The 72,089-nt window shown below is 32.6% G+C and overlaps 1 protein-coding gene and 1 long non-coding RNA gene across 2 annotated transcripts; both read left to right on the plus strand.

Annotated features, from left to right (window-relative positions):
- Positions 1-18,602: 18,602 nt before the first annotated feature.
- Positions 18,603-22,155, plus strand: LOC145823507 (uncharacterized). Its single transcript, XR_014365792.1, has 5 exons — positions 18,603-18,778; positions 18,983-19,126; positions 20,373-20,460; positions 20,636-20,714; positions 21,720-22,155. It is a non-coding gene; the product is annotated as an uncharacterized LOC145823507 (long non-coding RNA).
- Positions 22,156-25,937: 3,782 nt separating this feature from the next.
- LOC145824259 (uncharacterized) lies at positions 25,938-28,396 on the plus strand. Its single transcript, XM_082923882.1, has 4 exons — positions 25,938-26,141; positions 26,593-26,667; positions 27,405-28,101; positions 28,206-28,396. Exons 1-4 carry the CDS (start codon positions 25,938-25,940, stop codon positions 28,394-28,396), a joined length of 1,167 nt encoding a protein of 388 aa, XP_082780008.1.
- The last annotated feature ends 43,693 nt before the right edge of the window (positions 28,397-72,089 follow it).

The following is a 72,089-nucleotide window of genomic DNA, read 5'->3' on the forward strand; positions in this document are numbered from 1 at the left end:
AGATGTGATGATAGGTTTTGTTGTGATGCTTATTCTCTTTGTGTTGGAGATAATTTGTTGTGTTGCTAATGAATTCTCAATGCAACAGAGGGTTCTTTGGTTTTGTTAATTCGATTGAAGTTGTCCTGTATTTTTTCTGTGGGTACCTTTGGTTTGGATTGGTCTCTCACAAAAAATAATTTTAGGAGTAAATTTTTTTAAACAAAAAATAATTTTAGGAGTAAATTTAAAAAAAAAAAAACTTGAAATATGAAATGTCAAAATAAAATGAAATTTAAAAATCAAAATAAAAAATAACCATAAAAAAGGAGAAAGTGTAATTTGACCTAAAAAAAGAGAAGAATGGTGTGGGCGTGGGTCCTCAACTGGTTTTAATTGGTTGGTTACAACCACCGCCGTTCCCCCTTGTAATTTGATGAGATATTTTTGTGGATGTGTACAGATGATGGATAAGAGTTGGATTGATTTGCCAAATAGGATGTCGAGTGAATACATTAGTGGGATTGATGAATTCCTTGTGTTTGCCTACACCAATAGGTTGAAGGTTCAATGATCAGTTGTCCGTGTAGGAAGTGTGAGAATCGATACTATTTTGTACGAGAGAGTGTACGGGAGCATCTGATTTTGAATGGTTTTTTTAAAAAATACAAACATTGGATTAATCATGGGGAATCTTACGTATCTCTGCATGGTAATCGAGAGAATGAAACATTAGCTAATTTTGACATTAGGGATGATATGATTGGAATGATACAAGGGGCTATGGGAAATCCACATGCCGGTACAAGTGTTGAGGGTGATGAACCACAGGGGCCTGATTCCCATGTATCTGAACCCCAGCTCGGTCCAAATGCAGAGACTGCAAAGTATTTCAAACTTCTTCAAGATGCACAAAGTGAATTGGATCTGGGTTGCCAGAAGTTCACATCTTTGTCATTCATTGTTCGACTTCTACATTTGAAGGTGCTTAATTAGTGGACAGACAAGTCTGTTGACATGTCGCTTGAGTTATTGAATGAGGCGTTCCCGTTGGGTGTGAAACTCCCGGACTCATATTATAAAGCTCAAAAGGTCACAACAGATTTGGGCTTCACGTATGAGACGTAGGATGCATGTCCCAACAGTTGCATGTTGTTTCGAAACGAGGACGCCAATCTTGATAAATGTGTCATATGCAACAGTTCTAGATGGAAATCAAATGGTGATGGTGGTTCAAATGGTCCTAACAAAGGTGGCAAACAAATAGCTGCAAAACAGATGAGGTGTTTTCCTTTAAAGTCAAGGTTGCAGAGGTTGTTTATGTCATCCAAGACGGCCAAGTTAATGAGATGGCATGCAGAGGAACGAACTGATGATGGTGTCTTCAGGCATCCTGCTGACTCCCTTGCATGGAAAGATTTTGACCGTCGGAATATTGACTTTAGTAATGATTGCCGAAGTGTAAGGCTTGGCTTAGCATCTGATGGTTTTAACCCATTTAGGACGATGAACATAGTTCATAGCACTTGGTCTGTTGTGCTCATTCCATACAACTTGCCGCCATGGACGTGCATAAAGCAACCATTTCTAATTTTATCCATGCTTATTGACGGCCCGAAAAGACCTGGTGACAAGATTGATGTGTATATGCAACCGTTGATTGAGGAGTTGAAAGAACTATGGAATGAGGGTTTGTCAACATTTGATGCATCAACAAATCAAATGTTTCAAATGCATGCAGCTTTACTGTGGACAATTAGTGATTTTCCTGCATACGCAAACTTGTCAGGATGGAGCACCAGAGGCGAATATGCATGTCCTTGTTGTAATAAGGAAACTACATCGTGTTGGTTGAAGCATAGTAAGAAACAATCATACTTGGGTCATCGCAGATTTTTACCTATTGGCCATAAATTTCGGAAGGATAAAGTATCATTTGATGGTAGTCGGGAAGTTAGACTCAAACCAAAATTGTTGTTTGGAACTGAGATGTTGCTACAATTAGGTTTATATTTTATTGTTTTATTTTTGTATATAAATAAACATTGTATATTTGCAAATTATTTGGATTCTAATTTTCATATTTCTAAAAAAATGTAGATGACCAATAAGGGGGAGTCTACTGATAAGATGAATGTTTGGCTTATGACACGTAGAGCAGATGACCCAGAGGTTATCCAGACCTTGGTAGTTTCCAAACATCTTTGATTGTATTTAAAGTTTATTTTTTGTGTGTCAACCATCTTAATTTGGCATATACTTGTATGTCTTATTCAATACAGGATGAGTTTAATCGTCAACTCTCTATGCTACCTGAGGATGGTCGGACTTTGGAGGCTAGGAATGCCATTTTCCATGAGTTAATAGGTCATGACGGACATGGATATTGTCGCACATATGAGAGAATTGTGCCTCGGAGAGCGGTATATAAAGATCGTGCTGGGCCATCACAGTCAACACCCCTGCCATCGACTATTGATCAGATCACGCAGCAAGTTCGTGCAGAGCTAAGGGATGAGTTAAGGGAGGAGCTGCGAGCAGAGTTCTCTACACATTTACAGCAGATGAGAGCTGAGATGATGGCCTTTGTGTCACAGCAGGCGAGTGTGGATCCCAACAGACAGGTTCGATATAAATTAAATTGTTTAATAGTTCAATTTTCACACAAGATCATGTATAAAATTCGAATATGATTAACACATTATGCATAGACTATCATAGGTTCCTGATGCATCGAGTGGCCACCGGGCATTTAGGGAATCTGCAGAAGTCGAGAATCCATATACACCACCACCAGAAGATCGGGTATAAAATGTATCTTTGCATTCTAAGATAAAATGTATCTTTGCATTCTTTACATTGTAAGTTAAGAGACTTGTGGGAAAAGATGAGACTCAAATCGGGTTCCCGGATTGGGAGTTAGAGTCGGATTTAACACGAAACTTGGCACACACGACCGACTAGGCACGAGAGACTTGTGGGAGAAGACGTGGCTCGAATCAGGTTCCCAGTTTGGGAGTTAGAGCCGGATTTCACTTTAGGCAAACTAGTTCCTTAAGAAACTTGAATTTGAGGTGTTAACGGCCCAAAATCATCAAACGGCGTCGGGTTAGCATGAAACTTGGCACACATGACCGCCTAGGCACAAGAGACTTGTGGGAGAAGACGGGGCTCCAATTGGGTTCCCGGTTTGGGAGTTAGAGCCGGATTTCACTTTAGGCAAACTAGTTCCTTAAGAAACTTGAATTCGAGGTGTTAATGCCCCAAAATCATCAAACGGCATCAGTTTAGCACGAAACTTGGCACACACGACCGCCTAGGCACAAGAGACTTGTGGGAGAAGACGGGGCTCCAATCGGGTTCTCGGTTTGGAGTTAGCGCCGGATTTCACTTTAGGCAAACTAGTTCCTTAAGAAACTCGAATTCGATGTGTTAACGCCCCAAAATCATCAAACGGCGTCGGTTTAGCATGAAACTTGGCACACATGACCGCCTAGGCACGAGAGACTTGTGGGAGAAGACAGGGCTCCAATCGGGTTCCCGGTTTGAGAGTTAGAGCCGGATTTCACTTTAGGCAAACTAATTCCTTAAGAAACTTAAATTCGAGATGTTAACGCCCCAAAATCATCAAACGGCGTTGGTTTAGCACGAAAATTGGCACACATGACCGCCTAGGCACGAGAGACTTGTGGGAGAAGACGGGGCTTCAATCGGGTTCCCGGTTTGAGAGTTAGAGCCAGATTTCACTTTAAGCAAACTAGTTCCTTAAAAAATTTGAATTCGAGGTGTTAACGCCCCAAAATCATCAAACGACATTGGTTTAGCACGAAACTTGGCACACACGACCGCCTAGGCACGAGAGACTTGTGGGAGAAGACGAGGCTCCAATCAGGTTCCCGGTTTGGGAGTTAGCGCCAGATTTCACTTTAGGCAAACTAGTTTATTAAGAAACTTGAATTCGAGGTGTTAACTCCCCAAAATCATCAAATGGCGTTGGTTTAGCACGAAACTTGGCACACACGACCGCCTAGGCACGAGAGACTTGTGGGAGAAGACAGGGCTCCAATCGGATTCCCGGTTTGGGAGTTAGCGCCAGATTTCACTTTAGGCAAACTAGTTCCTTAAGAAACTTGAATTCGAGGTGTTAATACCCCAAAATCATCAAACGGCGTCGGTTTAGCACGAAACTTGGGCACACACGACCGCCTAGGCACGAGAGACTTGTGGGAGAAAACGGGGCTCCAATCGGGTTCCCGGTTTAGAAGTTAGAGTCGGATTTCACTTTAGGCAAACTAGTTCCTTAAGAAACTTGAATTCGAGGTGTTAATGCCCCAAAATCATCAAATGGCATCGGTTTAGCACGAAACTTGGCATACACGACCGCTTAGGCACGATAGACTTGTGGAAGAAAACGAGACTCGAATCGGGTTCCCGGTTTGGGAGTTACAATCGGATTTCGGTCTAGTCAAAATTATTTACTAAACTATCTTTGTAATTATATAGTATTTAATTTTTTTATATTTTTCTGTAATTAAAATATTAACACCATTATATTGTTATTAATTATTTTTATTTTTTTTTCCAGATATTTCCTGAGTAGCAATTTGCTTCTTGTGGAATACGGACGTGTAAAGATTATGACCAACTTTTATTTTTGTAACCCACGAAAGAATCAAGACGAAAACTTTTGGTTTTGATTTTGATTTATGTTATTTAAATTTGTGAACAACATTATGTATGTATTATGCGACATTATGTAGTGGCATAATTTTTATTGTTATGAATTTTTATTTATGTATTGTTATGAATGGAACAACATTATGAATGTTCATCATATGCCAACTTTTGTGTATGCATGTATTTATATTATTATGTAATTTTTGGACTTTTTTTTAGTTATTTTTCAATTAATACAGGTTATTTTTATATTTTTAATAAATAAAATACAGGGTTTTTTTAAAAAAAATTTTTTTGAGACGGCAGAGCACCCCGTCGCAAAAAGAAAATGGTAGCAAGCTTTTTGCGACGGCACCGATACTGTCGCAAAAGGTAGGAATTAAATTGAAAATTAGGGCTTTAGTGACGGCTAGGTTTGCCGTCAGAAATAGTTATTTTCGAGAACACTTTTAGCGATGGGATTTTAGCCGTTGCAGAAACATCTTTTAGCGACGGCAATACTGTACCGTCGCAAAAAAAACCCAGATTTTCATGGATTATTGGCGACAGAAATTTGCTGTCGCAAAAAAAAAAAATTTCCCGTCGCAAAAACAATGGCGACGGCACTTGCCGTCGCTAAAGCCCTTTTGCAACCCCCTTTGTTGCGACCCCTACTTGCCGTCGCAAAAAACCATTTCACCGTCGCAAAAACCTTTAGCGACGGCATTTGGGGTATTTGCGACGGCATTTTGCCGTCACAAAAAATAAATTTTTTTGTAGTGTTGGATGATAATTATGTAATGGGTGGTTGTTAGAATTTTAATGTGTAATCAATATATTTAATATATGAAGTGTTTTTAGTTTTGGATTTTTTGATTTAATAGATTGATTTAATAACAATATCAAAATTATCGTCATATTTGAATTTTAGAAAAATAGAAACTAATTTAATGAAAATAAAAACAACCATTTATTATATGATCATCATCCAAAAACACATAATAAAAATTAATTTTGTAAAATAAATAAATAAATGTCTAAAAGATTTATCAAGTTTACATAATTTTATCTTTAGTGTGTAGAAAAATTTTTTAAAAATTCAAAAATATTTTTTTGACATTTATTTTTGTCAAATTAGTTTATATTTTATCAAATTAATAATTTTACCATTGAAATTAAACAATGGTATATTCAATTATTCTTATTTGGAACAAGATTCAAAATTTAAGGTTAAATGTGTCACAATTAAAAAGTGAAGGATTAAAATGACATGAATATCAAATTATAGAAACTGTTAATGTAATTCGCCATAGATTAAAGATGCAGCAATGTGACAAAATAGTTTGAGTTATTGCTATGTCATGTCATAATTAGCAGTAAATAATTGTTCATTAAAAATGTTTTAATATTTTTTTTAATACTATGTTAAATCATGAATTTAAGTAGGAATCATATAGGAAAAAAAGGAAAGAAAAATGTGAAATAAATATTGGGAAGATAATGAAAAATGTGAATGAAAGATGAAATAAATTTTTTCTTCATTTCCTTCACATTTTCTCTTACATTTTCAAATCTCTATCAAAATTTAAGATTCAAAGGAACCAGAATGTGATGATTTTTAGTGAAAGCTTTTCTATTAACGATTTCAATAAAGGAAAAATAATCTACACAAAATTATATAAATTTTCATGAACTTATATAAGTAGTTTTGCAAAAATGCACGAGTTTAGCATAAATTCACATAATGACATAAGTTTTCATGAAATTATGAAAATTTGTGTTCAATTTATATATTTTTGTGTGATTACTTATATAAATTCATGAAAAATTTTATAATTTTCTATACAGTGTGTATTGCACACTGTAACATTTTCTAAAATTTTGTCCAGTTTACGTTCTTATCAACCAAACACCCAAAACAAAAAAAATAAATTTAATAGAAAAATGATTTGGACCACCACAGGAGCGCCCCCACGACCCCCTCTGGCTGTGATTGGCCAATTTTTATTTTTTATTTTTTATTCTCCTCTAATCACCAGCCCCCACGTGTGTGGGGGTGGTGGGGGTAGTGATTAGAGGGGGTCTCAATCACTTCTGTATTTAATATTTGTCTGTAATATCTAATTCAGGGCTGTTTTATTTTATTTTAATAATTGATAGTATTCAAATCCTAATTTTTGCTTCACAAAAACTCTCATATTATTATTGGGTCCAAATTGTAAGTATTAATTGCAATACCAAATTACTTCAAGGGACACAAAAGCAAAGTGGGAAGTTGTATACTTGGAGAGGGAGGGGGAAGAGAGATGGCCAAAAAAATAATAACAAGAAACAAATTTAATTATAAAAAATAATGTTAGAATGATCAATTTTTCACTCTAAGGCCTTGTTTATTTTGGAAGATAGATGGAGAATTGAGATTGAGATGGAGACGGAAATAAGACCTATTAATGTTGTGTTTATTTTGAGAGATGGAGAGAGAATTTATAATCATCTCCAGATTAGAATAGGCATTTGGGAGGGGATTAGGATGGAGACTTGAGACTTGGTATTAGAAAATAGTCCGTCCGACTATTTTTTATTTTTTATTTTTTTATTTTTTACATGTTGAGCATTTTTTCTTTTTTGAACATTAATGTTTAATTTTTTGTATTTTTTGTTAAGAAAAAAATATTTTTTTATTTGTTTTATTTTTTATTTTTTACATGTTGGGATTTTTTTAAACATTAATATTTAATGTTTTTGTATTTTTTTTATTTTTTTATATAAAAATAATTTAACAATCCTTATACCAGCAATTATCATCAAAATAAATATAATTTTACTTAATCTCCTTATTATTAATCCCTTCACTACAAATTCTCTCCATTCTATTTCTGAAATTCATTTCATCTAACTTGACACCTTACATATCATTTGGACGGTAAGACAGAAAGAAATTGTGCAAATAACGAACAAATGCAAGGATAGTGGGGACCAACGGGGTGCGGTTAAAGGGGGTGAGTTGAGTGTAGAGCAAAGGGGGTAATTGGCAGGGTCATGGCCATAAAAGCCCTTTCAATTTTTATTTTTTTTATATTTATTTTATATAGATATAGGATTGGTGAGATTAAAATAAAGGAATTCCACTAAAATTGTTGTGCCTGAAAGCTCATTTTCAAAAAGTTTTGGGATGGCTTCTAATTTGTGCTCTTGTGAAGTCTTTCATTTAATTTAAGTGAAACTTTGTATTTCTTTATATTGGGGGTATTTGGTGTAGATTATAGAGGGTGATTGTAACTTATTTTAATTTGAGAAGTTGTGTCAGACTGTTTGGTGCAACTTCTGCTTACAGCTTTTTAAGTATAAATAATTTAAATAAACTAAGGAAAACTGATTATTTAGAAGTTGTGGAAGGGATGCTTTTGATTTTAACTTTCTGATTATCAACTTTTTTGTTTGGGGTGTTCTAAATAAGTGCATTTTTAACTTTTTGGACTAAAAAGTTGAGGAAAAAAATATGATTGTTTGAGTTAATTTTTTGATTTTTTATGAAAAAATATGTATTAAAAAATTATATAAATCAGTGTGTAATAGAAGATTAGGAGTGTGAGTTGTACGGTTGTCCTATCTGCGCAGGTTGAATAGATGCTAAGAAGTAATTGTCCACTTTTTAGGCATTGCACCAAATGGTGTTGTTTGGCTCGTGGGGGCTATCACGGGTCTCGTTTTGATAATCTGAACCGTTCAATGTATAGAACTCGTCGTGTACTATATGCCAGAAAAAATTACGTTTATCGGATATCGATTGCTATCTGATCATATGTGTTTTTTTTTTCAATTGTTAATATAACACCATCCATTTTTTTTTACAAATCTGAGTTGATCATGTAGTTATCGATATCCGATCAATGTGATTTTTTACAGACACATAGTACTCGACGAGTTCTACACATTGAACGGTTCAGATTATCAAAACGGGAACCGTGATGGGCCCCCATGGGCCGAACATCAGTGTGTTAAAATTGCACCCCAACTGTGCAATTTTTCTTAAAAAACGCAGCATAGATCTGAACGGGTCAGATTGATGAGTTGTAATTTTGTGTGTAAAATTAATTTTTTAATTTTTTTTTTGTGAATAGTGATAACTTATTAACTTTTTGAGTAACTTTTTGACTTCTTTTCTTTTTTCAGACATGCCAAACTTGACCTTAACTTACAATAAGCTGCACTAAACACTCCCGTTATCTTATTGTATGTAATAAACTGCTCATAATATCCCTAATATCATTATTGTTAATTTCAAATATTTTTTTTTGATAATATATATTTTACACTTCTTTCTATACATTTTTTAAAATATTTTTGTTGAATTTGAATATACACCCTTTAAATACACCTGTGTATCATATATAAATTATGACATTTATAGTGCTGATTATTACAAATGTCATAACTAATTTTTTTTTAAATAAAAAAAACATTGATTTAATCATATAACCAAAAATCTTTTAGATCAAATCCCAAATATCATAATTGAGACATATGGTGTATTATAAAATTTTCTTATATTTATACTTTAAAAGACAATAAGGTTATTTTGATATTCATTATTTTAATCAGTGAAAATTATAGTTACTAATTGTTAAATTAACACTCTACGAATTAAACTCCTAATCTCTACATTCGAAGCATTTAAGCGCTACCACCATGCCACAAGAGCCATAGGCATGTTTGATATCCATTGTAACAGCATTGGAATTAAATTATCGTTATTTTAAATTGGACTAACATCAAAGGATTTTTGAACAAACAATTCACCAAAAATACGCCTTCTCATAAAAGTCCTTACGAACATGGTTTTGAAAATTGGACTGGATTCGACCGGTTGGTCCGGTCGGTTCGACTGATTCAACTGTCGACCGGTCAGGATTTCGGTTTGAATATACTCTCTAAACTGTTTGAAGCTAAAACCGGCCTATTTAGAGAGAATCAGGAAAACCGATAGTTGAATTGGTGAACCGATCGACCCAAAGACAGTTCGCCAAGTCGTTAAAATGGAAATTTTTGGTTTTTTTTTTTTATTTCTTCTAACTTTTTTTTTTAATATTCTTTCTTTCTTTCTTATTATATATATATATATATATATATATATATATATGGAATTGAGGTGGCTGCTGTGCGGGGGTGCACAGCAGCCACTACTGTGCAGCCAATTGGGCCCTTTTCAGGGTCCATTTTGATAATCCAAACCGTTCACATTTTAGAATACATCAAGTAGAACATACCTGTAAAAAATCAAGTTAATCGGATATCGTTTACCCATTCATCCACTCACATTTGTATTCAGTTTAATACTTTAAATTACAATTGTTATTTATTTTTGTAGATACAAATGTGAGTGGATGAATGTGAAAACGATATCCAATTAACTTGATTTTTTACGGTATGCTCTACTTGATGTATTCTAAAATGTAACGGTTTGGATTATCAAAATAGGCCCCGAAAAAGGCCCAATTGGCTGCACAGCAGTGGCTGCTGTGCACCCCCGCACAACAGCCACCCCAATTCCTATATATATATATGTATATATATTATTTGGAAACTCTCTTTTAAGGATCTCCTCTTATGAGGAATCCCATTAAGAGTTTGAAATTATTGTGAAAGTCTCTATCTATATATAAGAAAAAAATTCTTCTAAAAAAACTTAAGAAATTTATGTGAGATTCAATCAAATGTATTGGAGGGAGATTTGAAATTTTGATATCCCTCCAAAATTTTTGCTCTTCTTTCAATCAAATTATTTGAATTAAAATCATGTGAAGTGAATATTTAATATTTAATTTCCTCATTCAAAATTAAAATTAATAATATTTTAAAATATATTATTATATTTTTTAGTAAAAAAATATATTAGGAGAAATATTTAAAATAATTTAATATTTTTAATTTTTAATTTTATTACTTATATTTTTATTTAAATATAATTTTAATATATTTATTACGTCACGGTTCGATTCTAATTCAACCCGACAGTTGAATTGGTGACTTGTCCACCCGATCTGCTCACCGATCCGATTTTTAAAACATTGCTTATAAATTTCCCCTTACGAAAGTCATTTTTCATGAAGGACTTTAAAGTATAAGAAATTATGCCAAACGGGCCTGTGTTTGAATTTTATGTCTTTTATCTATAATAGTAATTTTGTCCAAGGGAACAATTATAAGCAAAAAGTAATACACATACAAAAAATAAAAAATAAAAAATAAAAAAATGGTGAGTATATAGAGAAAAAGTGTGGGCGTAAGTAAAAGTACCAATGCCAAAATAATTTGTTTGTTACAAAGAACCCCACAATTTAAAAAAATTACCTTGTACGAATGGGTTCCCTTATAAGAAATTCCAAAATTCATAATTTTAGTAGCCATATCAATCAACTATTGCATGCAATTATAATAATAGCTCTGAATTTCGTAGGGTTCCACATGAAATTTTTTATAATTACTCCTAACTAATTTGTTGCCACGTCACCAAATACAAATGGAATATTGTTAACAAGAAGACAACTTGAGAAGGCAAAAAAAAAAAACATTAGGACAGAACGTGACAAATATTTTATTTTGGAGCAAACATAAGGTTCTTTTGAGAAGTGTGTTATTAGTCATTTTTTAGTTTTTAACCTATTTTTAGTTATATCATCTTTCACATTTTTTACAAGTATTTTTAAAAAAATAAAAAAATTAATTTTTAACCATCTTTTCAAAATAACCCATAATAGCCATAGTATTAAGATTAACAAGAAGTTTACAGATTTTACCTAATGAGTGATTGTGCTCTTGCTTGTTCATGAAATGTTAATTAAATCTTAGTCGTTTAAGTTATGTAGATTACTCACACATGGAAGATTGAAACTATCTAATTATCTATTTATATTATTATTAAGTGAAGACTTAAATTAGTTTAGTGAAACTTTATTCTTCTCATGTCAAATGATAACTTTATATATGCTAAAATAAAAAAATATATATTATTATACATAGCGTAAGTAAGTTTTGAATTCAAAACTTTAGATTTCATTAAAAAAATATTTATTATTTAAGTAATATATATATTATGATATTAAATTTCTTATTAAATATTTTTATTATTAGTTATCTAAATTACGCAAGTATTACGTATGTCATCCGTTAGTATATATTTACATAAAGATAAAAAGACTCTTGAAATATTTACTTCTCCTTTCTTTTAATTTATTGTATTACACTCTCCAATAATTAAGATAAAATACAACTGTTAGATAAAAAATAAATAAATAAAAAGTACAGCTTGCTGACTCTTCCCTTTTGTTTTTTAAAAAAATATCAAAAATCAATATATAAGGTGCCGTTTGGTAACACTTACGTTTTTAATTTTTTATTTATATTTACAAAAATTTAAAATACTCAAATAAAAACTTGGTTGGTAAAACTTTTAATTTATAAATCAGTGGTCTCAGTTTATAAATTTGGCCAAAAAATGAAAACACAAAACATGTGTTTCCGTTTTGAGTTTTGAGTTTTTTTTTTTTTACCACCCAACACTAGCCACCACTCACCACCATTTTCCACCACCGTCTTCCGTCACCACCACCCACCACCACCTGCCACCACCACTTACCACACACTTGCCACCACCAGCCACCACCCGTCACCACCAGCCATCACCCACCTGCCACCGACTCACCACCACCACCCAACCCTCGCCGCCGCCGCCACCACCACCACCACCACCCATCTGCCATCCACCCGTTATTACTATCCACCGGCCGCCACCACCACCCGCCATCTACTTGCCACCACCACTCACCAGCCACCTGCCACCACCAGCCACCCACCACCATTAGCCACCTGCCACCCACTCGCCATCACTACCCACCACCCACTATCACCACCACCACCACCATCACCCACCACCCACCACCAGCCACCACCACCACTACCACCATCACCCACCACCCAACCGCCACCCACCTGTCACCACCACCCACTCGCTACCGCCTACCACCCGTTACCGTTACCCACCCACCCACCCACCACCTACCCGCCACCGCCCACAACCACCCATCATCTGCCACCCACCTGCTATCACCACCTACCACTACCCACTCGTTACCACCAACCACCAACCACCCGTCACCGTCACTCACCCACCCACCATCACCACCTGCCACTACCTACCACCACCCGCCATCCGCCACCCATTCGCTACCACCCGCCACCGTCACCCACCCACTCGCCACCACCACCCGCCATCCGCCGCCCACCTGCCACCACCACCACCACCACCACCACCACCACCCACTCTCTACCACCCACCACCCGCTACCGTCATCCATCCATCCACCACCACCACCTACCTGCCACCACCCACCACCACCAGCTACCCACCACCCACCGTCACCACTTTCCACCACCGTCTTCCACCGCCATTTGCCACCACTTGCCATTTCTCACTTTTTTTATATTTTTCAATTTTTTAAATATTTTGTCAATTACCAAACATGTTTGTAGTTTATGTTTTTCTAAAAATAAATAAAAAATAAATAAAAACTAATTTATAAATTTTTTATAAATATAAATTAAAAACGTAAACATCACCGCACACACCGTAAATAAATTTACAGTCATGCATTTAAAGCATCCAACACACTACACTTATTAATTTGGATAAATTTCCCATTATGATAGTATATTTGTTTAATGGGTTTGATTTTTTTTAAGTTATCATTTTAATTTAAGAGATTGTTTGATTTTGGTAGGCCAATTTTAGAATTGATTTTGATGATGCAAATCGTTATTTTTTTAAACTTTTGAGTAGAATATTTATACAAAAAATTAAGATGATTAGATATCAATAGTTATATGTTTAAATCATATTTATTTTTGAAAAATAGACGAGAAATATAATTTAAAAATAATTATTCATTTTTTTTAATATAAATTTGATTCAAACATATAGTTACTGATATCTGATTATTTTTATTTTTTACATGAATATTCTACTTAATGAGTCTTAAAAAGTGAATGTTTCGGACATCGAAACAAAAGCTACCACGGCTCTCTCAAATTTTCTCACGTTGAGATATAAACATGTGTGAAACTTAACTTTTAAAAATATGAATTGTTTCATGCGGATCTAAAAATTACATCCTTTCTCTTTGAATTTTTAATTACATAACGAATAACTCATTTTAAAATTGTAAAAGATAATTTATATTTTAAACAAATTTCAAAAATTGTACTCATAATTTTTTCTTAATTTTTGATTTTTTTTTTTTTTTTGGTGTCTGTTGCTCAATTTCCGTCAATTAATATCCCAAAATATTTCCTCAAATTCTATTTCTAATCCATCTTTGACATTTACATTGCGGCACCGTTTGGAGAGGAGCACCGACAGCAAATCCTGCTGTGCAGCAGGGTACCCCTCCTCCAGAAAGGTATACAAAAATGATTAATAAATGCAACTAATTTTGCGATTTTATGTGAATCTGAGGGATCCAATCATACATTTAATTAGTGCGGTGACAACCAACACACACTTTGGAAAGCAGGCACATTGAAAAGCAAAAGTAGCTATCAAAAAACAAGAGGAAAGTGAAACTAGAAGAATATTATTACATGTATTAATTAGTTTATTAATTAATATATTAACAGATGATAAAAGTGTAAATTTGTAGAGCATCTTTAGCCTTTGTTTAGGAAGATAGGTTTTGAGTTTTTTTTGATTAAAATAGTCACAAAAAAATAAAATAATTTTTTTAACTTAATAAGACAAAATATCACATCTAATTTATAATCATTACATTCTTTCTCTCACAAAAATTTAAAAAGTCAAAAAGCCTATCGCAAATGAGATTTTTTAATCCCAAATTAAATAACTAAAAAGTCAAAAAATTAAAAAACTAATCCACTTCCTAAATGAACCCTTAGTAGGTTCTTTAATTGCCATTAGTGTCAACACATACAACAGTTTATTTTATCAGAGGAATTAAAAAAATAACAATAAAAATAAAAAATAAAACAGTTAACAAGCAAACTTTATCTTATTATTTTCAATGAGTATGTTAAATTGTTTATTAACTTTTAAAACTGCCACATTCTAGAGTGAGGAGGGAAAGAATTGATTAATTTTTGTTTTAATTTTTTGTAATTCTTTAATTATTATTTTTCTTCTTTGCATACTCTCTTAATATAAACTTTAAAACACACTTTATTTACTCACTCACTTTTCTAAATTAATAAACACTTAATAAATAAAATATAATTTTTTTTAACACATAAATTTAAAGAATTCATTAGAAACGCTCTTAATTTTGGATGGATAATTTAAGCGACAGCATTATTGTTGCCTTCTTGTACTCTTTGTAGTATACTTTGGGAGATGAAGTGGTATATTTTTTTGTCTTAAATAGCACATCTTTTTTTTTTTTTGGTGTTCTTCAGCTTGCTTAGAAGATATTTATTCAATTATTTTGGTGATGACTTTTCTCTTTTTTTTAGATAGGAATGAGTTTTCTCTTGTTATATTATGATTTGTTAAAATTAATCTATTCTGCAATTTCTGTGTTTCTTATAATTTATCCGTGTAAAAATTAGATTTCATTACCATAAATATACTTTAGTGTTATCCCAGGTAGGCAACCCAAGAGGGGGGTAAATTGGATTATTAAAAATTTTACAATATTAAAATTAACATAATATTCAGAATTTTAACAAATAAAAACAAATAGAATAATAATTATCAATATAAAAGTAAGAGAGATAGGGAGAGGAAATCAAACACTGAGATTTTATAGTAGTTTGGCATGCCAGGCCTACGTCCACTCTCCAAGAAACCTCCTTGAGAATTTCTTTACTATCAATTGAATAAATACACCACCAAGCTTGTGGATTTGGCACAAGACTTACTCTTATCTACTGAGCCTCACTCAACAATAAATGTCCCACCCATACAAAATCTCTCACAAAAATAATGAATAAAAATAAGTGGTACTTAAATCCTCTCTTACAACAATTCTCTCACAAAGAGTAGATATGAAAGTGTAAGATCAAAAGTTACACTTAGAACTGAAAGTGAAGGAATAGAATACAATATTCTCAAAAATTTGGAGCACACAGAAATTTTTCTCTTCAAGTTCTTGATTTTTCTCCATACACAACACTTTTATTTATACACAAAAATTATACCCGTTGGAGGTAAGACGCTTCTTGCTGACGTCATGGATGACATCTATTTGTTTCAACTTTTCATCATGAGGCATCCTTTGTTTCAACTTTTCATCATGAGCAGCGCTGCAAACGAACCGAGTCGAGCCGAGCTTTGCTGAACTCGAGCTCGGCTCGTTTACTTATCGACCTTATTTATTGAGCTCTAGCTCGGCTCAATAAAGAACTAGGCTCGAGCTCGGCTCGGCTCATTAATTTTAATGAAACTCAAGCTCGACTCGGCTCGGCGCGGCGCGATAATTTTTTTTAATATTATTTATATTATTTAAGTATAAATATTTTTTAAAAAATATTATTTATATTATTTAATATATAAAAAATGTATTTATATTATTATTTTTATATATATTTATATATTATTTAATATATAAATAATATATTTATTATATAATTTAAATAAAGATAAACGAGCCGAGTTTATGCGAGCTCGAGTTCTGCTCGTTTACTAAATGAGCCGAGCCCTTAACGAGCCGAGCTGAGCCGAGCTTGTTCATGAATAGCTCGGTTCATTTGCAGCCCTTCATGAGACATTTTTTCCTTTTGTCAAACATAGTGGCGGAATTTGAACAAAACTCACAAACATGTGGGTTTTGACTAATATATATAGTGTATATATATATATATATATATATATATATATATATATATATGAGGAAAAAAAAAATCCTGCAAAGTCCACATTAATTTATATAAAGATGCAACTTTAACATTCAAATTCAAATTTCAACATGTGAATTAAAATTCAATATGCTGCAATTTTGCAACCATTTCTTTGTGTATTATATCATGTATGATTTTTCACATGCTAATAATTAATGTTTCCATATGCTAATATTCAATGTTTCCACACACTAATATATATGATACAATCAATGTTGTGTAAAATATAATTGCTTCCGTGATGTATGCTATTATATGCATTATATATGTAATGTTATATATATAATGGTCTAATCAAATATTTGCATACACAGAAAAAATCTCTTTAAATAATATTTATGATGGATTTGAAAATATATGTCATCTTTAAAATATTGTATATGTTGTAGAGATTTTAAACTAAATATATCCTACCACTCCATATCAATTTTGTCAAGACGACCCATCAATATCAAGTTTGTCAAAATAATACAACTAATCAATTTGTCAAAAGATGAATAGTAATCAGTCTTATTTTTCAAAAAGTGAATAGTAAAGTTTTCAAAATATTTCTATTTAAATAATAGTTATAAAAAAATATATCATACAACTTATATTTTAAACAGATAATATTTTCTGTCAAATAAAGTTTTCAAATAATATTTTAGACATCATCAAAATTAAATAATATGATTAACACTTAATTTAAAAAATCACATAAAAATTCAGAAAAATTACAAAAACAGACCCTAGAGTTTAAGCACTACAAGAATCTGCACTTTTAGCGACCACTTTCCGCGACCAATATAAAAGTTGGTAGCTAAAAGTTACCTTTTGGCGACCAAATATTAATTAGTCGCAAATGATCAGTATTTTTGGCGACCAAATATGAGTTGGTCGCAGAAGGTCATATTTGGCGACCAAAAAATGAGTTGGTCACAGAAAGTGGTATGCTTTTGGCGACCAACTACAAATTTGGTAGCAGAAGGTCACATTTTGGCGACCAAAAAATAAGTTGGTCACGGAAGATAAAAAATAAGTTGGCTGTGGAATTGGCGACCAAAATTTTAGTCGCCAAAAACTTATTTTTCCCGACCAAAAATATTTTAGTTGCCGTATATTGAGTTTTGGCTACTAAAACAATTTAGTTGCCGAATGGAAAATAAAAAATTAATTTTTTTCTTTGGCGACCAAAAATTTGGTCGCCAAAAACTTATTTTCAGCAACCAAAAAAAAATATTAGCCGCCAAATTAGTACTTGTAGCGACTAATATTTTAGTCGCCGTTGATTGAGATTTGGCGACTAAAAAAGTTTGTCGGCGAAGATACATTTTCTGTGACTAATCTACTCTTTTGGTTGCCAAAAGTTTGGGAGGGAAATTTGAAACGTGGAGGCGGGAATTGGAATTTTTTTTGTGACAAAAAAATTTGGTCGCCGATTGTAAAATGACGTCGTTTTGTACTAGGAAAACATGATTTTTTTTTTTTAAAAAAAACCCTATATTTTCACGGCATACAAAAATATGTTATAAAATATTTGCACTTAAAACAACATATATTTCATGTCGTAAAATATTAAATTATATATATTTTTTGAATTTAGTGATTTTTTTTTTGAAAAATTAAAAAATATTTTCCTTCTAAGTATATTTAAATTATTTGAATTTAAAAAGTTTAGAAAAAAATTATTTAAAAACTTACTCCACGCTCCCTCTCATTCTAGATCCATATCTATTTTTGTCCCAACCACCTCATTCTCTAGAGAAATTATATTTTAATTATAAATAATAAAAAAAATTCTAAACATTCTTAAATATTTATAAATTTCTAATAGATATGACAAATTTTTATTTTTTTTTCCAATAAACTAGATATTCTAGTTATAATCTAGATTTTTTAATAATACAAAAATAATTTATAAACTTATACTTAAATCTTTTTTTCTAAAATTTTCAACTCCAAATTTTTTTATTTATTAATATTGTTAAAATTACACATTCTTTACATCCAGATTTTTTTTATTAATATTATCATTTGTTTTTTTTAACAGATTTATTAGCAATCTGTTAGCTCCCACATTTTCATTTTCTCCTCTCTCATCTCTCTTTGAAATAGGTGTGAGACAAGTGAACAAACAACACCGAACCACTCTCACTCTCTCTCTCTCTTTCTCGTCTTTGCGTTCGATTCGAACCCTAGGCACATTGAATCAATCATTCGGAGTCTCTCTTGGATCTTCAATCAATGGTGTCTTGATCTGGTAATCAATATCTTGCTCTTTATTTCGTTCTTGATTTTTCACATGTTTGGTTGCTGAGAAATAATCATTCGGAGTCTCTCTCGGTTCTTCAATCAATGGCGTCTTTATTTCTTTCTATATCATATTTGATTTGTCACGATTCGAGATAATCTGAGTGTGCCCTTATGAGTTTTTATCATCGCTTTGAATCGGATGGGATGCTAGGGAAATTTGAATTCGATCTCTCATTCCCCAAATTCGCTCACGACTTTGTGTTCTATTTGCTCTCGCTTGCACTGTGCTGCTTTGCTCCCCTCCACTGGGGATTCTGGAGCTCTGTCGCCTGATGCCATAATTTTCAATGTCGAAGTAATCACTCTCTCTCTCTCTCTCTCAGTTGCTCTCTGCTTCTTCTTTTTTGTTTTTGTTTTTGTTTTTGTTTTTGTTTTCGAAATGAAATGAAATGTTATGCTCTATGTGTTTGGTTATTGCAAAATGTTCCATATATTTATGAAAGGGGAAATCAGTGTCCAGTGTAAATTTAGGAAGGGAAAAAAAAAAAAATTTACATATTATTGCAAAAAGTTGTTATGATTTATATGATGACTTAATTTTCTGATTGGTTACGATTTAGTTGATAATGTTAATTGGGAGAGTATTGACTGATGGTTTCCGTGACAAAGTATTGCTTGAGGAAACCTATGTCTTGTTACCTATGGTTGGATTTGTGAAGATTTTAGGGTTAGGGCTATATTAGGTAGGACCTTAGGAGAAAGCTTCTAGTCTTTCTAAATGGAAAAGGGTGAAAATTGGCTTGGTTTGATGGATAATAGCTAATTTGCTGCTTTGAAGTATAAAATCAAATGCTAAAGTTATTAGGGTTAATTAGCGCTCAATAGGCTAAGGTCTTGGAGTTGAGAGGTGCTGTTTTGGGGCTGCAAATAGTGCCCTGAGAAAAATAACCTGTTGGTTTAGTGGCAGGAAGAAGAACCATTTGTATATCCAGTCTAGAATTCCTTGGAAATTACTCGAGTCTGTGTAATGTATCGCACAGTTTCAAACACGAATTCTCTCAATCTAACTCATCTATTAACTAGAATTATTACATAGATACTAGACTTTTTCTAATTTTTCTAGGATTAATACATGAAAACTATAAAGTTCTGGCCATTCAAACATTTTGGACCTAAATAAAATCACATGTAATGATTCGATAACATTCTTGACACATGAGATCCATAGGCTTCATCTAGAACCCTTATCCAAATTATTTTTTTAAAACACATTTGCCTTAGATTACTTTACTAAAACCTAATAAAAACTGAAAAGGAAGCTATCCAGTAGCATACTAACCTATAAATTTCATAAAATGAAGACTCAACTTAACCTTAAACTCCATTAGAAGATTCCCTACATATGCTCCATGTAATTCTTTATTTTGTTGGAATCCATGTGAAATTTCAGATTTACCCTTTTCTTCATATGCTCTACATCTTTCTTGTTGCTTGCATATCTCTTGTTGTGTATGTTGATGGTTTGGTAACATGGCCTTCTTTCTGTAAGAGTTTACTGTAATTGCATATGGGATAAGGAAAAATAGTGGTTTGTGCAATAGGTACCAGCATGATTGGCTCAAGACGTCAGCAAGCTCTCTGCAACTCTGGGAAAAGGCTCCTCTTGAACCATATACTCTGCAAAAACCTGTAAGTTATATAAAACCAGTTGTGAAAAACAATTTTTTAACACATTTTCATTATGATTTCTTTATATTCACCACTCAAGAGATCCTACTAAGTGGTGTTGAACATTTTTTTATTTCCCAAGTGATTCTACAATGTTTTATTTTTATTTTTTCTAATTCTTCATTAAATGTTGCAGATGACTTAGTATGTTGTATGTCCAGACATTGATCCCCTTACTACCGCTGTTGCGGACTTTTTTCAGCAACTTGGCACTGGTTAGTGTGATAAAAGAGCTACATTTGTGCTTAAGTATTAGTGGTTGAATGTATGTAGACTAAATTAAATTTCAGTATTTTTTTTTTGTTTCTTTAAATGAGAGAGAGGGCCATGTCATAGTCCTCTCAGCATCTTGTCTAAGGGGTCAAGTCTTAACCAAAAATACGTTAAATTTGCATGATGGATATTTTCATCATGTGAAGATGTGTCATGAATTAAATCTTACAAATAATTCATGAAGAAGTGTGATGAATTTCCCAGCCAAATTCATGGAATTTAGGCCTATTTCAGGCCATTGGATATTTTGTAGTTGCTCTATGACCATTATCTAAACTAAAATTATTTTTCATGGATTGCAATTCAATTTGATGACAGACATGTTCTCACACAGCTTGGCCCCTCAAAGAATTGTGACAATGTTTAAATAAATAATTTGATTATTGTTATGTGACTATAAATAACCAGATGTGCTTTGACAAGATGGCATTAAAGAATTTGGATTGAGGCTTTGACAAGTATGGTTTAACAAAAGATATGGTTGACACCTAAGAAGGAGCAACTCCAGTGGGCTTGTATAATGGTTGCTATTGCCAAATTATATGGTGGCTGCACCTAAGAAATCCTCTCTAGTGGCTTGCCAAAAGGTCTATTAAAAACTTATATTGCCAAATCTTGTGCATCATTTGTGCCAACTCAACTTACCCAAGAGAGGTTTTTGATCCAATGGTCTGGATGTGAGACATCCATTGGACAGAATTAAGCAATGATCTAGATGTGCCAAAATGGCATTTGCACCATTAGAACAACATTGCTTAAAAAATGTTTTTTTACTATTTAAAGCATTTGATTGAATGTATTAGTTGAGGGCATTAATATTACCAAATGAATCGAGTTTGGACTTAATTGAATACATTGTTCTGCCTATTTTCTAAAACTTATGCGTTTGGGACAGTTGGTGATGAAAAAATTTGGTCTTTGTTCTTTTTTGTCATCAATCTTTCAAGGTCTATGAGAGATCTCCGTCAGGTTTTGGTGCTAGCCCAAATGCAGCTGCTGCTGCTCAGTTTGTGAGAACTGAAATGCTTCGAAGTGGCTATTTCATTCGGCCATGCAAGGGTGGAGGGTCAATTATTCATAAAGTTGATATGTTAGTTTGGATCAGCTGCCAAGCAAGTTGATATGTTAAATCATTAAAGAAGGTGAAAGGCTTCAAGTTTTGTGTCATGTTGGACTTCAAAGGGGATATAGCTTTTGAGAAGACATGCTTACTAAATTCAATTTGACTTGAATATGCCCTGTGCTACATTGCGGTTACATATTTTCATCTTTATTTTAAATGGAATTCAATTATTGTTTGATGATTTAGTGAAGTTACAAGAAAGGAAATTTGTTAATTATTGTTCCTAAGCTTTTTCTTTTTTAAATGTTATTGTTCCTTAATTGTGGTTGGGTTGAATGAATTTTGTTTGATATTGGATTGAAAGTTTATAAACAAAAATTGATTGTTCTCAAAAAAAAGAAAAAAAAAAAGGAAAGAGATTTGGCGACTACAAAATTGGTCGGTAAATTTTACACTTTTGCGACTAAAATCATTGGTCGGCAATTCCTTACCTTTGGCGACTAAATTGTCAGTCGGCGATTCCTTGACTTTTGGTGACTAATCTGTTTGGTCGTGGAATGTGACAATTGGCGATTAAGATATTTGGTCGGGAAAATATCACTTTTTGCGACCAAAGTGTTTTAGTGACAAAATGGATTAGTCGCAGTAATGATATATTTAGCGACAAAAAATTTAGTCGGCAAATTCAACTTTTCCCGACCAATAAAAATTTTGGTCGCGAATTACTTTTGCTGACCCTCAATTGGCGTTCAAAGTAGCGACCAAAAAATTTGGTCGCGGATAACTTTTGTTGACTAAAAATGGGCTTTTAGCGACCAATTTTTTGGTCGGCAAAAGTGTTATTTATTGTAGTGAAGCCTTGTAATAAAATAAACGAGAATTTTTTTTTAAGGTCTCTAATATTAAGATTTTATAATATAAAAGACATACAATATTTTCATAGTAGTTAAGGTCCCTCAATATTTTTATAGAGAAAATTCGACTCAAAGAAATTTTGTCTGATTTAGAGAAATTTTGCCCCGACTCAGAGAAATTTTAATTTTCAAAAATTGAAATTTTTCGGAGTCTGGCAAAATTTCTGAGTTTAATTTTCTTTGTGAAAATGTTGAGGGATCATAGCTAATGAAAAAAATATCTTGGACCTCTCCTACTACTCAAAGTTAGAGAGAGGTATTTCACTAATTTTTCCTAAAATAAATCTTAAGTTTTAATTTTGTCAATTTAAATATTAATCTTATGATGTGTTTTCAATTTAAATTATTTTCCTATTTCCGTTAACCTAGAGAAAAATAATATTTTAGCTATTAAACTTAATGTAGATATACTTTTATGTCTAAAATATCATTTTTCATGAAGCTTAATTACTAAAATATTATTTTTTTTGTTGATTTTACTTAACAATAATAGACACCGGTTAGATTGAAAACTGAAAACAAATTAAAAAATTATTATTTAAATTAATAAAATAAAAAATTTATTTTATTATAACTGTCAAACTGCGAGAGTTTTTTTTTTTTTTGCAAAAAATTCCCTTGTACATTTGTTATTTTATTTTGTACATAGTTTTACTTTTTTTTTTATCATTGATTTATATTTGTGAGGTAATATCTATTTTTCTCAACAACACATTATTGTTTAATAAACTACATGTATTTGGAAAGAGATAAGAAAGAGTAGTTTGCCCGCAAAATTGACCAACAGGGTCAATGATCTTGGGGCCAAAAAGTGGGGACTTTGTCTAGCTTTCTTTCTTGTTGTTCATTTTCGTTAAAAGCACAACTCCCTTGTTTTCTCATATTGTTAAAGATAAATTAAAAATATATTATTTGAGGTTTATTAAATTTTTAATTTTTTGGTTCACTTTTAAAAACTTACATCTTAGCTTTTAAGTTTTTTAATCTTATAACAAATGGTTCCTGTTAATTAATTAATTATTAAATCAAATTAACAAAGTGTGGACATATTATTTTTTTCCTTCAAAAATACCTATATTAAACTTTTATAAAGTTAAACACTTTATTATTATTTTTTCTTATTCCTGGTTTTTTCTTAACTAGTAACACCACCTGGCCTAATCATTGCACCACCCTCTTCCACTATCAATCAACGCCATCATTATTGTTATCTACAAACATTTTGTGTGGTTGATGAGGGTTATAAAATATAGTAGAGGTGTAGAGAGGGATTTGTTGGTGGGCAGATAAAAATGAAGATAATATAATAATTTCATTTGGCTATTAAAAAATATGTGAATAATTTTATTTCTTTTATTAGCTCAATTGTAGAAAAAATTCTACGATATTTGTATATTTCAAAAACGTGAAGGAGAAATTCATATTTTTGACAAATATCAAGGTGTATTTATAATTTACTTATTTTTTACGAACAAATCCACTTTTACTTTGTTGTGATATAATTTTGAAAATTTTGCCTCTTTATAATTAAAAAATAACCAAATAACTCTAGGGAGGTCCATAGACATGTTTTGCTCTGTTCACAAACTCACTAAAAAAAATTTAATTATAATTTATCTTAAAATTAAAATATCAAAATACTCTTATTTATCTTATCCAAACCCTAATCCACAACCCCTTCCTTGGCATGGCCGACCTTCCCCACCCCTTCCTCCGACAACATCAATCCTCCCAAATCCTTTTCCAATGTTGTAGTCCCTCAACCTCTTCTTCTTCAACATTGCACTCCACCTAAGCCTAGTAGACTGTGTGCACCACTATCTTCAAACCCTAACCATTCTTTCTCATTGTTTAGACTAGCAACATCGAAACGAATCGCCATTGTTCAAATATCAACCATTGAACTAATAGTTTTTGTTTAGATATTAACCATTGAACCAATAGTATTTGCTTGGATATCAACCATCTAATCGATTTGTATTCTTGCGGTGATGATGACAAGGTTTGTAGAGGTGAGGTTCATAACAGTAGCCTAGGGGTGCTCACAGGTTCGGTTCGGACAAGTTGGTATGCCACTCGCCAACCAATTGAATGGTATCAAGTTGGGAAAACTGTGGCTGATCAGACAGACTTTGAAAATCGATCTAACAAGTTTATTGGGTTGATGAGTGGGGATGAGTTGGATTGGTAGTTTCAACCTTAAATGTTTTGGACATTCTTTGGGCCTATTTTTCCATTATTATTTTTTTTTTGGTTTTTTACTGGCTGGTCCTACCTTTTACACTTATTCCCCTCTTAGTCTTGAGTTTTACTCTTGTGCACCAACAGGTCCTGACCCTTTTTTTTGGGTACCGTTTTATCCCTCCCCTGTTTTGGTGCGTTTCTGTTTGGATTTTTCATCAAAATATTGTGTTGTGAGTATGGGTTTGTGATTTGGATTTCTGTGGAACTTCATGATTTGCTAATGTATTATTGTGGAGCTTTGTGATTTGTGATTTCGCGCTTGGTGTATGTTCACGATTTGTGATTTGCGATTGCATGCTTGGTGAATCTTTCTATTTACGATTTTGCGTTTGGTGTATAGTTACATTTTCTGATTTGTGATGTTGTGGAGTTGGGTTGACTGGTATGTTTGATTTTGATTTCAATTTCAATGTTTTGGTTCTTTTTAGTTTGAGTTGGTGATTTTGATTTTGTTGTGATATTGTTGTTACTCTGTTTGTTTCTGTTGCGATTGAATTTGTATTTTGATCATGATATTGAAAGTTTTGAGATATGTATATGTAAAGAATTTGAGCTTTTTCTTTTTTTTGGTTACGAAATTGTCTTGATTGAACACAGGTGCTAGTTTGTTATTTTATACAGTGATAATTTTATCATTGAGTATTTTGGGGGTGTTGTTGGATTAACTTTTTCAATAGTGATAAATTTATCAGTGAGTATGGGAATAGGAGATGAAAAGGTTGCATAATGTAATGGTAAGATTCAAATTGAGTTACCATGTCTAATAAGTGTAAGTCTTATTCACTGTTCTTGGTCTTTGGTGGTGTTAACTGTTAAAGTTATCAATGTTGGTTTTTGGATGTGTTTGAGTTGGTTGATAATTTTATCACTATATTTGATTTTGTTTTAGGGTGTTTGAGTTGTTTGCTGAAATATAATTGTTGTTTGTTGCAGGATTTATAAAGATGGAGAATTGTTTGTTTCTTATGTGCAAGTTTAAAGGTGTGACATTGGTTATCAAGTATAATGATGGATTTAATTTCAATGATTTAGTATATAAATTGTGTGCAAAGTGGAGTGAGTTGGTTGGTAGTTCTTTGAATATATCGTATTCAATGCCTGGACATTCTTGTTGTGGTCTACAAGGTGAAGAGGATTTGGAGGTTATGGTTGGACTTACACTTTCCTGTGATATTCATTGTATTGATGTTTTTGTAAAGTGTTGTTTTGTTGGTGAAGGTTATATGATTTGTGATGGTGAAGCTAGTAGTAGTAGTAGTAGTAGTGTTGTTTGTGAAACTGATTTTTTGCCTTCATTTTATTCAAATCAACGGAAACCTTTGCTCTCCGATGGGTGGGTTAATTGTATGAAAGGAGTGGGACAAAGGTTTACTCAAGGAGTTGTTGAATTTCAAGATGTGTTGTCAAAGTATTCTATTCATTCCGGTTTTGATTTTGATTTTGTTAAGAATGATAAGGATCGTGTCACTATTCATTGTAAGAGAAGGGCTGATTTGGGATGTTTATGGAGTGTGCATGCTAAAGTGGAAAATTATAGTAAAGCTTTTGTTATTAAACAATTTGATGATGTTCATACTTGTGGATCTTCTTTTCGTACAGTTAAACATGCTAATGACTTCAAGTATGATTAGTGGGCTAATTTCAAGTGATATTCGTGATAAGGCTTTGACATTGGTTAGTGAGTGGTTTGTGATTTCAAGGACTATTATAGAACAGAAGTTTCTTATCGGCGAGCTTGGCCGGGTGTTGAAAAAGCAAGGGGTCTTGTTTTTGGTGACTATTTATTATCATTTGATGATCTTTGTTGGTATGTTGATGCCGCCAATGATTGTAATCCGGGGAGTGTTTTTTATATGGAATTTGATGTTGATAGTAAATGAAGACATTTCAAATGCTTGTTTTTCACTTTTGAGGCATGTATTCATGGTTTCAAGTATTGTCGGCTTGTGCTGATGCTTAATGGAACTCTCTTGAAAGGAAGACACAGGTTGTTTATTGGCTGCTACGGCAAAAGACGGTAACCAAGGTATATTCTGTGTCTATTTATTATTATTATTAAAACAATGATAATTCTATCATTTTTGTTACTGGAGAGTGTTGATTATTGAGTATGGTCAATCTATTAGTGATAAATTTATGATGTATACTTTTGTTAAATTTTTATATTCATACAGTGATAAATTTATTATTCATTGATTCTATATGTTGTATGCTGCTATTGAATTTTTGTAGTTATACAGTGATAAATTTATCTATGGCTGGTGCTATATGTTATATACTTTGTGTTTTGATTTTCTTTTTGTAATTTTTTTTATTTGTTATTGATAATGTGTATATATATTTTGTTTGTAGGTTTATATTCGTTATGTTTTGCCATTGTTGATAGTGAAAGTTATGACAGTTGGCATTAGTTCTTGTCAAAGTTATTTGTTATTTTGACTCCGGGAAGGGATATTGCGTTTGTTACTGATCAGCATGGAGGTTTGCTGAAAGCTTTAGCTGAGGTCTTTCTGTTTTCTTCTCGTTCTTTTTGTCTAATGCATTTGAAGACAAACTTGAAGACTTATTTGTCAATGAAGAGTCGTGAATCTAAAGAGTATTTGCTTACTCTTTTTAGTAGATGTGCATATGCTTCTACTATTGAGTTATTTAATGAGCTATTTGAAGAATTTAAAGGTCGTTGTGGTCGTAGTGTTGAGAAGTTTCTTGAGGATTTGCCTAATGAGTGTTGGTGTAACGCTTATTTTCAAGACAAAAGGTATGGTGAAATGTGCACAAATGCTGCGGAATCTTTTAATTCATGGATTATGGATGAACGCCATTTGTTCTCAACTAGTCTTGTTGATGTTATACAGGTGAAACTAATGGAGCAATTTTCAAGAAGGAGAGAAGTTGGGAATAAGTGGAATCGTATTGTTTGTCCTTTTACAGAGAAAAAGTTGGAAGAAGCTTTTAATGATACAAAAGCAGGGATAGTTAAGAAATGTAGCGATGACATTTATGAAATCCAATTAGATCATTCAATTATGGTTGATATTGGGAAACGTTCTTGTTCTTGTTCTTGTTCTTGTCGATTGTGGGAAATTGATTCTTTTCCTTGCAAACATGGTTTTATGCTATAAAGAGGAGTATGAAGGATCTGAATTGTTTTCTTGATGATTATTATCGTGTTAGTAGTTATTATGATTCTTATTTACATTCTATCTATCCAGTTCCTAGTATGTGGAAGCCAAATGTAGTGGTTGATGATGACGTTGTTTTACCTCCTCTTTGTAAGAGACCAGCTGGACGTCCAAGAACAGAGAGAATACCTTCTAAGGGCGAAATCAAGAGAATTAGGTGCAGTAGGTGTGGAAAGATGGGAACTCATAATCGGAAGACATGTAAAGAAGCTTTGCTTTAGTTGTATTGATTTTAATTGAATTACTTTATTGAGAGGTGTTACCTGCATTGAATGATTGAGTATTTTTTGAAAGATGTATCATTTTGGTATTTGCATTGAATGATTGAGGAATTTGTTGAACATAAATTATATTTTTTGCTGATATTTTTACAGGATTAAGTTTCACAGATTTATATTATTTGATTTGGTTTAAATGTAGTTGTTGTTTTTGGTGTTTTATACAGTGATACATTTATCACTGGTTGGTTTGAACAAGTTGGTAGATTATTTTTTTGTAAGAATGATAAATTTACCATTGCCTGAAGGAAGCAATCAAGCATTAATGGGGTTCCTGAATTTTGTTATTTTCAAGAATGATAAATTTATCACTGATTGTATGGGAAGAGTTGACGATTTATTACATTTATGTCAGTGGTTGATAAATTTATCACTGTCATATCTAAGCAAATGTTCTTTTTTACAGTGATAAATTTATCATTGGCTTAAACTCAACAAAAATCAATTGATGTCACTAGTTATTCATGTTTTTAGTTTTTCTGTGCCTTGATTAATTCAAACAAGAATACAACCTTGCTTGTTAGATAATGCATGTCACACCCCGAAAATAAATCCCACATAACTATTATGTCAACTTATTTCCAAAATGAGATATTAACTAATTTCATTTACATAATTCCAAATGTTTACCAAAGTATTCTCACATGCCGTTATACCTTTATTTACACACTAGTACATGAATCTATAATATGCAAAAGAAATCATTAAATCATCATGAATAAGGCCCTCAAGGGCTTACAAGTTCCAAGGCAATAGCCTGGTTACACATATTGGTCTCTCGGACCCAAACACATTAGCCCTTGGTTTACAAAAAAAATATCACACAAAATAAGAGTTAAACTACTCTTCTTCAAACATTTCCACGCTCTTAGCTTGGCGGGGTCACCACATATTTACCTGCACCAATTCCCATAGGGGTGAGCATAAAGCCCAGTAGAGATTCCTCACAAAGTATATACAGTTATGCCAAGTCCATCAATGTTAAGAAAATGCATATGTAATGCCATGCAAGTGGCAATAATGAAGGAAAATTTTATTTTGATGCACTATTTCAAAATCATCATGTTCTCAATAATATTCAATGCACAATTTTAAATTCACCGTGTTCTCAATAATATTTAGCGATCTCATCAATTTCAAACTTCCAATATTTAAATCAACAGGGGCGGTAAATATGACACTGGTAATCCCTAGGCCGGTGTCTGCAAGTAGACTCTATGAGTACTACCAAACTGTCATTTTTACTGGCATTAACCGGAAGGCTCGACACCTATCCGTGCGGCTTTCTGGTCTTTCACCAAGGGCACTCAGGCTAACTTAATAAGTTCAACTACACCCCCTATTCGGACTTACCATCGTATTTACCCCATAAACATTTCCATTAGTTCTCATTACAATGATCTTGCTCAAAATGAATGCTTTTCCAACTCATGTCATGATGTGCAATAATAACATTAAAACAATTAAGAATATAATGCAATAACTACTAACTCATAGCATTCTTTTATATTCAAAAACACGTCTATAACAATATTCAACATCACATTTTCATTTCCTCCTTACCATGTTCTTCCACAAAATACCCATACGTCTTCAACGCATAATTACAATTTCTCATTTCACACAATAGTCATGTGTCTTCGACACACCACAACAATTCCTCAACATTAATTCATCATGACCAAACTTTCAATATGGCTAACAAGCCATCATTTATTTCACTTTTCCAATACACTACGATTAAGCATTTTCACATCACTTATGGCACTCAACAACTTGCCATCTTACCATTTTACACAAATATACAATTATCAATGGATTTTAAAAGAGGACTTAGTCTCCAACACATGTATACATCATGAAGTTGCTATTTTGTTAGACATTTGGTGAGAATAACTCTCATACTTCCTCTTGATACGAGAAAATAAATAATTTCAAGGCATCTTCATTATTTTTCAAAAAGCCCAAAATTTCTAGGGTTTCCATTGAAAGCAAAATTTCATCATTTTCTAAGAGAAACTCCATCACAATCATTCATTATGAGTTTAATAGAGGGAAACCCCCAAGAAGTAGTAAAAAGATAGAGATTTCAAACCTATATTCAAGACTCTTAACATTTTGAACCAAAATTTAAAATTTAGCACAAAACTTCAAGAACATTTTTAAATCAACACCCAAATAGCAAAACTATATATATAACTTAAGAAATCCCTACCTCAAGGTCTTTGAGAAGATGGAGAAGAGAAACCCTAGCTTAGATGGATGAGAGAGCTTTGATTTCTACCCACCAAGTGAAGCTCTTGCCCTAGATCTTCAAGATTAGAGGAAAATGTTAATGATATTGGCTCAAGATTTGCAAGAATCTAAGTGTTTTAGATGTTTGAGGGAGTTTTCTAGAGAGAAGGAGGAGATGAATTAGGTTTAGAATGAGAGAAAAATAAGTTAGAAGTGATATATAGTCGGACCAAAGTGTATAAGAAAAATAGGGCTCGGGCTGCCCAGTTGGCCGCTCGTGCGGCCTTTCCCACCGCTCGTGCGGCCCACCTTGATCGCTCGTGTGGCCCACTTTCTTCGCTCGTATGGCAAATTTCAGAATGCTTGCCCAGGTAAGTCAGCCCTCGCCGCTCGTGCGGCCAAGCTCGCTGCTCGTGCAGCCCTTCCCCGCACATACGGCGTAGGGCCCCGCACGTGTGGCCCTAGCCCAGTCACCCAAAGTTCTCGCCTCACTCCCGGGCATCCCAGATTCCCCGCGTACCCTCCGGAACAACCGGAATTCAACACCGAAAGAACTACAACTAAAGAATCATTCCCGAACATTTCAAATCCGACGAGGATAAGAGAGAACAAAGCGAAGAAAGAACAAGAAAGAAGAAAAGAAACCGGTCGTCACAATACATCCCTTAGAAACACGAATAATTTGTGCACTGAATTTACAATGACATATGCTATATCTCTTTCCAGTTTCTTTCTCTTCACACTGTACCTTATTTACTCTTGGGTTGATTGCTGATAAAAGGAGAAGAAAGAAAATGAATATATATGTACACATATATCCTTTTTTGGTCTTTTGTTGTTTCTGAGTGATTTTATATAGTGGATGTCTTTTATGATATTTAAGATTCAAAGTTTGAATACGGTTTTTCCCATAAGTCTTTCAGCATTCAAAGGAGTAGATCTTTGTATATTACTTACTTATAAGAAGCAATTTTTGTCTGGAGTTATGTAATTTTCCCAGGAAAAATTTCCACAATACAAAGCTATAGATCAAATATCTAGAATACATATTTGCATATCTGCTATGTTAACTGCTTTGCAAAGCAAAAAATTTTAGATCAACTATCATGTTTATCTGGTTTAGCAACAAGTTCTCAGTCTGCATACTGTTTTGTGGTCACTCAGAAGCAAGCTTTGGATGTTTGAGTTGTTTAACTGAAGTATCAAATAGTTTTGGTTATTCAGAAATCACCAAGGATGGCATGTTCTTACATTCATTCTCAAACTTGGGAATATCTACAAATTGTAACAGTATTTTAATTTCCAATTTGGACAATGTAATAATGTTTGTGTTTTAATTTTTAATTTAGGTAAATTTTTTATTATTTTTTATAGTGTTTTGTTTACTTGAATTGGGGAAAAAGAATGAGAAAGAGAGAGAGTTGCTGGATTTTTTGTTTGAACAGTGGTAAATTTATCAGTGTTCCCAGTGATAAATTTGTTGAAATAGTGATAAATTTATCAGTGTAAACAAAACACTATAAAAAAATAAATTTATCAGAATAGTGACTCCAAATCTGTTATTAACTTTTAAATTCGATACAAATAATCAGATTAGAATCAATATTTTGAATGAAATTTGCATAACAAGACTGATATCAAAAGCCAGATCTGGTAACAATATGGCTAAAAAAGACTGAATGTTTCATTGAAGCAAATTTGACATTGTAACAACCAAGCACTGTCCATTACTTTGACACTGTAACAACCAAGCACTGTCCATAACTTTGACATTGTAACAACCAAGCATTGTAATATTCATTGGGGCAAAGTAAGAACCAAAATCATCAAAATACAGGTAGCACTGTAACAACCAAACAAGCAAAATGTATGAAGTATTGACATTCTAACAACCAAATGAATCAATGTTTCCTTTTGTTTTCTTTTCTTCTAGATCTGTTGATTATTGCGGAGGCAAGTCATTAATGTTTTCATCAACTATTTGTGGTTGAGCAGCTTGTTGGTCAGTCAAGAAGATAGTTAACATATCAGCTCTCAATTGATTGCATTCTTCCTTGGAAAAAGTAGGCATTATGTTATTTTTGGAAACATATTGCCTCATGATATAGCAAACAATGATTCCACAATTAAGCCTACAAAAATATTTTGAAATCAAAATATTATAATTTAGTTTCGTTGCTTTTTTATTTTTATTTTTTATAACAGTGTTTTGTTATTGATAAACTTATGACGTGTCTTCTTGTTGTGGGCTGTTGATGACGCTCTCTGTCTCCTGTTGAAATTTATCAGGGTTGATGAGAGTTGGCTTCTCATCCTTTATGTACTTGTCAATAATCTCTCTCTACAACGTATACATTTTGTGTGTGCCAATTTCCGACCACACTGTCAAATAGGTACTCAGTTGGAGAACACTGACAGAATAGATTAAGCCCGAACGACTTGTCACAGAAAAGAAAAGAATCCGGCGGTGGTTTGTCCACCTGGGGGCATTCCGACGATCAAGTCAGTTATTTCTCAAAGATAGCAAAAGAGCTTAACTCACTATTCAGAACATAAAAAGCATACCTTAGACCCATAATGGTGCCTCTCTTTTATAGCTAACACAAACCTAGTCCCAATAGAAGCCTTGCTTCAATGGACTTAGGATTACTGCTAATCTTGGACTCCTAGTAGGATTGGGATAAACTCTCTAAGAGTCTTATCTTTATCCAAACTGAAGTCCTCTCCCATTCTAGGACTCTTGTCCTTTATCCGCTTATCTCGGATTCCAGTTTCTTCACAGATAACCTCGGCCTAGCTGAGATCATCTCGGCGTCACGACCAGGACACATGGCACCTTGGCTGGCACTTCGGTGACACCTCGGCCACGCGTTGTCATTCAAAAATTATGTCCTCACAACTGCTCCCTAGGTTCTATTACTTCGGCATCCTGAGGTGATGGAACCTATATCATTCATTCCTTTAATCATGACCACGGTTTAACTTCAGCTTGTAAATTTTACTTAAAATTTCAACAAGTATTAAACATGACCTCGGTTTAACTTCAACTTGTAAATTTTTCTTAAATTTCGACAAGTGTCATGTTAATATGACCTCAGTTTAACTTCAACTTGTAAATTTTTCTTAAATTTCAACAAGTGTTAAACATGACCTCAGTTTAACTTCAACTTGTAAATTTTTAAAATTTCAACAAGTATTAAACATGATCTCGGTTTAACTTTAACTTGTAAATTTTTAAAATTTCAACAAGTGTTAAGCATGACCTCGGTTTAACTTCAACTTGTAAATTTTTTAAATTTCAACAAGTGTTAAACTAATCTTAGCTTGTAAAATCCAATTTCCAAGCATCATTCTATAGCCTTCTCTTTTTGTCCGTCGTTGGCCATCTATTCTCCTTTCTTTCCCACAGACGGTGCCAAATTGGCAGTGTGTCAATTTCTGACCACACTGCCAATCAAACACTCAGCTGGAGAACACTGGCAGAATAGATTAAGCTCGAACAACCTATCACAGAAAGATAAGAATCCCGTGGTGGTTCGTCCACCCGGGGACAGAGCATAAAAAGCATACCTTAGACCCATAATGGTGCCTCTCTTTTATAGCCAACACAAACCTAGTCCCAATAGAAGCCTAGCTTCAATGGACTTAGGATTACTGCAAATCTTGGACTCCTAGTAGGATTGGGATAAACTTTCTAAGAGTCTTATGTTTATCCAAACTGAAGTCCTCTCCCATTCTAGGACTCTTGTCCCTTATCCGCTTATCCCGGATTTTGGTTTCTTCACAGATAACCTCGGCCACGTCGAGATCATCTCGGCGTCACGACCAGGACACATGGCACCTCGGCTGGCACTTCGGTGACACCTCGGCCACGTGTTGTCATTCAAAAATTATGTCCTCACACATTTGTATAATTGTTCTATTGGAAAGTCAATTGAAACAATTAATGAGAAACCATGGATTTAAAGAATGATAAATATATTACTGTATAAATTTTTGATGTATAATTGAGCATGGATCAAGATTGATGTATTGGATTAATGGTAAGTTTGATAGTGAAAATATTTTTACCACTTCATTTGCGGCATTGAAGTGTGGATCTTTAGGCATTGCTCCCCTTGGGTGGAATTGTAGAATTTCCATGAACCTTCTTCAATGTTAAGGACAAGTATTGTCCAACAAAAATTTTGGTGGATTGGGAAGAGAAGGTATCTTGCTCTCATGGCTTCAGGCATCAATTTGTTCAGCATTCTCTTTCTTACTTCCACATCTTTTGTTGTCAACAAGTGCTAACAAATATAAATAAAAAAATAATATTAATTTAACTTTAAACTTTTTCAAATTAAATAGGTGGCGAGTATGAAATTTTTTGTCACTGTGATCAAAATTTTATCAATTCATATCAAAATTTGTCACTGCATTGCAAAATTCATCTATACTACATATAAAGGGAACGCATATATTGGTGTCTTGAGGCCTTTTTTTCTCCTTCATGCCAAATGGATCTTTATATCCCCTAATATATCTATACTATTCTTCTCTTTCATTCTGTAAATATTCATAGATGATCTGTAATAGGCTATATATCCATACTGCTTATTTTAAGTACACTCATGTGAGTGTGCACATCTACTAATATGTACATATATATATATATATATATATATATATATCATGATTCTCTCCATTCCATAGTTGTAATGAAAGATGTCCATTACTTAATAAATTACATCAAACAAGAGCTCTATAAGGCTTCATCACTAACAAAATGAAAGTGAACTATGTCCTGCAGCATCATAGCATATAATCCAGCTATTTCAATTTGAACACATCTCAATATTTGTTGAAGTTCTCAATATCATATGCAGTAGTTTCGAAAACCCAAAAAAGTGCTTAGAATTTGTAATCAAAGACTGGGATTTACTCATACTATGGCGCCATAATAACAAGGTCAAAATATACAATAGTGATTACAAAATCTGAGTCAGAAATTCTGGTTTGGTTTGCTTGACTTTTTGTTTCATATGTCAAGATTTAAATTAGGAAACAGGGCCAATTAAAGAGGGAAGGTAATGTCATATGTTTGAAACTAGTTACTCAGTTAAGCAAACAGATGTTATACACTGATAAAAAAAAAAAACAAGTGTTGTTCCTCAGTTAAGCAAACTAGTTACTTACATGGCAACTTGAAATGAATATGAATGATGTTGTTCCTTGTTTTTGTGCAAGCAAGTGTTCTGCATATGCGTCTATTACCTGTGTTGAAAACAAAAAACAAAACAAGGAATTAATATAAATCAAACACTAAAATGTTATTTTAATGAGTTACAAATTCAATTTACAATGCCTGCCAAATCTTGACTTTTCAATATTTTGTCAATGTCATTTAAGTAGACATAGGTTGCATGGTCAGCTCCTTGCTACACTGGCTGATCCCTGAAAAAAGGGTTATTAGTGTTGGAATAATAAATTTATTAATATTTTTGGAATATTTGATACTTATAAATTCAATATGAGTTAATGATAAACAGTCGGCAAAAATGAACTACAGGAGTCAAGAATGAAAATTGTTACTTTTTCTTTGTATTCGCCCAATGTGCAATGAGATTTTGCCTTGATTTTTTTGGTAGGATGTTGAAAATTTCGTTTGTAGTTTTCAATTTCTTCATTGCAGGCTATTCTTGTGTGTGTTGTTCTTCTGGGTACTTGTTTGCCTCAGCCAGGGTTGCAATTCTCTCATGGAGTATCTTGATTTCTTCATCTTTCCTTTGCATTTAATTTTTTGTAGTTTTCTGGTAATCTTGCATTTCTTTGTTCAGCTTCTTGAGTTGCTGCTGCAGGTTATCATTTGCAGTTTGAAGGATGTCCCTAGCATATCGTCTTTTATCTTTTGAAAAACAAGTACTTCTACCAAATTTAGATCCACTTCAGGCTCTTTGTCAACTTCGTTTCCTTCACTCTTTTGTGATTCAAAGGGTGCTGTTTTCTTTTTCTTTTCAGGGCATATTTTGTGTGGAATTGGTTCTCATGTTTCATGTTTGGATTTGTCTTCAATCAATGTTTGTTCTTCTTTTTTAGAATTTTTAGTTTGATTTTGTTGCTAAAAATCAGCATCTTTATCTTCGTCTTCATCCTCATCTTTATCTTCAATTTCTCCTAGCAGCATTCGGTATATTTTTTTCTCTTCATTTGTGTGCTTCAAATTGTTCTCCTACATAGATGAAAATTAAAAAAATGAATGATATGACACAAATTTCAGAGATAAATTTCTCATAGCAAATTTTATCACTCAATTAGGAAAATTAAACAAATCTATGATTGTTATAGCAAATTTTATCATTGAACTAGGCATATTAAGCAAATCTGTCATTGTATAGAAAATCTTTTCACTGAATTAGCAAAAGTAAGCAAATAAAGTAAATATAAGACAAAATGTCTAATTCAATTCATTTTTACGGATATATTTATCAATACGGAAACCTAATAAATTCTAGTCGAATATAAAGTAACACAAATAAAATAAATATGAAACAAAACTCATGCACAGTAGACAAATAGAAAAACATTCACTGCATAAAAGAATTTATCACTCAATTAGGTATACTAAGAGAAATTTGTCACTCAATTAGGCAAATTAAATAAATTTATCAGTGTGAACAAAAATTTATTACTGCATAAGAAAAACTATCATTTGTTTAAACAAAACAAAGGTTAGGATTGCATACCACAATATCTTTTAGATCTTTCAAGGATGAACTTGCCAATTGTTGTCCCAAACGTGTGATGTTCCATTTTGCAAATCTTGGGATTGCATTATTGGCATTAGGTTTGATGGTGCTTGTGTGTTCGCACATCCAATACTGTTGAAGATAAAAAATTTGTTATAAACAAGTATTTAGTAAACGTAAATATTATAGTTCATAAGTTATAAGTGAGGTATTTACTTATCAATATGACCATCACACATCCGGACACTTTATCAATTTGGTTCATGTTTCTTTCTATTGATTTTGTGGGCTGTTGCTTTGCTGCGTCGCACCAATCATAAGACTTCATTTTGTCAATATCCTTAAGATATTTCATGAACCCCCAACCAATTATAGTGCCAGTACCAGGATATAACAACAGCAAGCAAATCAAGAGACACACAAGCCTCACAACATCTTCTTTATCTTCCTTCTTGTTGCTTCTCAAAAGTTTGGTTATCAACTTTTGGATTGAAGCACTTGTCATTCTACTCTCTCTTATTTTCCTTGTTTTTACCAAATCTATGTCATCTTTTCTTCCATATAAAAGATTCATCTTCTTTTGTCCACATGCAATCCCAAAAATTAACTTAAAGTCGTTTCTTTTTAACTTCAGCTTCTTCCCTCCAATTTCAAATGTGGTTCCATCCATCTAGTATGTTTGCAAGATTTTTGCAACGACATTATCATATTTCATTGATTCTGCTTTTTGCACCTTCTTCTTTGACAAAATGTCAACTAGAAGGAAGAAGGGAGTCTTTTTCAATATTTGGAAATGCTCCTTTTCAAGTTTCGTGGCATTGAAGAATCTGATGAGGGATAGCATGTTTGAGCGGTACACATACTTTGCTTCATGGTCATGAATTTGATCATTTATTGTTTTTCTTCCCTCTATTTTCTTCTTGCCTTGGTTTATGCTGCTTTGGTTCTTGTTTGTTTTGTTGGGGCTTGGTTCTTGTTTCTGCTTGTTTTTGTTGTTGGTGTTTGGTTATTCTTTCTTTTTGTTCTCCTTCTTTTTGAGCTTCATTTGCAGGTTCGTCCTTTTGTTGTCTTTGTCTTTTCTTCCTTTGTTGCTGTTTGCTTGTTGTTTCTGTTGTTGCTGTTTTTTTTTGTTATGTTGTTGCTTTTTTGTCTCGTTGTTGTCTTTCTCTTCTTGCTTTTGTGTTTTTACAGTTAAAGATCTTCTTTTTGGCATAGATAATCTTACAAGAGAGCTCACAACATCTATATGAAAGAAGGATATCAATGAAGTAGGCAAACCATGCAAAGTTTATGGATATACGATAAAATTTATCATTTAATTAAGCAAAGAAAGGTTATACACTAATAAAACTTGAATATATTCATAATTCCTCTGTATTCATTTTGTTAGCTAGCAAACAAAATAATTCAAACAATCAAAGAAGAATAAGAAGAATTATGACAAAATTTATTACGTAATTAAGCAAACAAAGCTTATACAGTGAAGAGTTCTAATTATGACCAGCAAAATAGACTACACAATTGGGTTGGGTCAGATGCATGTGGCAACAGTTGGGAAGGAATTCATTGCACCAATTCACGTGTGACATCTATATAAGTCGCTATTGTGTTTTACCTTTAATGCATTGTTGCTGTTTCCTTATTTTTTCTTTTGCTTCTGCTTGTTTTTCAGCTTCATTTGCAGGTTCATGCTTCTGCTGTCTCTATCTTTTGTTCCTTTCTTGCTGTTTGCTTGTTATTTCTGTTCTTGCGTTTTTCTTTTTGTTATCTTGTTGCTTTTTTGTCTCATTGTTGTCTTCCTTTTCTTGCTTTTGTCTTTTTGCAGTAAAAGATCTTGTTTCTGGCCTAGATAATCTCTTACGAGAACTCGCAACATCTATATGAAAGAGGTATATCAATGAATTAGGCAACCCATGCAAAATTTATGGATACACGACAAAATTTATCATTTAATTAAGTAAAGAAATACTGATAAAACTTGAATATATTCATAATTCCTCTGGATTCATTTTGTTAGCTAGCAAACAAAATAATTCAAACAATCAAATAAGAATAAGGAGAATTATGAAAATTAAGCAAATTTATCACTGAGGCAAATTCGGCGATAAAAAAGAAAAAGAAGAAAAATAGACTGAGGCAAATTCTTCCCCAAAAGAGATCAAATTTGTTTAAGTTGGTGAGTCTATTGACTATTGTGTCAATCATCTTCTGCCTACATCAAATTTTTGCAAATGTATCCCTACATAGAAATGGAGATGAATGTGTAAGTGATAAACTTATTAGTTGGTTTGGTATGTGAACCAAACTTACTAGTTGGTTTGATAAACTTATCAGTTGTATATTTATTTATGTATCTATTGTTACTATTATCTATACTATCTATACTATTATATTATGTGAGCTCCTATATTGGTTTGTTGAAGCTTTTGCCATGTGGCATTTATATAATTTTAAAAAAAAAGCTACTCAAATTTTACTTGATGTCAGTTACTCTTTTATGGGAACAAACAGTTACAGAACCGCACCCTATAGTATGATTTAATTATCAAATCTATAAATTGGTTTGAGTTCTACAACAGAAAAAACATTTATCAGGGGAGATGCCTTAATTTGATGTACTTCTACTATAAGGTAAAAGTATTGCAATGCTTCTATTTGTAGGCTACATCAACAACATGATTTGTATATTTAAGTTTGATAAAGAACATTGAGTTATTTTTTTCTATTTACAATTGGTATTTCAATTGTTAGTACATTTGTATACAGCTTAAGCTATTTCTTTTAGTGGAATTTTAGTATGAAAATTTGCTCAAACAACCATTATCCAATAAAAAAGAAAAAAAAATAATATCAATTATAAAAATGTTACCAAAAGAGAGGTGTAGTTTATAATCGATCAAATATTAAACAAAAATCACACAAAAAATTAATCCATAAGGTGTAAAAAAATTGCAATTTTTGAGAAATTGAACATAATGAAATAACCAAATAAAAAATAAAATAAAATATATCAAAAGAAGGATGCAAGTTATTATCAATCAAATATTAAACAAAAGTCACACAAAATTTAATCTATAAAAAATTACACACATGTAGTGTGTTATATATATGAACAACTCACTTTAATCTCTTGAACCCACTCCCTACTTTAATCTCTTGAACTGACTCCCTCATTTTTTGTTAATTGAATTTTTTTTATATCAAAAACGAAAAAAATATATATTTTAAAATGAACCTAATTTTGAACTTGAAAGCCAACACCCTTATCACTTGATCAACAAACATTTCACATATTCACAAGTTCTATTTTCCAAAAATGCCCTAATATTGTTGAAAATTGCAAGTTGTAATTGAACCATATCTAGGGTTTTTTAAAATGTGTTTGTCTGGGGAGAGAAGTAAGGGTTTCAGTTGCTTACATTTTACAGGCATGTTTCGTTGGAATTTTTGTTCGAATCGGTTGATTTAGTGTTCGAATCGCCTGAGTTGTGTTCATTGTTCCGCTTGAGAATGGAAGGGTTTCGCCGATGGTGGAGAATGAGAAAGATAGGGCTTGAATCGTGTGACTCATGCTTTTGTTTCTCGTGTCTGGCAAATATATTGTGCCACAATAGTACCTTTTTTTTAAATTTATTTTTATCGGTGATAATTTTATCAATGGAAAATATCTTGGTACAATAGCAAGATATTTCGAGTTTTGCAATTCATTTTCAATTTAAATTGTTTAACATTTCAGTTTAGAAAATGCTTTAGCGTTCTCATATTCATATTCAGATGAAATATAAACATATTATATTTGGTATTGAAATGAATATTTGCAAAACTTATTAAAAAAAATTAAAAAAAAAATTAAATTAGCTATCAACTTAAAATTAATAATACCTGATTCTTAAATATTAGTATTTTGCTTTGTAAAATTATAGTATGATCTTTCAACATTCTTGAGCTCATGTATAACTAACTACACATAGTTTGTTTTAATTTTAATTTTTTTTATATTTTTATTTTTATTATTATTATTATTTTTTACGAATGTATTCTAAACCTTTTATTAACCTTTAAATTTGACACAAATAATCAAATTATAATCAATTTTTTGAATGAAATTTACACAAAACAAGACTAATATCAAAAGCCAGATCTGGTAACAATATGGCTAAAAAAAACTGAATGTTTCATTGAAGCAAATTAAGAACTAAAATGATCAAAACAATGTAATACTGTTTGTGTTTTAATTTTCAATTTAGGTAAATTTTTTATTATTTTTTATAGTGTTTTGTTTACTTGAATTGGGAAAAAAGAATGTGAGAGAGAGAGAGAGAGAGAGAGAGAGAGACAAATGCTACAACAGTACTTTTTTTTTTTTTATTAGTGGCAAATATCTTGCTACAATAGTAAGATATTTTGAGTTTTGCAATTCACAAAATTTCAGTCTAGGAAATGCTTCAGTGTTCTCATGTTCAGATGAAATATAATACATGAGAATATTCTTGAGCATTTCTTGAGCATTTTATAAGCATGAGAACACTCTTGAGCATTTTAATAATACCTAATTTTAAATATTAGTATTTTGCATTGTAAAATTATAATATGATTTTTCAACATTCTTAAGCTCATGTGTAACTAACTACAGATAATTTTTTTTTTTTTTACAAATTTATTCTAACTGTACTTATATCTTATTTTTTAAAATTTTACAATGATCAAAACAATGTAATAGTGTTTGTGTTTTAATTTTCAATTTAGGTAAATTTTTTATTATTTTTTATAGTGCTTTGTTTAATTGAGTTGGGAAAAAAGAATGTGAGAGAGAGAGAGAGAGAGAGAGGTGCTGGTTTTTTTGTTTGAACAGTGATAAATTTATCAGTGTTCACAGTGATAAATTTGTTGAAACTGTGATATATTTATCAGTGTAAACAAAACACTATAAAAAATAAATTTATTAGTATAGTGATTCCAAACCTGTTATTAACCATTAAATTTGACACAAATAATCAGATTATAATAAATTTTTTGAATGAAATTTGCATAAAACAAGACTGATATCAAAAGCCAGATCTTGTAACAATATGGATAATAAAGACTGAATGTTTCATTGAAGTAAATTAAGAACCAAAATGATCAAAACAATGTAATAGTGTTTGTGTTTTAATTTTCAATTTAGGTAATTTTTTTATTTTATTTTTTATAGTGGTTTGTTTAATTGAGTTGGGAAAAAAGAATGAGAGAGAGAGAGAGAGATGCTGGTTTTTTTGTTTGAATAGTGATAAATTTATCTGTGTAAATAAAACACTATAAAAAAATAAATTTATCAGTACAGCGATTCCAAACTTATTATTAACCTTTAAATTTGACACAAATAATCAAATTATAATCAATTTTTTGAATGAAACTTGCATAAAACAAGATCTAATAGTGTTTGTGTTTTAATTTTCAATTTAGGTAAATTTTTTATTATTTTTTATAGTGTTTTCTTTACTTGAGTTGGGAAAAAAGAATGTGAGAGAGAGAGAGAGAGAGAGAGAGAGAGAGAGAGAGATGCTGGATTTTTTGTTTGAACAGTGATAAATTTATCAGTGTTCACAGTGACAAGATTGATATCAAAAGCCAGATCTGGTAACAATATGGATAACAAAAGACTGAATGCTTCATTGAAGCAAATTAAGAACCACAATGATCAAAACAATGTAATAGTGTTTGTGTTTTAATTTTCAATTTAGGTAAATTTTTTATTATTTTTTGTAGTGTTTTGTTTAAGCAAATCCATCATTGTTAAAACAAATCCATCATTGTTTAATTGAGTTGGGAAAAAAGAATGAGAGAGAGAGGTGCTGGTTTTTTTGTTTGAACAGTGATAAATTTATCAGTGTAAACAAAACACTATAAATTTTTTTTTATCAGTATAGTGACTCCAAATCTGTTATTAAGCTTTAAATTTGACACAAATAATCAGATTATAATCAATTTTTTGAATGAAATTTGCATAAAAAAGACCTATATCAAAAGCCAGATCTGGTAACAATATGGTTAAAAACGACTGAATGTTTCATTGAAGCAAATTTGACATTGTAACAACCAAGCATTGTAATATTCATTGAAGCAAAGTAAGAACCAAAATGATTATAATCTTTGTCCCAAATTATTCAAGCATTGTTTCCATTGTCTATTATGTCCCAAAACTCCTTGTCTTCAAGCACCGCTTCTATTGCCTCATCAGTGATTTGCTGGTTGTCTGTCTGTTGGTTAGTCAACAAAGCATCTATGATATCTGCTTTGATTTGCTAGCACCGTTCCTTTGTTAAATTGGGAAAGATGTTTTTGTTACAGACATATTCTCTCATGAGGTAACAAACTATGATGCCACAATCAAGTCTATGATGACATTGGAAAAACAAAGTTAGTAGTCACCAATGATAATTTTATCAATGTAATGTGTTTTGGTTTTTAGAAACTTACGAAAGATCAACTTGTTGGGGACAATTCATTGTAATTTCTGTTTTTTCATGAAACTTGTTACCTTTAATGAGTTTGGGATTGTGATGTTGAAGGTATTTTTCAATAACCTTTCTCTGCAAAATATATTAATAATTAATTGGTGTTTGACAAATAAATGCAAAATAAAATTTGATATAGACAAGGGGAATGGATGATATCGTAATTAATTGGTGTTTTACTACTTTGTTTGCCTCATTTAAGTGGTTATCTATTTCTGTGCTTGGTCTCATTGAATTCTAAAACTTCCATGAGCCATTTTCAGTATCGAGTATCAACAACATCCAATGCTTTTCATTGAAAATTGGGAAAAGAATATATCTTTCCATGACAGCTTCTAACATCATTTTGTTCAACAATTGATTTGTTTCTGCCTCATCCTTTGTGGTGAACAAATACTGTGTTTTGCAAATATATTAGTTTTGATTACAATGTCATTCGTTAATGGTAATTTTATCACTATAACACTAGATGAATGAGAACTTATGCACCTGATATAGAAAAGGGGAATGGATGATATCATAATGAAATATATATAGCGATTCCGAGTTTTACCCCTTGTTGTGCAGTGATCCGGACTTGGTTCCGTGGATGTTAGCAGTCGTTTATATCTTGTTTACATCCTTTCGTACCTTGTATTTGAGTTATAGGATGTGTTGGGCGTATTCTGAACAGGTAGGTTGAGTTTTGGTCTCAAGTGTAGTTGCCCAGGTTTTTGGTGTTACGCTCGAGCGGATCATTCTGCGCTCGACCAGAGTTTGGTGTTTGGTTTTCTGCTCGAGCAGGCCTTCTTGCGCTCGAGCGGGATTTACACACTCCCAGTATCTCGTGTCCCTGCAAAACTTCTGCAGGTGTGTTTTTCACGCTCGAGCGGGTCACGCTCGAGCGGGTATGTTAGCGCTCGAGCGGGTAGTGCTTTATCTGTGAAAGTTCTGGGAGGGGGAAATCTACGCTCGAGCGGACTGGTTTTCGCGTTCGAGCGGATGTATTTTATTCTTGTGACTTGGAGCTCGAGCGGACCTTTTTGCGCTCGAGCGTGTCCATATTTTTGTGCTTGACGCTCGAGCTTTCTATTCTCCGCTCGAGCGGGAGTGTCGTATATCAGTGGGCAGTTAGGCATTTTTGAATCACTTTTTACACTTTCTCTCTCTCTCTCTCTTACTTTCCCAAAATCGATTTTGAGAGCTCCTCTCTCTAGAATCTCCCTTCTCTCTAGGGTTTGATCTAGCTAGAGTGTTCTACTACCTTGTTGTCTTTGCAAAAGGTGTGTTGATCGTCGAGGGCTTCGTTTTGATCCGAAAAGTTTGGAATTTAGAGTACTTTGAGTTCGGTCTCCTTATTCATTTGAGCTCTAACTTCGAGGTAGGGATATCCTACTCCTCTTTATGAGCTTTGTCTTTAAATTTTAGCATTTTGATATGTTGGGGGTTGTTGGGTAATTTTGAGAAAGTTTGGGCCTTTATGTAATTTTACAAAAGAAGGGGTTTTACTTATATAAGCCTATATGCATGTTTAGCATGGAGAAATGAGATAAATGTTGGGTTATTGATAGAAATGGAACCTTAGGGTTGTTTTGTTAATTATGGGAAATGCCCTAATTACATTGATGAATTAATTTGTGAAATTAATCTTGAGAAATGAGAAGTTGAATTGAAAATGTTGAAATTGGGATCGTATGGGATTAAAGGATGTAGTTGGATCATTTATCACTCACCTTGTTGAAATGTTGATATTTTATCCATTTGGTGCATTTATTTTCTGTTTAGAAATAACTGCTTTGGGCTATCGGTGGAGGATAGTCTTGATTGTTGTAGACAATGCATGATGATTAGGTAAACTAAGGCCAAGTTTGGGAAGACTAAATAAGTGCACTTTTTGTCTTTTTGGACTAAAAAATTGAGGTTGAAAATATGGATGTTTGGGTTAACTTTTTGACTTTTTATTGGAAAATGTGTAATAAAAAATTGTAAAAATTGATTTGTAGGGAAAAATTTGAATTGGGAGTTGTGCAGCTGTAATTGTTGACTTTTGGTGAATAGTGTTAACTTTTTAACTTTTTGAGTAACTTTTTGGCTTTTTGACTTTTTTGGAACATCCCAAACTTGGCCTAAAACTAATCGATTGAGTATGCTATCGAGTATGGCGGTTGGAATAATACATTAACTTTATGTATTGATTGATTATGTATATGATCTCTGTTTATATACATTGTGTGTGGGAGGAGATAGGGGATGTACTCCACGGTTTAGGGGAAGATAGGGGATGGACCTCTAAACCGAATTTTGTGTGACATTGATACAGCACTACAATGTGTATCAAGTGTTGATTACGGAAGTATTTGAATTGATTTGATATAGCACTAAAATGTATATCGTTATCAATTGTGAAGTATAGAAGTGTTTCTATGTGTTATTGATACAACACCAAAATGTGTATCCATCATGAATTTCGAAAGTGTTTTAATGATGAGTCTTAATCTCATTAAGTCATTTGGCTCGGTTCTAAGCCTTGTTTTCAAACTTAAAGTTGAATAAGAAATGGAAGCTGAAGTGTGCCATGGGCATGACTATTGTGAAACTGTAATACGACATACGTTGAAATACAAGTGTGGACCATCTATTGAATGCTGTTACTTTAGTCATTGTTTATAGTTGGTTTAGTATATTTCTACTGGGCTGTGGCTCACCCTTTATGGGACATCATTTTTAGGTACAGGTAACAAGCCACCTCCAAGGACATAGCTTGAGAGGCTAGAGGTAGACAAACTGTTTCTGTTGTTTTGTTTTCTTTTGATGTATTACATGTATATCAAGCCAAAGGCTTTCTTTGTATAGAGTTAGTACTCTCTTTTTGTACCAAGTGTTGACTTGGAAAGTTGTAAGCCCATAGGGCATTTACTTTTGTTGTCAACATGTAATACGTTTTGTAATGATTACTCTGATGGAATATATTTATGCTTTATTTTCTTATGTCTAAGCATGCTATTGTTGGATGATTTATGGGTTTATTTTGAGGGCGTTACAATATATATATATATATATATATATAATTTACTTGCATGGCATGATGTAGTAAATATATATGTTGTTCCTGCTTGCGAGCTTAGGCTGAACTTTGGTTTTGATTGCTCTTCTCTCATTAAGATTTCCATGTAGGCATTTATTGTCTGTTTTAAAAAAAAAAAAAGCAAACAAGGTTAATGAGAGAATTATTATTTGGTATTACAATTGATATATGCACAAATACGGATTTGATTTTACGTTTCCAGAAAGTTCTTTGTATTTGAATATTTTGTCAATATCATCCAAGTACAAATAGCTGCCTACTTCCTTTCCTTGTAAGATTGGATAACTGCAAATGTGAAAACAAAATTTATCACTGTATACCAAAATTTATTGCTCAATTAATGAAAAAAATGTTAGGGGAACAAATTGAGCATCAAATTTTACTTGATGTATCAAATCCCAACAATGAACTGAAGTACATAACATAAACACAAATGCCTAAATAATTTGATACCATAGATGAGATACCATGAAGATTAACAAAATATATCACTCCACCAAACAAATTAAGTAAAATTTATCACTGTTTAGCAAATTTTGTCACTGTACATCAAACTTTATCAATGAATGAAGTAAACAAAGGTTATACATTGATAAATGCATGACTATATACTAAAATTTAGATTCCAAATTTGAAAATTTTAGGACCAAATCATATTCTTACCTGCTGGTTTTTGTTGCCCGAAGACTAGTGAGTTTCATCCTTGATTTCTTTGGCAATTTGTGAAACACTGGATAGGAAGTGTTAATTTCTTTTGTTGGATGTTGATGTTGTGTCTGCTCTTCTTTTCTAGTCTTTGCACTTTGTTCAACCATTGGTTCTACTTCATCAACTGTCTTGTTTTGCTTTGGTTGTTTTTTTGTTATGTACCAAAAATCTGGATCTTTGTGCTATTTTCTTGTTTCTCTATTTTTCACCATTTTTATCATTGAGCTCACAAGAGGCGATTTTTTGGAAGTGGTGGCTTCAAATTCAACTGCGATTTGTTCTTCTTGACTGTCCAAGTAGACATTTGATTTAACCAACATTGCAATTCTCTTATTAAGTAGCACTATTTCAACATCTTTCACTTCCATTTGTGTCTTTGCTTTCTTGCTCTGTTTTTCCATTTGTTTATTGAGCTTCATAAGTTGGTCCTTAAGCTCATCATTTTCTGCTTGGATTCTTGCTTTCTCCATTTCTAGCCTTTGGATTATCAACACATTCTTTTCTAGTTTCTGAAAGGTATGTTCATTAATTTTGACATGGTAGAGATTTGTTTCATAGGCAAGTTTCCTTTTTGCTTTCCTCTTTTCAGCCGGTGTTTGATGCTTGAATCCCGGTGAAGTTGTTAGACTAACTTTCTGTTTGATCATTGTTTCTTCTTCATCATTTTCTAGCTTCTCAAATGAAAGCTCATTTTTTTGGACATGAACCGGACCTTCTTCAGTTTCATGCTGAAAGTTGGCCTTCCTTCTTGCATTCTTTTTTGATTGCAATGTTGTTGATTTTCTTTTTTTTGGAGCACCTGTTTGATGCTTGGGATTCAGTGAATTTCTTCCTAGACCGAGAATGAATATCTCATTGATAATTGGTTCTTCTTCCTTTTGAGATTTTTCAGTCTGCTCTTGTTCCTCAAAGTTAGCTTGTTCATCTTTATCCTTCTCTTCAGTCTGCAGTAGCAAGTGTTGGTATATCTTTTTGATCATTGTTTCTTCTTCGTTTTCAGATAATTCAGTCTGCTCTTATTCCTCAAAGTTACATTCTTCATCTTCATGCTCATCTTCTGTTTGTGGTTGCAATTGTTTATATATGTTTTGTTCTTCAATTGTGTCTTTCAAATTGCTCTCATACATGAATGAAAATTATTAAAAAGAATGATATGACACAAAGTTAAGTAATAATTTATCATTCGGTGATTCAAATTTATAATAAGACTAGTGATTTGGTTCATGATAACAAGTTTTATTAGTGAATTAGCAACATTAAGCAAAATTTATCACTCAATGAAGCTAACTAAGGAAATTTATAACTGTGAGCAAAAAGTTATCAGTCCATATCAAAATTTATCGCTGCATAGCAAAATTCATCACTCAATTAAAGAAATAAAGGTTATACACTGATAAAACTTATTTCTTGAATAATTTCCTAGCACAGATGAAATACCTAAATAATTTTCCACCAGAAATGTGACACCATGAAGATTAAAAAGAATTTATCAGTCGAGCTAAAATTTATCACTGCATAATAAAATCTAATATTTGTTTAAACAAAACAAAGGTTATCAATAGATACCTCAATATGGTTCAGATCATGCAAGGATGACTTTGCCAATTGTTTTCCCAGATGTGTGATGTTCCATTTTGCAAATCTTGGGATTGCGTTCTTGTTATTTGGTTTGACGATCTTTGTATGCTCACATATCTAATACTGTTGAGGACAAAAAAAATGTTATAAATTAGTATTTAGTAAATGTAAATATTATAGTTTATAAGTTGTAAGTGAGGTATTTACTTACCAATAAGATGATCACACATCCGCACACTCTACCAATTTGGTTGATGTTACTTGCTATTGATCTTCTAAGATGTTGTTTTGCTGCGCCACACCAATCATAAGACTTCATTTTGTCAATATTCTCGAGGTATTTCATGAACCCTCAACCAATTGTAGTCCCAGTACCTGGATACAACAAAAGCAAACAAACCAGAAGACACACAAGCCTAAAAACATCTTCTACATCTTCATTGTTGTTGCTTCTCAAAAGTTTCGTTATCAACTTTTGGATTGAAGCACTTGCCATTCTGCTCTCAGTTATTTTCCTTCTTTGCACCGTAACTACCTCATTTTTTCTTCCGTATGTAAGATTCATCTTCTTCTGTCCACATGCAATCCCAAAAATTAACTTGAAGTCATTTCTTTTCAACTTTAGCTTCTTCCCACCAATTTCAAATGTGGTTTCATTCATTTGGTAAGTTTGCAAAATTTTTGCAACCACATCATCATATTTAATTGAATCTCTTCTTTTAACCTTGTTTTCACTCAATGTATCAACTAAAAGTGAAAAATGAGTCTTTCTCAATAGTGTCAAATGCTCCTCCTCGAGTTTTGTTGCCTTGAAAATTTGATTGAATGTTAGAACGGTAGACATACTTTGCTTCATTATCATGTATCTGTTCAGTCCTAGTTTTTCTTTCATCAATCTTTTTCTTCCCTCTTGCTTTGTGGAGCTCTGTAGCTTGTTTCAATTGTTGCTGTTTGGGCTCTTCATTGTCAATGTTAGATTCAGGTTTAACTTCTAGTTGATTTTCACTTTCATGTGTTGTTGGCTATATAATAAACTCAACTTTTTCAATCTTTTTCTTCTTTGAGAAACTTGTTTCTCGACAACGTAATCTTTTACGATGACTGGGAACATCTGTACAAAAACATTGAGCATGAACATTGAAAATTAACAAGAATTTTATCACTGAACTAGGCAAACTAAGAAGAATTTATCACTTTATTATGCAAATTAAGCATATATATAACTGTATAGCAAAGTTTAGATTCCAAATTACAAAAGAACATGAAGTATCATGATGAAGATGAAAACAACTGATAATTTATTACTCAATGAGGTAAAGTAAGTAAATTTTATCACTTGATTAAGCAAAGTAAGCAAATCCATTATTATAACAAATTTTATCACTCGATTAGGAAAATTAAGCAAATCTATCATTGCTATAACAAAATTTATCACTGAATTATTCAAAGTAAGGAAATTCGTCATTGTATAGAAAATTTTATCACTCAATTAGGCAAAGTAAGCAAATCTATCATTGCATAGCAAATTTTATCACTGAATTAGCAAAAGTAAGCAAATACATCATTGTATAACAAATGAACATAAAGATATGATTATTATGAAGTTGAATATCACTCATAAATTAACACTGTATAGTACAGATTGAAAATAGCTTCAATTCGAATTTTATCACTCAATTATAATTATGAAAGAAGAAGGGAAGCAAATCCATCGTTATAACAAATTTTATCACTCAATTAGGAAAATTAAGCAAATCTAACATTCTTATAGCAAATTTTCTCACTGATTTGGGCAAAGTAAGCAAATCTGGCATTGTATAGCAAATTTTATCATTAGATTAGCAAAAGTAAGCAAATCCATCATTGTATAGGAAATGAGCATGAAGATGTGATTATTACGAAGTTGAATATCACTCATAAATTAATACTGTATGGTACAGATTGAAAATAGCTTCAAGTCGAATTGTGTCACTCAATTATAGTTATGAGAGAAGGGAGGCAAATCCATCATTATAACAAATTTTATTACTCAATTAGAAAAATTAAGCAAATCTATTTTTCTTATAACAAATTTTATCATTGAATTGGGCAAAGTAAGCAAATCTATCATTGTATATCAAATTTTATCACTGAATTAGCAAAAGTAAACAAATCCATCAATGTGTAGCAAATAAACATGAAGATGTGATTATTATGAAGTTGAATATCACTCATAAATTAATATTGTATAATATACATTGAAAATAGCTTCAAGTCAAATTTTATTACTCAATTATAGTTATGAAAGAAGAAAGGAAGCAAATCGATAGTTATGAAATAAGAAGAGAAGCAAATTCATCATTATAACAAATTTTATCACTCAATTAGGAAAATTAAGCAAACCTATAATTCTTATAGCAAATTTTCTCACTGAATTGGGCAAAGTAAGCAAATCTGTCATTGTATGTCAAATTTTATCACTGAATTAGCAAAAGTAAGCAAATCCATAATTGTATAGCAAATGAATATGAAAATGTGATTATTATGAAGTTAAATATCAATCATAAATTAATACTGTATGATACACATTAAAAATAGCTTCAAGTCGAATTTATAACTCAATTATAGTTATGAAGAAGAAGGAAAGCAAATCCATCATTATAACAAATTTTATCACTTAATTAAGAAAATTAAGCAAATCTATCATTCTTATAGCGAATTTTCTCACTGAATTGGGCAAAACAAGCAAATCTATTATTGTATATCAAATTTTATCGTTGAATTAGCAAAAGTAAACAAATCCATCATTGTCTAGCAAATGAACATGAAAATGTGATTATTATGAAGTTGAATACTACTCATAAATTAATACTATATGATACACATTGAAAATAGCTTCAAATCGAATTTTATCACTTAATTATAGTTATGAAAGAAGAACGGAAGATGAATACGACTCACGTTTGATTCGCATGTTTGTTGAATATGAACTAAATAGGGAGAGTAGATGTCCGAATCAGAATATAGATCGAAACGCTGGAAGATTTGCTAGGGATCTGTTCGGAATCAGAATATAGATCGAAACAGAGGTGATTTCTTTGGAAGCGATGGGAGATTCACGGAAAATCTCTTCGTTTGTTTCGATTTCCAAATTGCAAATCGCCTCAGAATGGTTTCCAAATCGCATCAGAATAGTTTCCAAATCAGAACAATTGAGAAGCAGCGTGTGTGTCACGCGCGCAGGGGAGAGCTCGTGATTTCTTCTTTGCTTCACGCGTGTGGTGTGACATTGAGGGGTATAATTGGAAACTGAAAATAGGGTAGAACTTGGTGGGTATTAATCTGTTTTCATGGGATCGGCTGGTAAGTCCCTCCCTTTTTTTTTTGGGACAATTTTTTTAAGAATAGAGGCTTAAGTTTGGGCCTTCCTTATTGTTTCATTTGTAATATTTATGCACTATGGCCTTGTGTTGGCTATTTGAAAGAAAAAAAAAGACAGAAAACTTTGTAGTCAAAGTGAAAACAAAAGCACTGTAATCGTCAATAGTATTGATAAATATGACACTTTCTATAAAGTTGCGAAAAATAAGCGAGAAACAATTCAAAAACTGCATATCCGATATCCAACTTCCATAAATATGGGAAGCAAATCCAATGAACTTGACCTATTTAATTCCAATTCCACCAATCTAGTTGCAAAAGAAAAGAAATGAAAATGTCGAATAAAATAATATGGGTTTAGATCAATCAAAATGGAGATGTTGGATTGAGTTCAATTAAGAGAACTAAATATAGAAGAGATGGACTAGAGATCAAATTATTCACTATCTAACATTATCGTTGTGGTCATTGCAATTAGCAATAAGAGATTGAGATTAACGTAAAAAGACGTCAGTCGTTTCACTTTGGAGAGAGAAAGAGATAGAGAGAAGAAAAACTAGGATTTGGCCTTCTTAAATTTGAGACTTTGAGATGCATGTGAAGAAGTGAAACATGACGGTTTATGAGAGTGAGACTGTTGGCAGGTTTAGGTTTTAAGTTGAGCATATATTTGGTTGGGTTAAGTTCAGTGGAGTTGAATGTTTCATGCTCGATACCTAACTAAAGCTTAGAGATTTCTTGCTCAGTAGACCTATTACGCCCTGGGATCCAATGCCCCGGAGTCATAAACATGAATAACAACTTAATGTGACATGTAGCAATTATTATATAATAGAAAGATTCGTTTGTTTGTTAAAAAATTGAAGTAATGTGATTTATTTCAAAAAATCATACATTTTCAATCACCGTTTATACCTACCTATACAAGCAACCTACATACACTATTCATTCAATCCAATAAAATAATAAAATTATACATATATGGCATGTTTGATTGACAGGATTAGAGTATGAGATTGAAATTATTAATCTGTGGGCTCAATAATCTTGTGTTTGTTTTGAAATTTTATTTCAGGATTATTAATTCAATGGATAATTAATCCAACAAATTTGTATAATTATTAGTAATGGGGTAGGGGTGAGATTATATGTCATGAGCTGGGAAATAAAATAAAAAAACTCTTTTACCCTTGACTAAAAATTAAAACACTTATTATTTTTATATAATTTTATATTTTAGAAGGCTAAAAATAATTTTTAAAAATTTTAAAATATTTTTTGATATTTATTTTATCAAATTAGTTTATATTTTTTTTAAAAAAAATTAAAAACAAACCAAACATGGCCTTTGTATTTTGTATTTTTATTTTGCTTTTATTTGTTTATTTATAATTTTTTTCAAAACCAAGTTTATGAAAAAAATTTGATAAAGTAAAGATTGTGAAGAAATATTAATGAAGTGTAAGGTTGGAAAAGAAGATAAATATAGTTGTAATTTTATATTCATATGTTTTCTTATCTAATGCAAATCAAACAATGGATAAGGGGATAATTTATCTAACTAATCCAATTGGATAGTGAATACTACACTAATTTGATAGGATTATTAATATCTTCACTATTAGTCTTGTGAATCCAACATGACCATTACATTTTGTTTGTAGGCTTACAAACCAAGCTTTTGAAAATAAATATTCATGGCACAAGAAGGAAATAGATATTCGGGACATCCCATAATTGCTCCAAATTCAGTGGTAGGTAATTAGGGTAGAAACCTCACCCGAGATGAATTGCTATGTTACGCCTCTCGACCTTTTCTAACATAAACAACTATATTAAAGTAAGTTACACAACATGAGTTTGCTTGGAGAATTACACAAATCAAATCAAATCAAATCAAATCAAACAAAACCTTAAGTCCTATCAAATATGATCGGCGCAGAAGCAATTTTATCAATGCGGTTCTCTCTACTAGTTTCCTGAAAAGGAAAGGGTGAGCTAACTACTCCAATAGAGTGATAATCTTTACAAATTTATATGCTATTATGGTACACGATCGTGTCAAGTGCACAATTGATATCTAGCCATTGAATTAACAAATAAGTGAGTTAAAATGTAAACATACAATGGTGACAACTAAAATACTAACGATGCAATCTTTATGAAATGTGATGTTTAAATAAATTAAACAAACAATCGCAATATTCAATTTTGATTCTAAATCACAGATTTTAGTATAACATTTAAATACGAAACAATTAAAATGGTGCACGATATGCGGTATAATTCTTACAACCTCAAGAATAAAAAAATAACCAATTTCGTGAGTCATGCCAATTTATGGATATGCAAATAAATATCCAAACACAGAGATATATTTATTAAAATAAGTTTAAGAAACTTGGAACGTCACAAGCAGGCCAGTTTTGGGAGTAAGCCCACAAAGCAGTCGCTTTGGGCTTCCAAAAAAGGCTAAAAAAAAGGTCCAAAATTATTTTAGCTCTTGTACCAGTTCATAAGAAAAAGGCCCACTTAAATTTTAGGATAAATTACAAATACACACCTTGAGATTTGATTAAATACAAATCGCCCCTTGTAGTTCTGAAAATTATATTCCACCTCCTGAGATTTTTAATTTCATAACAAATAGTCATTGTTATTAATAAATTATCAAATAAATTAACAGTTTTTAATGATGTTAGAAATATGTTTCAATTAATAATTTAGGTAATTTTATTATTGTATAGAAGAATAATTATGAATTTTATTTTTTTAGTTAATTTTGTTAAATAAGAAATTTTAACAAGAGGGTATTTGTAATTTTTTAAACTACAGAGAGCAATCTGTACTTTAAGTAAATCTCGGAGGTATATCTGTAATTTGCCCTAAATTTTAAAGGTCCAATTTTTTTTTATAAAAGACCCAATCTGAATTAGATATCCATAAAAAACAGGCCCACTTGAATTTTTAAGGTCCAAAGTTGTTTCTTAGAAAAGGCCCAATCTGAATTAGAAAGACCCAAAAATTTGGGACTCTAATTTATATTTTAAAAACTTTAGAGACCAAAGTGTAAATAAGATAAAATCAAAGTTTTGACTTACCTGAGATGGGTTTCTTTGGTGGTGTGGGGGTGGTTAGCGGATATTTTGATCCGTACAAATTGATTGAACTGAATCGATCTGTCGTATTTTGGATAGATGTGTGATGATGAACGGACGGGTGCGGATTAATTTTTTTCAATCCGCCTAGTTTTGCCGCAACTGAACCGTCAAAACCGCGAACACCCCTAGTAATTATATTTTGTGCTTTCAATTTATTTAGATATTATGTTTGTGTTTTCTATTGAAAAAAAGTTTATATATTTTGTTGTATTTTTAATTTGAAAATCTTTTTATCAAATGACAAGTATTAATATTTGGTATTTTTGTGTGAAAAATATAAGGTTTAATTTTATCATTTTTAATAAAAATCAAATTAAATAGTTTTTTGAATAAAAAAAAAATAATGAAATAGCTTTGATAATGTATGGTTTTCTTATATGTATTTATTATTGGTATTTGATAATTTACTTGATAATCTTTTGATTATGTTGAGTTGGATTGTTATCCAAAAAAAATGTTAGACAAGTTATTGTATTATGTTCAAAATTTATACAAGTTTAAACTGCTAAATCGATTCGTATTAATTCACTAATCTGCTCAATCTGCATCCGCTAATCTGGCGGACAGATGTGAATTAATTTTTTTCAATTTGTCAATTTAGTAGACAAATGACAAATTGAATATTTTTTAGCTACAACCGAACCGTGAGCACCCTAATTGGGGAGACAATACAGAAAGCTTCTAAGCCTTAGGAGTGAGAGCAACATCCTAATGAAACTAGAGGTGTCACTAAATATTATTAATCTTTTCTCAACTTTTATCTATCACAAACTTTGAAGGTACTTTATTTTCTTTTCTATTTTATTTATTTATTGATTTTTATGAATCTATTCATCTAAACTTTTTGAAATTAATTAGGAATTATGTATTTATGAACTTTATATATATATATATATATATATATATATATATATATATATATATATATATTTTATTTACTGAACTTGATGGAAAGTCTCATATCATATTTGTAATATAAAATAGGTTTCAAGTTACAACCTTTGTAATAGATATGTGTTCATGTTTTTACTTGATTAAAATATGGGCAAATTTCATATACCCCTCGAGATTTGGCTAAATTACAGATACCCCCTGAGGTTTGAGAAATTACGAATTCTCCCCTGAATGCTATATTTGCATAAGAAATTAGGAGGTAATTTGTTATGAAATATAAACCTCAGGGGGCAAATTGTTATGAAAATACAAACCTCAGGGGGCGGGATGTAATTTTCGAAACCTCAGGGGGTATCTGTAATTTAACTAAATCTCGAGGGAGGTATATGTAATTTGCCCATTAAATATTTGTTTGCTGTTATATGATTTTTTATTTTTTATTTTATGTTTCATTTCATTGATTATTTGATTTGTTATGGTTGAAGATCAAGTTAGCATCATGATAATGGTATTAGTAATTTTTGATAAACTTTATCAAACATGTCATGCTTCCTAAAAATATATTTTGAATAAACCAAACTAAACCAAGCCTTAAGTCCCATCAAATGGGGTCGAATACATGAATCCTTCTTCTCCACGCAGCTTTATCAAAGGGAATTTCATTAGTCAAATTAAGTAGATTCATATTTCTATTTACTACGCTAGCCAACGTCAAACTTGGTCTACCCTGTCCCCTAACACTTTCATCTACTCTGCATTGCATCTCTTCACCATTACTTCTGTTGGTCTCTGTTGAATGTGACCAAACCATCTCAATCTATTATCTCTCAACTTATTTTCTATTGGTGCTGCTCCTACCTATTCTCAAATATACTCATTTATTGCACAGTACCGCAGACGTACTTCTCCACTTAAGCCACTCTGCCTTAATTCTATAGACTACATCCGCATCAATCTCCCCCGCTGTTGTCATAATCGACCCTAAATAACGAAAATGTTCAATCTTAGTTAATTCTTGATTCTCAATCTTTACTTCTCCTTTGCTTTCATTGTTACTACTATTAAATTTACACTCCATGTATTCTGTCTTAGTTCTGCTTATTTGAAATCCTTTAGATTCAAGTGCTCTTCTCCAAATCTCCAACTTTATATTTACTCATTCTCCCGTTTCATCCACTAATATGATATCATTTGCAAAAAGTATACACCATGGCACATTATCTTGAATATTTCTTATCAACTCATTCACAACTAAAGTAAAAAGATAAAGACTTAAGGTAGATCCTAGGTGTAACCTTACAGTAATTGGAAATCCATTTGTCTCTCCAGCAGCCTTAGTGGTCACCATCCCTTCATACATATTCCTAATTACATTAATGTAACATTTTGTCGCCCATTTCTTCTCTAACACCCACTAGATTATATTTCGAGGCACTCTATCATATGCTTTCTCAAGATCGATAAATATCATATGAATGTCTGTTTTCTTTTCTCTATACTTTTCTATTACTGTCCTTAAAAAAGATATATCGCTTCCATTGTTGACTTACCAGGCATAAACGCAAATTGATTCTCTAACACCTCTGTTATATCTCACAATTGCCGTTCTATCACCCTCTCCCACACTTTCATTATATGATACATTAGCTTGATTCCTCTATAGTTGTTGTAATTCTTGACATCTCCTCTCCACTCATCTGGCATGTTCCTAGTCAACAAAATCTTGTTAAACAACCTAGTCAATCAAGCAACCCCCTTCTTACCCAAACATTTCTAAGCTTCAATAGGGATATCATCGAGTCCTAAAGCCTTATTCGATTTCATCTTCTTAAGTGTGATCTTCATTTCAAAGTTCCTAATCCTGCGAAAGAACCTATAGTCTTAGTTTTCCTTATTACTGGCTATTTCCTCCCCTATTAAAGTACCTCCATGTTCCTCATTTAATAGTTTCTCAAAATAGTTTTTCCACCTCTCCTTAATCTCCTCATTCTTTACCAATACCTTAGAATCCTCACTCTTGATGCACTTAACTTGATTAAAATCTCTTGTTTTCCTCTCTCTTATCTTAACAAGTTTGTATACCCTCTTCTCTTCCTCTTTACTATCTAGTCTAGTGTATAGGTCATCATAAGCTTTCAACTTAGCCTCTCTCACTACTTTATTGACCTCCTTATTAGCTAATCTATAGCTCTTCAGGTTTTCATCAGTTCTATCATTCTGACACTTTTTAAAGCACTCTTTTTTCACCTTAACTATCGCTTGAACTTCTTCCCTCCACCACCAAGTTTCTCTAGAGTTGAGTTCTTTTCCTTTTGACTCTCCAAGAACTTCTTTTGAGATTCTCCTCATACAATTGGCCATCGAGTTCCACATGGTGTTAGCATCATCTTCCAAGTCCCAAGTACCTTCCTTATCCATTCTATTCTTAAATATTTATAGTTTATCCCCTTTTAGGTTTCACCATCTCATCCTAGCTTAGTATTGCCATTTAAAGCATAAATCTAGTACCAAAATCCTATGTTGAGACATCAAGCTTTTTCCAGGAACCACCTTACAGTCACTGCATTTTAGACGGTCCACTTTCCTCACAAAAAAGTAATCTATTTGGCTTTTAACTGACCTACTCTTAAAGATTATTAAATGTTCCTCCATCTTCTTATTCATAGTATTTGCCACCACTAGGTCAAAAGCCAATGCAAAATCTAAAATACTCTTTCCAGCCTTATTTCTATCACTAAAACCATATCCACCATGCACCATCTCAAAGCCTAGTTTATCTATTCCTACATGGCTGTTGAAATCTCCATCCATAACTAGGTTCTCTCCTATGGGTATCTCCTGTCAGATCTCATCCATTTGTTCTAAAAAATCCCTCTCAGTTTGATCATCTCCTAGGGCTGGGCATAGGGTTATTCGACTCGCACAATCTGCCCTACTCGACTCTACCCACACACGTATGGGTAGGGTGCGGTTTGAAATAGTTCAATTTTTTGGTTTGCGGGCAGGTTGCGGGTGTAATAACCCTCACCACTGTTTACTGATAAGCCATTGATTACTGTTAAACTGAGGCTAAATATGTTAATTGATTGACTGACTGAAAACTGAAGCCGAATTGATTGAGTATATTAGTTAAATTGCAACTCTATTTGTTTGCCTGCCAAATTATCTGTTCATGTCTTTGTGTTTAAACTGCTAATTGAAGGCCTTATCGGCGGCCAAATCTGAAATTGATTAGTGTCTTAAGATCAGTAGAATTAATGTGATTTTATGGTGTATTGAATTGAATATTGATTTGGTATGATTAAATTAGATTAAATTGTGTAATGTCATGAATTAGGCTAATTACCTTTTTGCCACCACTAGTGGGCCACTACCTAAGACTATACTTGAGCCTTATTACCTTCAAACAAAACATTTCCTCAGCCAATTTCATTGTTGTTGCCGACTAGAGAGAGAGTATAGAGAGATAGCTTCATTTCATCTCAATTTGGCTTGAAGATTAAGGGAATTAAGGAGTGAATTGCAAAATTAAGCTTCCTTGCCTGTAATCCAAGACTTAAGGTAGAAATTCATCTTCTCATTCTTGTGTTTAAATTGATTCTTGCATGGTTTAGAGCAAAGTTGAAGACTAGAGCCAATTTATGGCTCAAATTGTTGTGTTGAAGCTTAATTATTGCATGCATGTATATATATTGAAGTTATGAGGTTGTAGTTCATAATTCCTCACATGCATGTCCATGTTTTGAGAGTAGACCATGATTTCATCTTGACTTTGTAAGAATTGGCTCATTAGAGCAAGTGTTGAAAGCTTTGAATTGGTTAAATTCATGCATGTTTGCATGTTCTTCATATTCATGAGATTTAGTTTCAATTGGGGCTCAATTGATCTTCCTTTGGGGCTTTGATTTTACATTTGAGCTTTGAATCATGTTAAACTTTGAGTTTTGGAATGTTTTTTGGAAAATTGGCCCAAAAAGTATGGTTTTGATGCATCTAAGGTTGATTTGAGTTTAGAAGTTCAAATCTGGAAATTCCAGATTATGAACTCCCGCTCGAGCGGGGAAAGTGGCGCTCGAGCAGGAAATTTGTGCTCCCAGTACTTTACACTGTTTTGATGTCCGCTTGAGTGGAAGAATTGACGCTCGAGCGAGACCTTGTGTCTTACGCTCGAGCGGGTGTCGAGCGCCCAATCGAGCGTGAATTTCACCAATCCAGCACTTTTGACTGTTTTGCATAACGCTCGAGCGGGTAATTATACGCTCGAGCGGAAACCTTTGTCTGCATGTTCGCTCGAGCGAAGTAATCTACACTCGAGCGGGACCTTTGTTTTCTGAAAATGCTTTTAAAGTGCATCTTTGCATCCTCATTTCATCCTAGGCATCCTTAGGCCTAGTTTAAGGCATCTTAATGAGGATATAGATGTAGAACCACACCGAGTCTAAGTAGGGACTAAGTCTTTGTTTCCCGAATGTGAACTTAGTGTGTGTTCATCCTGTAAACTGTGTAGGGTTGGCATCTGAGGACGCGCTCTAGCTCAACTGTAGCCCAGAACTCTGTGAGTAACAACTGTGTAAAGATATGTTCAAATATGATTACCTTCTGAACAATTGAACTGTACTGTTTTCTGAAATGATATTGTTGCTGAATGAATGATGTCCTAATTGTGAACTGTATTGTGGCATCCTTAGCAACTACTGTTACCGTTACTGTTACTGCTACTGTTACAGAGATCTCTGTCAGTTCCTATGTTGGAACCACTACTGTTTATTGATATGATGGCCATCATTGACTATTCGGTCTCTTAAGACCTACTGTTTACTGTACTGCTATGCTAATGGATGTACCACATATGACTGTAATGACTGAATAACTGATATACTGATTGAAATGATTGTTTTCAATACTGTAAGGACATTCATTCCTAACCTCTTTACACATTATGTTATTCACTGGGCTTTAGCTTACTGTTTATATATATATGTAGGTGTACAGGCACCCGACCGGAGCTAGGAGCGTGGGTTAGACTCCCTTTTTGTCAAGCCAACCACTGTGCCTCACTGCGAGGTTCTGAGTCTGCCAAGCTATGGCTTAGGGGTATTTTAATTTCCCCCGTCTGTCTCCGTATCTGTTTTGTAATAACTGTATAGACTGATAGCACTGTACTGTACTGTCTAACAGGGATTAGGTCCCTGTTCTAATCGACTGTAAATGTTGTACATACTGTTCTGTACTGTTCATGTATATACGTATGAAAAATCTTTTTGCATACAGACTGTCATAACTCATTGGACACTGTTTATTTACTGTTTTGGTTTTCGCCATGCCCCTGTACTCTGTATTATTGTCTGACTGTTAAACAGGCCTTTGGTAATTTTAGATTACTAGCCAGTTACGGTGCTAAACCCATAGGGGCGGGTTTGGGTCGTGACAACGGGTTTGACCCGTAACCCGCCACAATCGCCCGCACTATATATATATATATATATATATTTTTGGAAAAACCTGACAGTTCATTTACATGGAAGAATTTACAACTTCCATTATATGTTCTGTATTTGTTTTACTTAATTGACTTCTAGTCTTACATAAGTTGCACTTTTGTTAATGATTTAAATGATTCAAAGTACTTTTTTTTTAAAACTTATTTATCCCAAAAAAGAAAGAAAGAAAAAAGAGTACCTTTTTTTTGAACTGTTTTTTTTGTGTTTGATCAACATAATGCTCTCATATTACAAAACATAAACTGTGCAAATCATGGATGTTAAACTGATGGGTGACATAAGTGACAATTCCATTCAACCTGTAGGTAGTCTCCGTGCCAGGTTTTAGATGTGTGGAGTTAAAATTAAACAATATCTATGTTAATTTTTAAAGGAAAAAATTCAAATCACAAACCGCCTGCAATCGCCCGTACATCCACAAACTCTATCCGTACAAATTGCAAACCGCACTGCGGGCGGTTGCGATTTGACTTTTTCCCAAACCGCATAGATGCGGGCAGGTCAAAACCGAACCGCAAACCACACAAATCCGATCCGCAAGCATCCCTATCTAATCCTACTTGGGGAGCGTATGCACTAATAACGTTCACTACATTCCCTGCAATAACTAGTTTAACTAACACAATTCTATCACCTTTCTTGATGATTGCTACTACATTTTCCACAAGTTCCTTGGCAACTATTATTCCTATCACATTCCTGTGTCTATTATTGTCACTATAATATAGTTTAAACATTGTATCCTCAATTTCCTTAGTTTTCTCACCCATCCACCTAGTTTCTTGTACGCGTGCTATACTAACTCTCCTCCTAATCATAATATCTACCAATTCCATAGTTTTACCAGTTAAAGTTCTTATATTCCATTTGGCTACCCTAAACCTATAGTCTTGGACTAGCTTCTTTACTCGTGCTCATCCAGAAAAACACGAAAACTTTTGCCCACCACGGGTCCTATTTCAATAATCCGAACTGTTCAATGTGTAGAGTTCGTCAAATGCTTTATCTCTGTAAAAAATTACGTTGATCAAATATCAATAACTACTTGATCGAATCAACAATTTATTTTAAAAATTATATTTACCATTGATAGAAATCTAATTCGATCAACGTAATTTTTTGTAGAAATAAAGTACTCGACGAGTTTTACACATTTAATTTTTTGTAGAAATAAAGTACTCGACGAGTTCTATACATTGAACGGTTCGGACTATAGAAACATGACCCATAGTGAGCCCCCACGGGCCTAACAGTGCGCTCTAGTCGAATCTCCGACTGGAAAGAAGCCTGGTGCTTTTTTAATTATACAATTTTTGTTAGTGTTAATCTATAAAGTTTATTTAGCTTGCATTTGGTTCTCTTTTGGAATTGTGATTCCAATTAAAAAATTATATATATATATATATATATATATTTTCAAAACTCATAACCAAACATACAACTTAAAACTCTTTTCAAAACTTAAAACAAAACTCTTTTCAAAACTATATTTTAAAAAAAATTCAAAAATTATTTTATTTTATTTTTTAAAATTATTTTTAGAATTATGATTTGAGTGTGGAGTCATATTTTGAGTTATGAGTTGAGTTTTGAAAAGAGAAAATTTGTTTTGTTATGAGGTTTGAAAAGAGTTTTGAGTTGTATTTTGAAATTTTTTAGATTTATTTTTTTTAGATATTTAAAAATTTCTTAATTTTATTTTTCTAGGGTAAACATTTTATATTTTAAATATTTATTTATTATTTTGATGTACATTGTATTTCATACATTTGTGTGTTGTATTTTTTTAAATATATATTTTATATTTTACATATTTTTTAAACTTTTTTTTAAATATTTATTTTTTTCTAAATTTTAAAAAAATTTGAATCGCCATATATATCTAAATCATAACAAATTATTTAGCCAATACTTAAAAAAATAATAAATAATATTTTTTGAAAAAATGAAAAAATAAAAAAATATTTTTATTCAAAAATAAAAATAAACAAAATATTTTTTTTTCAAAAAAATATAAAATAAAATAATTTTAAAGGACAAAATGAAAAATATTTTTTTGAATTTTTTTTAATAGAATTTTGAAAGAGTTTTAAGAAGAGTTTTTGAATTGAATTTTGAGTTATGTATTTGGTTATGAGTTTTGAAAATAGTTTTTGAATTGAATTTTGAGTTATGCATTTGGTTACAATTTGAGTTTGGAGTTGTGTTTTCAGTTAAAATATTAAAAAAATTAAAATATTTACAAAATAAAATAAAATATTTAAAATAAAAAAATTAAATGAAAATTATATGCTTAAAATAAAAAAATAAATCCAAAAAATTTCAAAATACAACTCAAAATTCAAAAACTCAAAACTCAAACTCAAAATACAATTCAAAACCATTTTTAAAATTCAAAAACTCTTTTTAAAACTCTTAATCTGTAGACACCCTATTTTTGACCACTTTTAAGACTTGGGCGCTACCGATTGATCACCCAATGATGAATTTATACGCTTGTCAAGCGCTCAATTTCCTCAGCTGGACGCCTCGGTTTTGAGTCTTAGAAGCTTACAAACCTTGTACCACTTTTGGACCAAAACATCATTTTTTCCAAGCCTGACCACCTAGGGGCCTACAGGCCACTTAGTGGTCGACTAGCTAGAAGTGAGTGTACAACCGTCCCCTTAGTGGTCGGCCAGCCGGCCACTTGTTTCGGCAAAATATATATTTTTTGCTAGCTGTGCCAGTTGTCTCCACAGGTGCATGCACTACACCAGCTGTTTCTATACTGATATATCCGAGGGAGTAACATATTTTTCTATATATACTTGACCCCTCTCATAAAATTAGGTTAGAAAATTTTGGTGAAGCAAAATTCTTGGAAAAAAAAAATCTCTCTCTTCTTTGCAACCTATACACAGCTTACCTAGACTTCCTAAATCAAATCTTTAGGGTTCTTTGTTGAGGATATTGAGCTTGAAAATTAGCTCTTGAGGGTGAGAAATTGGTTGTTTATAACTCAAAGTGTTAATCCTCTTCAAGAGGTATAACCTCTAGCTTCTTTCCCTTACTTATTTCCTATCTTTATCTACTGTTTTCGGACTATTTTTCAACTGTTTTTATGGGATGAAACTTGTGGTTAAAAGCTACCCAAGGTAGGGGGTTTACCACCCCTCTTTGAACCTTGTCTTTTAAGCTTTTACCCTTGTATTTCCCATCTCTTCCGCAACTTTTTTTGAGCTTTTTACCACTAAATTTAGAGGTTTTCAGAGGCTAAAATGAAGCAGTTAGCCTCACCTCCTTGTGCTGGTTCACTAGCTTCATTTCTCCCATAATTGTAGCTTACTTTTCAAGCTTTTCCATGTGAATTCCAATACTCTTTTTGACTGTTTTAGGATTGTTTTAGGTTGTTCATTTCATTTATGCTTTGTATAGTATGCTTGTAGTGTAATAATCCTCATAGGTTTGGTGTTTTAGGCATTAGACACCAACCTATTCGAGTTGATAGCATTTATTTCATGCTTCCATACTTGTGTTCACCCCTAAGCACCTCTGCACTCTCCCTCTTTTCTTTTTTTTTTTTTTTCTTTTTTTTTAAAAATTTTTTTGAGAGTTGTTTCAAATGAGTGTTGTTTAAGGTTGAGAAAGAGAAATCTGTGCTTAATGGTTTAATCTCTTCGGAGGTTCATTACCAAAGGCATGGCCTTTTTCTCATGCCTAAAACAACCCTTTGTTTGACACTCCTCTCCATTAGTGGACTTAATCTTCATTTTTTGAACTAAAATGACTACGGAATTGAAAGGTAATCAAAAGAGGTAATAAAATGGACTAAAATGTAACATGATAATACGTTGATTGAACCCAGTGAGTCTTGAGTTGTTTCATACTTGTTAGTGATGATAATGATTCAAGATTCAATGTTAACCACTTCCCTTGATCAATTCCATGATAGGGAGAGGATTTTGTTGGTCTTTTTGCTTCATTTATTGAGCTTTTGTCGCTTGATCCATAAATTATCACACAATGAATTTGTGTCAATTGATGGTTTACGAATCGAGCTTACTCCTCCTTTGATCTGTTTGATGATAAGGAGAGGCAGAGTGGACAAACATCCCTTGAAAATACTCTGTTCATGCTCTGTTTCTTTTCTGTCACAACAGGGCAGTAACAAAAACTAGTGGTCGGGTAACCACTTTACTGTACGGCCAACCACTTCTTTTGGCCGGCCGACCACTTTTTTCAACCAGGCAGTGTGCTTTTTCCTGAAGAATAGAGCAGAGGTTGAGGTAAAAACAATTTAATTTTCTGACTGCAAAACAGAACCATTTTGGCAGCCAAACAGAGGACATTTTTGGGTGAAAATCCGCATGCATGCATGAGCCATTCCTCGCTTCTCAAGGCCCGTTAGAATCATGTTTAAATAGTAGTAATGTTGTAACTAAGTAGTGGATTTATAAATAAATAATTTTATGTTGTAATTAATTAGTTAGTTCAAATTGGTTTTGTAATTAATTAGTTAATTTTAATTTGTAAATAAGTAACTAGTGTAGTTGATTTATTTATTTTGGCATTGTAATAATTAGTATTAGGACATTCATTTGGACCCTCTTGTGCGAGGGCAAATATGTAATAATGTGTGTATGTCTTCCAACTCCCGTTCTTTCTCCTTTTTATTTACCTGCTTATGATGGATAGCGTTTTACGTCATATTTCATTTAGCATTTCCCATGATTTGCATCCATATGTTTTGCGTGCATAAGGTTCGGTTCATCATTCTAATGGCATTGTCATTTATTACTTCCGTGAATACGTGTGTTACCTTATGCTATCAAATTAATTCACATGACATATTAAAAACCGAACCTATTAGTTGCATTTTTGTATGCATTGCATTAGGCACTTGCATATTAGAGCATGTATTTTTCTAACAATTTTGTTTCTCTTGGCTTGCCTCGGTTGAGTACTAGGTGAGCACTTATTCAAAACCACGGGAGTCCGAATTATAGGGCTAATCATATCTGAGAGAAGCACAAAAATCAAGCTACATAACCATACAAATTTTTTTCTTTTCAAAACTCAACTTATAACTTCATCCTTAAATCATAACTCTACACTCGAGCGGCTTATGGCCTTCCGGTCCGATGACATTAAAATCAGTCGGCAAAAAAACTGCAAAACTGTGTTTGTATATAAATAGCCAACCAGTCATCGTTGTTGCAAGCCAATTCCACGATTAAGCTAAGGGTTTCCAAAGCATGAATTTAGAGACTCAATTGATGCCTCTCCTATGGTAAGTTCAGATTTAGTTATCTCTCTCTCTCTCTCTCTCTCTATCATTTGCTACATTCGATCTTCTCTGTCTAAATTTTGATGTGTTAAACTTTTTTGTATGTATATTAGATCGATCATAGTCCAATCATGGTAAATTGACCCGAGAACATCCTGAATTTTGACCGATTCATCTAGGTACTAATTTTTATTTTAAACATGTACCTCAGGTGACTCCAAATTGATTTCAATTTTCTCGGAAATAGTACATTAATCCATCCTTAGGTAGAAATCTATATGTATGTATGAATGTCTGTGAACTTAATTTTGGTTGGTGTCTAATAAATTGCCTGATATGCTTTTTTTTTTTTCCTCTTTCTTTTTGAAATTGGGGAATTTTTTGATTTATGATTTTTTTTCTTTTGTTGATATTTAAAAAAAAAAGAAAAGACTTGAACAAAGTGATAATTGTAAAAAACTGCACACATGAATTGTAGGTGTCCCCTTTTGATTTTGATTAGAAGTATTGGCACATGCATTACATGGGTGCAGGGACGGAGCTAGGATTTTGCCACTTTGGGGGGCTGGGCGAGGTTTCAGGTCAGGCTAGAGCGGGGCAGACTATGACCATGGAAGGATTTTTAATGGGTGGATTGTACATATTTTATAATGCAATTATATTTTTAGGTGGAAATCAATCCGATACACAATTGGGATAACTTAATGATATCCAAAATCTTTATACTTAACACGCGTTTTCTTTACCAAATTCAATCGCAATTTTATGCATAATTCATGGAAGAACATGCTTCAATCATGTTTAAACATCAAGAATGGAAGAGATAATACAGACATAACATAACCTTTGAGGCTTTCCTATTCTACTCTTGGAATATTTTGAATGCCCTCAACTGATTGATCTTAGTTCTTCATCTGCAACTTCTAATGTTAAGCCTTGATTAAGAAGGGAAGAAAAAAAAAGGGGTGATGGATAAAGTATATAGGAAGAAGAGAGGCAAGAATAACTCGTTAGGTTGATGGAAAACTAGTGAATACATTGTATTTTTTTTAGAGAATTTTGTAAAGAGAAACTTTAGGAAATGTTGAGTTGAGAGAGCCTAATCTTTAGATGTCATAAGTATATATAGGACTTCAGTTCAATGAATCTGAATCGTTTTTCGTATATATAGAGATATACATAGGCTCAAAAGATGAGGGTTAGACAAGATATGGCTCATCTCCTGAGGTGGTTTAATCTTATCAAAAACCTGTGGCTAAAAATGTCAATTTTGCGAATTAGGTATATTTTTTAGGTTTTTGGGTCCAAACGTACTGTTCAAGCCCAAAAATTATTTTAAGTGAAAAATAAATTTTATTGTGTAATTTTAAATGTCCATTCTAAAGTAAAGTTGGTCCAAGTTCATTATGCAAATTTTGTGAAATGGCCGTCTTGCCTTCGCATATCAAAAACCGACGAATGATCGGAAAGTGCTCATCAAATCTTAGCTTTAAGAAGATTTTGATGAATCTTATATCGCTGGAAAGGTCCTTCAAAATATACGAACTAGTGTGGACCAAATTTGAAAGCTTTGAAATTTCGAAGATGAAATGACACTTGACAAGTAATTTTGTAAACTTAAGAATTTGACTCTAGGACTTGAAATAAGGCTCAGATACGTCATGGACTAACCATAGCTTTAGGATAGGTTCATAAGGGTTCACTTCATCTAGACTTGGCACTTTCAGTCGCTTTTAGAATTTCTAAAATTGCGCACTTTCCAACTTTCATCATTGGGATGTGATTCATTGTCGATTCATTTTTTTTTATTTTATTTTTTAGATAAGTAATCAGATGTTAATTCAATATTTTATTTATTTGAAAAAATTGCTTGAAGTGTTGTTCTTCTTTTGCCTTACTTGTGTACTTTTCCCTATAGGTCATGTTTGTTTGGGTGGACTAAATTAGATAGTATCAGCATACCTAAGACTGTTAATTGTGGGACTATCAATCCCTTTGGACTGGATATGATTATGAGGAGGGATTGATAAAATAATATCAATTCTGTAATTTAGTTAATTAGTCTGAACCTTCCTTAAATGCCCATTTTGTTTCCCATCTCTCTTGGGATTCAATTGGGGGATACTATGCCAGGTGGACTATTAGCCTAGACCCCAATTTTTAAACCAAATATGGCATTATGTATTTCGTTAGACTGTTAATCCAATCCTAAAGCCATGTTCCCTCAAACAAACATCTCTCTCTCTCTCTCTCTCTTTGATCTCATCTTCTCTTTTGGGATTCAATTGAGGGATACTATGTCAGGTGGACTATAGCCTAGACCCCAATATTTTTAACCAAATGTGGGATTATGTATTTTGTTAGACTAGTAATCCTATCTTAAAGGGATGTTCCCTCAAACAAACATCTCTCTCTCTCTCTCTCTCTCTCTCTCTCTCTCTCTCTTTCACACACACACACACACATACACACACACACACACACGTGCGCGTGCACATAAGTTTGTGTGTGTGAATCACTAGGATTGCTGAAGTTCTCCCATTTTTTCTATGGGAACAAAAAATATCACCTGAAAAATTATGGAGATTGTTTGGAACTTAAGAAGATTTCATATTAACAAAATATGAGAAATCTCTTGTTAATATTCAGCCAAAGAATTTACAGAAATATATAGAAAAAAACTAAGGTATAAAAAGAAACTCTCCTAAGACCTAATCCTCATAAATCAGGGATATTAACATTCTAATTACAAGACATATACATTGCTATAATACACATTTTCCCCATCTACTGAGCTATCAAATCTTCACAGCCTATTCATACCATAATTACCGATTCTAACACTCTCCCTCAACCTAGTGAGTCGATATTCTCCATTCCTAGCTTGCTAATGATAGACTGAAACACGGAACCATTCAATCCTTTAGTTAACACATCTGCAAGTTGACCATCGGTTGACACAAATAGGGTACAAATCAGTCCACTTTCTAATTTCACCTTTATAAAATGCCTGTCGACTTCCACATGCTTGGTGCGTTCATGTTGCACAGGGTTATGTGCAATATTAATTGTTGATTTGTTATCACAATATAGCTTCATTGTTCCTTTTCACGCAATCTTCAAGTCTTCCAAAATTATTTTCAGCCATAGAAGCTCACAAACTCCCAATGCCTTAGCTCTGAACTCAGTTTCTATGTTTGACCTTGCAACTACATTCTGTTTATTACTTCTCCACATTACAAGGTTGCCTCCAAAGAGTGTACAATAGCCTGAAGTCGATCTTCTGTCATCAACTGATCCGGCATAATCTGCATTTGTGTATGTTTCCAATGTTTGATTCATTGCCTCTTCTAAATAATACTCCCTTTCTTAGAGTACTTTTTAAGTACTGTAGAATTCGATGTGCTGCTTGAAGATGTACTTCTTTTGGGTTGTGCATAAATCGACTTACTACTCCTATAACATAGGCTATGTTTGGTTTGGTATAAGAAAGATAGATTAGTTTGCCAACTAATCTCTGATAGAATTCTTTATCCGCCACCGCATTTTCAAGAGCTTCACAGAGCTTGTGATTCTGTTTAATGGGTGTCTCCACTGGTTTACACCCTAGTTTCCCAGTCTCGTTTAATAAATCCAGTATATACTTCTGTTGGGATATAAAGATCCCATGTCGAGAGTCATCCATGCCAATGCCAAGGAAGTATTTTAATCTGCCGAGTTCTTTGACCTCAAACTCTTATAACAAACACTTTTTCAAACGTGCCAAACCAAGTCGTAAGAGATTGTTTTAAGCCATAAAGTGTCTTTTTTAACTTACACACCTTATGTTTTTCTGACTCATATCATGAAGGAACCTTCATATAGATTTCTTCATCAAGATCACCATGTAAAAAAGCATTCTTTACATCAAATTATTGCAAACTCCAACCACGATTAGTTGCTAAAGATAATACGATTTCTACAGTATTCATTTTTGCATCAGGAGCAAATGTTTCAAGATAATACCATAGGTTTGAGTATATCCCTTGGCTACTAACCTTGCCTTGTATCGTTCAAGTGATCCGTCTGCCTTGTATTTCACAATGAAGATCCATTTACATCTCACTAGCTTCTTTCCTTGATGCAATTCCACTAAGTCTTATGTTTTGTTCTTCTCAAGAGCATCCATTTCAACCTTCATTGCTTCTTTCCACTCTTTACTTCCCAATGCTTCAGAGACAGTTTTTGGGATAGTACTAGCGTTGAGGTGGATAAGAAAATTTTTATGTCTGCTAGATAGCTTTTCATAGGACACAAAGTGAGACAATGGATATACGGGCTGCTGAGTACATTTCCTAACAACTTTTCTAATTGCAACAGGGAGATCAACATCAACAACTGGCGCATTACTTGCATAATCTTCAGAATTAGGAGTTATCTCGACATTATTAGTACCAGAGTTTGGTTATGAATCAAAAGCCTGCATTGGTTGAACAAGTGGTTCTTTCCTCATTAGATATACCTACAATGGGTGAATAGCACTTTGAATATATTTATCTTTTTTCATTGGGCTCAAAAGACTTGGGTTTGACTTATTTGGTAAAGGAATAGAGATAGATGACGGTGGATTTTGATGTTGTAAGGAGAATGATGAAAGATCAAGTA

This window comes from Camellia sinensis, chromosome 4, assembly GCF_055761805.1.
Source record: "Camellia sinensis isolate YWXY chromosome 4, ASM5576180v1, whole genome shotgun sequence".
NCBI classification, from domain to species: domain Eukaryota; kingdom Viridiplantae; phylum Streptophyta; class Magnoliopsida; order Ericales; family Theaceae; genus Camellia; species Camellia sinensis.

Bases quoted from the DNA above. Each gene is read 5' to 3' on its own strand.
- LOC145824259 (XM_082923882.1), top strand. From the start codon at position 25,938: ATGGAGAATTGTTTGTTTCTTATGTGCAAGTTTAAAGGTGTGACATTG. The intron at 26,668-27,404 runs GTTAGTGAGTGG...AGTTGGCATTAG, and splicing joins GTGATAAGGCTTTGACATTG to TTCTTGTCAAAGTTATTTGT. The intron at 28,102-28,205 runs GTTTTATGCTAT...CTATCTATCCAG, and splicing joins TTCTTTTCCTTGCAAACATG to TTCCTAGTATGTGGAAGCCA.